The sequence below is a fragment of the Triturus cristatus genome, chromosome 9, assembly GCF_964204655.1.
Source record: "Triturus cristatus chromosome 9, aTriCri1.1, whole genome shotgun sequence".
NCBI lineage: Eukaryota > Metazoa > Chordata > Amphibia > Caudata > Salamandridae > Triturus > Triturus cristatus.
This window is the reverse complement of record NC_140592.1, coordinates 186703233-186775321: the sequence shown is the minus strand read 5'-3', so window position 1 is coordinate 186775321 and position 72089 is coordinate 186703233.

The window sequence follows — 72089 nt, the reverse complement described above, 5'->3', positions numbered from 1 at the left end:
GTCTTGTGTCCAGACAGCCTTAACATTTTGTAATGGACTCAACACATGTCAACCAGAAACCGCTTCCACCAAAGCTAAAATCCGCGTGAGAGTTGGCATCGATGCCATGCGGCATTAGCAGGGAAGGTAATCATCGGACCTGGGGAAAAAAAAAAAAAAAAACCCAGGCTGTCACTGAGACCAATCAAGTAGGTGCCAGAAAGCTCTTTTACTCAAATTGCCGGACCTAAGCAGGTCTATTTTTGAGATTTGTAGCATTGCCAACTGCCAATCGTATAGAGAAGGTGGAATTGTCTCTTTCCAGCGCTTACATATTTCCCTACGAGCCAACAGAATGGAGTAAAACACTCTAAGCATCTTGTAAGGAGGTCTGGATGCACTCAGATGGTCTCTGTAAATGAAATGGCAGTTTGGAAAGTAAGATGTTTCTAAAATGGTGGCTAAGATGCAGTTTTGAAAAAAGAAAAGAAATGATTGGTTGTTTGACAACCTTCTACACTGAAAGGTAGGGTGTATATTTCTGTTTTTTAAACGCATGATTCTTATTGGTTAACAAAAACTGATTGTAAGGAACATTATATATGATAAGCTGATATGTTGAGAAGTCAAGCATACTTGCTGTCTTGATTAGCAACATTGTGTGTGCTGAACTTGTGACCTGTGTGCTCAGTACAGTGTTCCATTACATGTTTCTATGGTAACGGGCAGAAGGCAGATTGGGGGAAGGGTTGAAGTTTATGTCATTTGGAAAGGGTCGAAATGTTTAACCAATAGAAATGTGTTTGCTTTTGAATTTATGTGGGAAGGAATGTGACTTGATGTTTACATGTATATGTGTGGAAAATGAGAGGGAAACTTTGCCATTCTTTGGTTCTGCTGACAGGTGCACAGTGCAGAGATTCTGTATAAGAAAATCTGGAGTGTGACTGATATCTGGTGTGTGACTGATATACTTCTTAATCTACAAAACATCTTGAAAGGTGAGTTATTTAATTGTGAGGGGATGTATGTAGACTATTTTTATTTTAATCAGACTAATGTATTTCTTCTGCTAAAGTGTAGGGAGTACTTTTTTTTCTCTACAATCTTATTGACAGTGTGTGTGCATGTAGAAACCATTCTGTGATAAGCATGTGTTTGTAGACAGATAACTATGCAGTTTTTATATTTTGGTAGAATTAGAAACCAGTCATTGTTTATGAACTTGTGAAATGAGTTATGTTTCTGCACTAAAATGTAGTACTCCTTGTAGATAAAGAAATGGGTTTTGGTATAGTGCAAGGGATAGTGTTGTTTGTCTAGAATCACACAGTGAGTCTGTGTGCATTTGGGAACCACTGTGAGAGAAGCATTTGGTAACATTGAGGCTTTGACACAAAAGTGCAGCACTGAAATATGTAGATTGTGTGCAGTTCCCTTACCACTTCTACTGTAGTGAATGAGTTTTGGTAAAATCCTAGGGATAGTGGTGCTTGTCTAGAATCACACTGTGAGTCTGTGTGCATTTGGAAACCACTGTGAGAGAAGTGTTTGGTAACATCATGTATTTGCTGACAGATAACTATTTTAAAACCTGTCATGTTGTCAAGTTTTAGTAGCATTAGAAGCCAGTCTTTGCTTATGCTTTGATTAAATGAGTCAGGCTTTGACACAAAAGTGCAGTCCTGAAATATGTAGATTGTGTGCAGTTCTCTTACCACTTCCACTGTAGTGCATGAGTTTTGGTAAACTTCTAGGGATAGTGGTGCTTGTCTAGAATCACACTGTGAGTCTGTGTGCATTTGGGAACCACTGTGAGAGAAGCATTTGGTAACATTGTGTATTTGCTGACAGATAACTGTTTGAAAACCTGTCATGTTGTCAAGTTTTAGTAGCATTAGAAGCCAGTCTTTGCTTATGCGTTGATTAAATGAGTCAGGCATTGACACTAAAGTGAAGTCGTGAAATATGTAGATTGTGTGCAGTTCCCTTACCACTTCCACTGTAGTGAATGATTTTTGGTAAACTCCTAGGGATAGTGGTGCTTGTTTAGAATCACACTGTGAGTGTGTGTGCGTTTGGGAATCACTGTGAGAGAAGGATTGGGTAACATTGTGTATTTTCTGACAGATAAGTCTTTTAAAACCGGTCATGTTGTCAAGTTTTAGTAGCATTAGAAGCCAGTCTTTGCTTATGCGTTGATTAAATGAGTCAGTCTTTGACACAAAAGTGCAGTCCTGAAATATGTAGATTGTGTGCAGTTCCCTTACCACTTCCACAGTAGTGAATGAGTTTTGGTAAACTTCTAGGGATAGTGGTTGTTGTCTAGAATCACACAGTGAGTCTGTGTGCATTTGGGAACCACTGTGAGAGAAGCATTTGGTAACATCGTGTATTTGGTGGCCAATAACTGTTTTAAAACCTGTCATGTTGTCAAGTTTTGGTAGCATTAGAAGGCAGTCTTTGGTTATGCGTTGATTAAACGAGTCAGGCTTTGACACAAAAGTGCAGTCTTGAAATATGTACATTGTGTGCAGTTCCCTTACCACTTCCATAGAAGTGAATGAGTTTTGGTAAACTCCTAGGGATAGTGTTGTTTGTCTAGAATCACACTGTGAGTCTGTGTGCATTTGGGAACCACTGTGAGAGAAGTGTTTGGTAACATCGTGTATTTGCTGACAGATAACTATTTTAAAACCTGTCATGTTGTCAAGTTTTAGTAGCATTAGAAGCCAGTTATGGCTTATGCTTTGATTAAGTGAGTCAGGCTTTGACACAAAAGTGCAGTCCTGAAATATGTAGATTGTGTGCAGTTCCCTTACCACTTCCACTGTAGTGAATGAGTTTTGGTAAACTCCTAGGGATAGTGGTGCTTGTTTAGAATCACACTGTGAGTGTGTGTGCGTTTGGGAATCACTGTGAGAGAAGGATTGGGTAACATTGTGTATTTTCTGACAGATAAGTCTTTTAAAACCGGTCATGTTGTCAAGTTTTAGTAGCATTAGAAGCCAGTCTTTGCTTATGCGTTGATTAAATGAGTCAGTCTTTGACACAAAAGTGCAGTCCTGAAATATGTAGATTGTGTGCAGTTCTCTTACCATTTCCACTGTAGTGCATGAGTTTTGGTAAAATTCTAGGGATAGTGGTGCTTGTCTAGAATCACACTGTGAGTCTGTGTGCATTTGGGAACCACTGGGAGAGAAGCATTTGGTAACATTGTGTATTTGCTGACAGATAACTGTTTGAAAACCTGTCATGTTGTCAAGTTTTAGTAGCATTAGAAGCCAGTCTTTGCTTATGCATTGATTAAATGAGTCAGGCATTGACACTAAAGTGCAGTCGTGAAATATGTAGATTGTGTGTAGTTCCCTTACCACTTCCACTGTAGTGAATGAGTTTTGGTAAACTCCTAGGGATAGTGGTGCTTGTCTAGAATCACACTGTGAGTCTGTGTGCATTTGGGAACCACTGTGAGAGAAGTGTTTGGTAACATCGTGTATTTGCTGACAGATAACTGTTTTAAAACATGCCATGTTGTCAAGTTTTAGTAGCATTAGAAGACAGTTATGGCTTATGCTTTGATTAAATGAGTCAGGCATTGACACTAAAGTGTAGTCGTGAAATATGTAGATTGTGTGCAGTTCCCTTACCACTTCCACTGTTGTGAATTAGTTTTGGTAAACTCCTAGGGATAGTGGTGCTTGTTTAGAATTACACTGTGAGTGTGTGTGCATTTGGGAATCACTGTGAGAGAAGGATTGGGTAACATTGTGTATTTTCTGACAGATAAGTCTTTTAAAACCTGTCATGTTGTCAAGTTTTAGTAGCATTAGAAGCCAGTCTTTGCTTATGCATTGATTAAATGAGTCAGGCTTTGACACAAAAGTGCACTCTTGAAAAATGCACATTGTGTGCAGTTCCCTTACCAGTTCCATAGTAGTAAATACGTTTTGGTAAACTCCTAGGGATAGTGGTTGTTGTCTAGAATCACACTGTGAGTCTGTGTGCATTTGGGAACCACTGTGAGAGAAGCATTTGGAAACATCGTGTATTTGGTGACAGATAACTGTTTTAAAACCTAACATGTTGTGAAGTTTTAGTAGCATTAGAATCCAATCTTTACTTATGCGTTGATTAAATGAGGGAGGCCTTGACACAAAAGTGCAGCACTGAAATATGTAGATTGTGTGCAGTTCCCTTACCACTTCTACTGTACTGAATGAGTTTTGGTAAACTCCTAGGGATAGTGTTGTTTGTCTAGAATCACACTGTGAGTCTGTGTGCATTTGGGAACCACTGTGAGAGAAGTGTTTGGTAACATCGTGTATTTGCTGACAGATAACTATTTTAAAACCTGTCATGTTGTCAAGTTTTAGTAGCATTAGAAGCCAGTCTTTGCTTATGCGTTGATTAAATGAGTCAGGCATTGACACTAAACTGCAGTTGTGAAATATGTAGATTGTGTGCAGTTCCCTTACCACTTCCACTGAAGTGAATGAGTTTTGGTAAACTCCTAGGGATAGTGGTGCTTGTCTAGAATCACACTGTGAGTCTGTGTGCATTTGGGAACCACTGTGAGAGAAGTGTTTGGTAACATCGTGTATTTGCTGACAGATAACTGTTTTAAAACATGCCATGTTGTCAAGTTTTAGTAGCATTAGAAGACAGTTATGGCTTATGCTTTGATTAAATGAGTCAGGCATTGACACTAAAGTGTAGTCGTGAAATATGTAGATTGTGTGCAGTTCCCTTACCACTTCCACTGTAGTGAATGAGTTTTGGTAAACTCCTAGGGATAGTGGTGCTTGTTTAGAATCACACTGTGAGTGTGTGTGCATTTGGGAATCACTGTGAGAGAAGGATTGGGTAACATTGTGTATTTTCTGACAGATAAGTCTTTTAAAACCGGTCATGTTGTCAAGTTTTAGTAGCATTAGAAGCCAGTCTTTGCTTATGCGTTGATTAAATGAGTCAGTCTTTGACACAAAAGTGCAGTCCTGAAATATGTAGATTTTGTGCAGTTCCCTTACCACTTCCACAGTAGTGAATGAGTTTTGGTAAACTTCTAGGGATAGTGGTTGTTGTCTAGAATCACACAGTGAGTCTGTGTGCATTTGGGAACCACTGTGAGAGAAGCATTTGGTAACATCGTGTATTTGGTGGCAGATAACTGTTTTAAAACCTGTCATGTTGTCAAGTTTTAGTAGCATTAGAAGGCAGTCTTTGGTTATGCGTTGATTGAATGAGTCAGGCTTTGACACAAACGTGCAGTCTTGAAATATGTACATTGTGTGCAGTTCCCTTACCACTTCCATAGTAGTGAATTAGTTTTGGTAAACTCCTAGGGATAGTGTTGTTTGTCTAGAATCACACTGTGAGTCTGTGTGCATTTGGGAACCACTGTGAGAGAAGTGTTTGGTAACATCGTGTATTTGTGGACAGATACCTATTTTAAAACCTGTCATGTTGTCAAGTTTTAGTAGCATTAGAAGCCAGTCTTTGCTTATGCTTTGATTAAATGAGTCAGGCTTTGACACAAAAGTGCAGTCCTGAAATATGTAGATTGTGTGCAGTTCTCTTACCACTTCCACTGTAGTGCATGAGTTTTGGTAAACTTCTAGGAATAGTGGTGCTTGTCTAGAATCACACTGTGAGTCTGTGTGCATTTGGGAACCACTGTGAGAGAAGCATTTGGTAACATCGTGTATTTGCTGACAGATAACTGTTTGAAAACCTGTCATGTTGTCAAGTTTTAGTAGCATTAGAAGCCACTCTTTGCTTATGCGTTGATTAAATGAGTCAGGCATTGACACTAAAGTGCAGTCGTGAAATATGTAGATTGTGTGCAGTTCCCTTACCTCTTCCACTGTAGTGAATGAGTTTTGGTAAACTCCTAGGGATAGTGGTGCTTGTCTAGAATCACACTGTGAGTGTGTGTGCATTTGGGAACCACTGTGAGAGAAGTGTTTGGTAACATCGTGTATTTGCTGACAGATAACTGTTTTAAAACATGCCATGTTGTCAAGTTTTAGTAGCATTAGAAGACAGTTATGGCTTATGCTTTGATTAAATGAGTCAGGCATTGACACTAAAGTGTAGTCGTGAAATATGTAGATTGTGTGCAGTTCCCTTACCACTTCCACTGTTGTGAATTAGTTTTGGTAAACTCCTAGGGATAGTGGTGCTTGTTTAGAATCACACTGTGAGTGTGTGTGCATTTGGGAACCACTGTGAGAGAAGGATTGGGTAACATTGTGTATTTTCTGACAGATAAGTCTTTTAAAACCTGTCATGTTGTCAAGTTTTAGTAGCATTAGAAGCCAGTCTTTGCTTATGCATTGATCAAATGAGTCAGGCTTTGACACAAAAGTGCACTCTTGAAAAATGCACATTGTGTGCAGTTCCCTTACCAGTTCCATAGTAGTAAATACGTTTTGGTAAACTCCTAGGGATAGTGGTTGTTGTCTAGAATCACACTGTGAGTCTGTGTGCATTTGGGAACCACTGTGAGAGAAGCATTTGGTAACATCGTGTATTTGGTGACAGATAACTGTTTTAAAACCTGTCATGTTGTGAAGTTTTAGTAGCATTAGAATCCAATCTTTACTTATGCGTTGATTAAATGAGGGAGGCTTTGACACAAAAGTGCAGCACTGAAATATGTAGATTGTGTGCAGTTCCCTTACCACTTCTACTGTAGTGAATGAGTTTTGGTAAACTCCTAGGGATAGTGTTGTTTGTCTAGAATCACACTGTGAGTCTGTGTGCATTTGGGAACCACTGTGAGAGAAGTGTTTGGTAACATCGTGTATTTGCTGACAGATAACTATTTTAAAACCTGTCATGTTGTCAAGTTTTAGTAGCATTAGAAGCCAGTCTTTGCTTATGCTTTGATTAAATGAGTCAGGCTTTGATACAAAAGTGCAGTCCTGAAATATGTAGATTGTGTGCAGTTCTCTTACCACTTCCATGTAGTGCATGAGTTTTGGTAAACTTCTAGGGATAGTGGTGCTTGTCTAGAATCACACTGTGAGTCTGTGTGCATTTGGGAACCACTGGGAGAGAAGCATTTGGTAACATCGTGTATTTGCTGACAGATAACTGTTTGAAAACCTGTCATGTTGTCAAGTTTTAGAAGCATTAGAAGCCAGTCTTTGCTTATGCGTTGATTAAATGAGTCAGGCATTGACACTAAACTGCAGTCGTGAAATATGTAGATTGTGTGCAGTTCCCTTACCACTTCCACTGTAGTGAATGAGTTTTGGTAAACTCCTAGGGATAGTGGTGCTTGTCTAGAATCACACTGTGAGTCTGTGTGCATTTGGGAACCACTGTGAGAGAAGTGTTTGGTAACATCGTGTATTTGCTGACAGATAACTGTTTTAAAACATGCCATGTTGTCAAGTTTTAGTAGCATTAGAAGACAGTTATGGCTTATGCTTTGATTAAATGAGTCAGGCATTGACACTAAAGTGTAGTCGTGAAATATGTAGATTGTGTGCAGTTCCCTTACCACTTCCACTGTAGTGAATGAGTTTTTATAAACTCCTAGGGATAGTGGTGCTTGTTTAGAATCACACTGTGAGTGTGTGTGCATTTGGGAATCACTGTGAGAGAAGGATTGGGTAACATTGTGTATTTTCTGACAGATAAGTCTTTTAAAACCGGTCATGTTGTCAAGTTTTAGTAGCATTAGAAGCCAGTCTTTGCTTATGCGTTGATTAAATGAGTCAGTCTTTGACACAAAAGTGCAGTCCTGAAATATGTAGATTTTGTGCAGTTCCCTTACCACTTCCACAGTAGTGAATGAGTTTTGGTAAACTTCTAGGGATAGTGGTTGTTGTCTAGAATCACACAGTGAGTCTGTGTGCATTTGGGAACCACTGTGAGAGAAGCATTTGGTAACATCGTGTATTTGGTGGCAGATAACTGTTTTAAAACCTGTCATGTTGTCAAGTTTTAGTAGCATTAGAAGGCAGTCTTTGGTTATGCGTTGATTGAATGAGTCAGGCTTTGACACAAAAGTGCAGTCTTGAAATATGTACATTGTGTGCAGTTCCCTTACCACTTCCATAGTAGTGAATTAGTTTTGGTAAACTCCTAGGGATAGTGTTGTTTGTCTAGAATCACACTGTGAGTCTGTGTGCATTTGGGAACCACTGTGAGAGAAGTGTTTGGTAACATCGTGTATTTGCGGACAGATACCTATTTTAAAACCTGTCATGTTGTCAAGTTTTAGTAGCATTAGAAGCCAGTCTTTGCTTATGCTTTGATTAAATGAGTCAGGCTTTGACACAAAAGTGCAGTCCTGAAATATGTAGATTGTGTGCAGTTCTCTTACCACTTCCACTGTAGTGCATGAGTTTTGGTAAACTTCTAGGAATAGTGGTGCTTGTCTAGAATCACACTGTGAGTCTGTGTGCATTTGGGAACCACTGTGAGAGAAGCATTTGGTAACATCGTGTATTTGCTGACAGATAACTGTTTGAAAACCTGTCATGTTGTCAAGTTTTAGTAGCATTAGAAGCCACTCTTTGCTTATGCGTTGATTAAATGAGTCAGGCATTGACACTAAAGTGCAGTCGTGAAATATGTAGATTGTGTGCAGTTCCCTTACCTCTTCCACTGTAGTGAATGAGTTTTGGTAAACTCCTAGGGATAGTGGTGCTTGTCTAGAATCACACTGTGAGTGTGTGTGCATTTGGGAACCACTGTGAGAGAAGTGTTTGGTAACATCGTGTATTTGCTGACAGATAACTGTTTTAAAACATGCCATGTTGTCAAGTTTTAGTAGCATTAGAAGACAGTTATGGCTTATGCTTTGATTAAATGAGTCAGCCATTGACACTAAAGCGTAGTCGTGAAATATGTAGATTGTGTGCAGTTCCCTTACCACTTCCACTGTAATGAATGAGTTTTGGTAAACTCCTAGGGATAGTGGTGCTTGTTTAGAATCACACTGTGAGTGTGTGTGCATTTGTGAATCACTGTGAAAGAAGGATTGGGTAACATTGTGTATTTTCTGACAGATAAGTCTTTTAAAACCGGTCATGTTGTCAAGTTTTAGTAGCATTAGAAGGCAGTCTTTGCTTATGCTTTGATTAAATGAGTCAGGCTTTGACACAAAAGTGCTGTCCTGAAATATATAGATTGTCTGCAGTTCCCTTACCACTTCCACAGTAGTAAATGAGTTTTGGTAAAGTTCTAGGGATAGTGGTTGTTGTCTAGAATCACACAGTGAGTCTGTGTGCATTTGGGAACCACTGTGAGAGAAGGATTGGGTAACATCGTGTATTTTCTGACAGAAAACTCTTTTAAAACCGGTCATGTTGTCAAGTTTTAGTAGCATTAGAAGCTAGTCTTTGCTTATGCATTGATAAAATGAGTCAGGGTTTGGCACTAAGGTGCAGTACCATGTACTATTCTCTTCACTGTGGCAGAACTGAAAATTTAAAAGTTTTACCCAAGGCACTGTCCTAGAAGTAGTCTGATTATTTAGTCAGTTTCTAAGTACTTATGTTGTGAACCATTCATTACCAAATAGACTGCTTCAAATGTCTATGCAGTATGCATGTAGTGTTCTAACATACTATGCACTTGTCTTTTACACCTTCAATTCCCTAGTCAATATCCACACACTTCCAGGAAACACCCTGTCACTCCCTTTTCAGTCCTCTGGTGACCCATTCAGCACCATGTACTAATCCATTCACTGTGCCAAAACCCACACACTTATAAATTCACCAAGACACTCTCTTTCCAGTACTCTAATGATTCAGTCACTGCCTAAGTATTCATGCACTGAGCCAGGCCTTAGCACATGGACTTCTTCAAACCCCTATCCACTATGCATGCAGTCTTCTAACCACCTAGACACTTGTCTTTCACACTTTCAATTCCCTAGTCAGTATCCATACAGTCCAGCAAACATCCTGTCACTCCCTTTGCACTCTTCTACTGACCCATTCAGTACCAAGTACTAATCCATTCCCTGCGCCAAAAACCTACCACTTATAAATTCACCCAGGCAGTCTTTTTGCTGTACTCTAATCATTCAGTAAGTACTCAAGTACTCATGCAGTGAGCCAGGCCTTATCACATAGACTGCTTCAAACGCCTATTCATTATGCATGTAGTCCTCTAACCACCTACACAGTTGTTTTTCACACCTTCAATTCCCTAGTCAGTATCCTTACACTTCCAGGAAACACCCTGCCACTCCCTTTGCAGTCCTCTAGTGACGCATTCATCACCATCTACTAATCCATTCACTGTGCCAAAACCCAAACACTTATAAATTCACCAAGACACTCTCTTTGCAGTACTCTAATTATTCAGTCACTGCCTAAGTATTCATGCACTGAGCTAGGCCTTAGCACATGGACTGCTTCAAACCCCTACCCACTATGCATGCAGGCCTCTAACCACCTACACAGTTGTCTTTCACACCTTCAATTCCCCAGTCAGTATTCATACACTTCTAGCAAACACCCGGTCACTCACCCAGTGTGTCTCCTTATAGTACTGTAATCATTCAGTCAGTAAGCATGTAGTCTTTGAGTGAGGCAGGCATTAGGGCATCAATTGCTTCAAAGTAGTATGCACTATGCATGTAGTGTTTTAACCATCGTCACACTTGTGGTTCAGGGCTATAGTTTCTTAGTCAGTTTTTATATAAAATGTGTTTGTACAGTAATGGAATAGTATAAATTTGAAAGTTATTAATATACATTTATTTGTGATTCTTTTTTACATATACTGTTTTTCAACGTTAAAATAGAGAAATCATGCCAGAAAAAAAGAAAAAGAAAAGAACAGAGACAGGAGGATTATTTGAAAAAACATCAACCACAAGTATTGAATGTACAAGATAATGTGTCTAAAAGGAAAAAATCTTCTGGTAAGATCACAAAGCAATTTATTAAAAATGTTTGTAGAACAGAATGTAAATAATGCTGGAACTACTGAGAATTCTTCAAGTAAGAAAACAATTCAAAATAAGAGGAAAAGTAAAAAGGCAAATGGTCAGTCAAAGGAGATAAAGTATGGTAAAAGAAGGCAAAATCAGTATAAGGAATTACGCAAAAAAAAATATTTTACAAGAGAGTAGTGCATAATTTGCTGAAAGATGTGAAGAAATATAAAAAGAGAGCTTTATTTTCTAAAAAGAAGAAGTATATTGAAAGCATTGTGGAAAAGGCTTTTGAAGTAAAAAGGAAACTGTTTATTTTAGTGTTAAACAGAATTCGATCACTAGATAAACTAATATATGTAATGAAGGCCAAAAGTAGGAGGAAAAGAGTTATTAATTAAAAAAAAAATTGTGAGTTTTTTTTGGGAGAATGGAAACACAGTTCTAGTTCAGAGCCTTTATATAATGAAGAGAGTTATTCACTGAGCGAAAAATTATTGTATGCAGTTGACACCAGTGGTAGAGGTTATGAGGTTAGTGACGGTTGTCCAATGGAGAAAGATAAAATGGTTGAAAGAAATGCAGAAGAAGTGATAGCTGATTAAGTTTTAGGGAGACGTGCTAAAAACCCTGTGTACACTTGGGATTGCAGTAGTGTTTGCTGTGTACGACAGGAATCTATTGAAAAATTATGTAGTTTTTTACGAGCCTATACTAAAAAAAGTGTAAAACAAAAGATTAAGCTGTTGCAAGGACTAGACCCTTGCAGAGTGAGAAAACATACTGGTTTGCAAGGTCATTCTCTGGCTTGTCTTTCTAGGAAAGTTTGTCAAAATGTTTTTCACCATTTCAGAATGCTGGCAGTACATCATACTCAAATGCGGAAGTTAGTGACAAGGTTGTATTATGCAAAAAGTCCAGCACTAAAGTTAAGTGAGTTGAACAGTGCTCTTTTGCGTGGGTCATTATCAGATGTGAAGCAGGTCTGTGAGGATATTGAGTTTTGTTACTTTGGGCCTCAGCAAGAAAGTGAAGAACTGACACATTAGTAGAAAAAAATGTTGAAGACAATGTAGAACCAGTATTACAGAAAAATTGGAGGATGAAATCACAAAGTTTAAGGTAATTTCAGGTGAAAGACCAAATGTTTCTTGTATTTGTTGTCGGCAAAGTCACTATAAAAATCAGCCTAGGGTTGTCAATCTGTATTTTAAAAGTGAAATAGAAGATAATGATAAGTGGATGGAATTTGCAACTTATTTGTTGGTAGAGGATTGTTTTGATTTGGGATGTGAGCAGCGTATTTGCAAATATTGTTATAACAAATTAGATGAGAATAAAATGCCTGCTAGAGCTGTTCATAATAATCTAGAGTTGGTTGCTATTCCTCCAGAGGAGCTGATAGATTTAAATATACGTATGAGTCTATTCTCATACAATGTGTTCACCCGTTTCAGGCTAATGTTCGTATGGAGCCCAAAACAAGTAAATTACCTCCATCAGAGTTGCAAAGAGGATTGAAAGGAAGAGTTGTGTATTTACCATTAGATTTAAGGAAAAATATTGAAACTATTGGTGTAGATCATGCAGAAAATGAGCCACTAGTCATTCTAGTTAATGGTGTTCCTACTAAGAATAGGAAAATCTGGCAAGAGTTAGTGGATGTTAGAAAAGTGCAAAAGGCATCATTGTATCTGTTAAAAAATAATGAGTACTATAGAAATGTGTTTGTTGGAGAAGAAGAAATAGATTTAGCAGAAGACACTGAAACATTAAGTGGACAAATTGAAAAAGTGGACATGTCCAGATGTGAAGAGATCTATGAACATTACAGTGTACATCCACTTCATTCCAAAGAGGTGATGGGTAATACGATTGAGTTGTTTCAAATGAAAAAAGCAACAGGAAGTCCCATGAGTGTATGGGAAGAGAGCTTGGAAGCTCGTTGTTTCCCGCAGTTGTTTCCAACAGGAAAAGGTGGACGATATGATGAACGTCCTGTGCAGATTCCTGCATCTGAATATCGGACAACAAGATTTCGTCAATGTATGCCTTATATGTTTCATCTTCTGTTTGAAAGTGACTTGTCTGGACTTTCATATTCAGTAAATCACATTTTAAAAACTGGAATGCATCTTCAAAATGTAACTGCAAAGGATTTTATGGATAAAGTGCATCAGAGAGATGATCATTTAGAATCTCAGTTGATTAATCTGATGGCATGTCAGCGTGGGACTAATGAATATTGGTACCGTCGACATGGAGAACTGAAATGCATGCTACGGAACTTGGGAACTCGTACATGCTTCGTTACACTAAGCTGTGCTGAGTATGCTTGGGATGATTTACTTGAATTTCTTCGAGAGGCAAATTCCAATATAAAAAATATTGAATACAAGACAACTGGAGAATTGTGCTCTTTGGATCCTGTCAATGTATGCAGATATTTCAATCATAGATTTGAAGCTATGATGTCTTTCATCTGCAATAAAAAGAATCCTCCTCTTGGAGAAGTTGTGGATTTCTTTTGGAGAAAGGAGTATCAAGCAAGAGGTGCTCCTCACGTACATATGTTGTTATGGGTCAAGGACGCCCCCAAATTTGGAACAGATTCAGATGAAACTGTTTTGTCTTTCATTGAAGATTATGCTACATGTGTTCTTCCCAATAGCAGAGAAGACAAAAACTTAAAACAACAAGTCTTAAGATTTCAAAGCCACAGGTGTGGAAAATACTGTCGATGAAAGTACAAGTCAAAGAATAAGTTCTATACCAAATGTCGTTTTGGATTTCCACGTCCTGTATTATCCAAAGGAAGAGTGAACAGTTTTATGTCAGCTGTACGACATACCATCACAAGAAAGTCTCCGAAAAATACCTACAACTTAAGAATAAGCGAAGAATCAAGATACATAAATGACTACAATCCAGTTATTTTATCCATGTGGAACGCTAACATGGATATTCAGTATGTTGCGGACAATTCCATTGCTGTTGCTCGATATGTAACGCCTTACATTACTAAATCAGAAAAGACTGAATTGAAAGAAATGTGGGAAGAGATTTCTCACGAGAAGACTCTAAGTAAGAAATTATACAGTTTCAGTTTGAAGATGTTATCGCATCGTGAAATTGGAGCATATGAATGTTCAGATAGGTTATCATCTGCAAGTCTATATTCCAAAAGTAGAAGAATCATTTGGGTTAGTCTAGGTCTTGCAGGAATGCAAAATCGGGTACTGAGATCTGTTCAAGAAATTGAATATTTAGCAGAAAATGACCCTGAAAGTACAGATATTTTGAAAACCAATATGTTGGACACATACTATCCAAATAGAAGTCATCATCTTGAGAACATGTTTCTCTATGAAGTGCTGCAAAACTACACTTTTAAACGGAATACTACAGAGAACATCAACGATGGAAAATATGCAGTGATTGGTTCCGAAGGATGTCTGGTGAAACAAAGGAAAGGAAATTTAATTAATCACAGAAAACTGAGTTGCGACACTGCTGACAAAAGGGAATTTTACTATTTAGCCCTTTTGCAAATGTTCAAACCATGGCGTTCAGAACTGGAATTACTTGGAGATTTTCCCAGCTATGAAGATTCATTTAATGCTTGTAAAGATAGCATACAATGTAGTGCTTTCGCAAATTATGTCAAAATGTTGAATGATGAAATTGATCAAGAAGCTATAATTGCAGCTGCGATTGCTAGAGACAGTTCTCAAGACAGTCAAAGTTCTGCTGCACTGAGTCAAGATCCACTAGGACAACCAATTGTTGAAAATGAAGCAGCGATTGCAATGAATGAGGTGGAAACAGCAATGTATCAAGCACAAGAAGATGCAATACAGTTAGGAAACTTGGAAGAGCAACTAAATGTTGAACAGAAACAAATATATCAGCAAGTGAAAGAGCAGATTGACCATGGATTACTTCATGAAAAGAGAGGGTGCTCATGTACATCATTTCAACCTATCCGAATGTATGTGAGTGGTCAAGCTGGAACAGGAAAAAGTTTCTTAATTAAAGTGATTACAAGTTATCTGCAAAAACAACTGAGTCGTATTTGTCTTGTGTTGTCACTGCTCCAACTGGGTTGGCAGCATATAACATTAAAGGAATTACTTTACATCGTTTACTAATGCTACCAGTAGAGCATGAGAACAAATTGGAATACCACAAGCTATCTGGAGAAGCTTGTTGTGAAGTTTCAAGAGTCCTGAAGAAAATGAAACTTCTCATTATTGATGAGGTGAGCATGGTTTCAAACTTGATGCTTGCCTTTGTGCATTTAAGAATGCAGCAAATTCCTAAAACAGAGTATGACGTGTTATTTGGAGGAAAACACGTCATAGTTTTTGGAGATCTACTGCAACTGACTCCGGTAAAAGGACAACTGGTATTTAAAACACTTGCTCATGAAGATACCAGAAAGTCTCTTGGCAGTGTTGGTAATGTGAACATTTGGAGTAATTTTGAATACAAAGAACTGACAACAAATATGCGACAGGCAAATGATGCTGAATATGGAGGTATTCTTCAAGATATAAGAATTGGAATTCTTTCAAAACAAGGGAAAGAAGCTTTGGAGAGTCGATTACTTTGCAAAGTCTTTCCAAATGAAAATGCACTTCCTGCAAAAGTGTACCTGGAAATTTCTAAAAATAAGTCAGTGATTTGCTTAATGCCAACACTGCATGAGTGTTCAATATTCAACGAAGAAATATTAAAACTGGAAAATGAAGAAATTGCAAAAGTGGAAGCCATTGATAAAATACTGTATGAAGAAATCACTATTATTTTGACGAGTAAATTGAGATCAAAACTGGATTGTTTAGAAAAAAAATATCTAAAACTGCTGGTTTAGAAAATACACTATATGCGTGTGTAAACTGTCGGGTCATTTTAAGGTGTAATTTGGATGTAGAGAAAGGTTTAGTTAATGGTGCAATGGGCAAAGTGGTGGATCTTGTGAATTATCAGAAAAAAGAAGAAATTTAATTTAAAAAAATTTAATTTGATCAGATAGAAGAAGTTAAAGAAATTGGTCGTTGTTCAGTTCGTTTTTTGCTTGTTAAAGATTTATATGTCCTTAGTAAACAATTTCCATTTTCTCTGGCATATGCAGTGACTATTCATAAATCTCAAGGATTAAGTGTAGACAGTGCATTGGTGAACATTGGATCTACCGTATTTAAAGAGGGTATGGCATATGTTGCTTTGTCGCGAGTCAGAACATTATCTGTTTTGTTTTTGATTGATTTTGATGAGACAAAGGTTACTGCAGATGCAAACTGTGTAAAAGAGTATAATAGGTTAAGAAGGGTGTATGCTCCAAATTTAGGTCAATATCCTGTATTTGAAAAGCGTGTGGTTCGTCGAAAAAGAAGATTAGAGAATATCTGTTCTGAAGGTGTCAAGAAAAGAAAAGAACAAGATAATGTTGTCATTGCAGGTAAAAAGAAATTGGACACTGTTGAAGAGATTGTTGGTTATCTGTTTGAAAATAGTTCTGGTGTCAACTGCTATGCTAATGTAGTGGTCAATGTTTTTTTTTATCTTGAAGGTTTGCAAGAACAAATTATGGAGAATCGGCAAAAAAGAGTTTGTTCTCTGTTGCATTCTGTTTATGAAAAATTGACAACAGATAGAAGTAAAATATAATCTGTTTCAGATGTTCGTAGTCTTTTGGATGTGTTTTCTGGATCTACACAATTTACACAAAATATCCAACAAGATGCTCAGGAATTTTTAATGTATATGCTTACCATTTTTGAAAATGAAGGTGTAGAAATAGAAAATATGTTTGGCCTTTCTTACAAATGGGAACATTATTGTGAAAATTGCATGTATACATGTGCAACCAATGTAGACACTGAGAGATTTCTGTATTTAACATTACCAGACTGTAAATCAGTGTCTTTCAATAAATTAGTGAAAGGTGCAATTCAAAACATGGAGTGTAGCCAATGTAAATCAGAAATGTTATCCACATTATTCTTAACAAAATATGGAAAATACATAATTTTAATGATGCAACGTTGTACAGCTGACGGAAGAAAATTGGATACTTTAATAAAACAATTTGTAGCAGCACAACTATCAATATCAGGAAGGACTTTTGTAGCAATTGCAATAATTTTCCATGATAGTCCTTCCACCACATCTGGACATTACACTGCCTATCTAAAATGTGACAAAGGCTGGACACTTTGTAATGATGCCCAGTTGGTTTTCAAACAACGTTTGCCTGGTGAATTACCAAATTCCTACCTAATATTTTTAAAGCCAAAGTTTTAGGAATATAATTCACTTTCTGAGGAATTTATTATTATAATTTAATAGGACTACCATTGGACAATTTACATAAAGAAGAAGTGCAAAAATACCATTTGGCCTCAAGGAAAGGTATATTTTTGAATTATGGACTTTTTGGTGGTCATTTATTCGGTGATTATTTTAATGCAGCAACATTTACAGTTTTTATAAGTTAAAGTTATAAAATTTTGTAATCTGTAAGCATTTCATATATGTGTGATTTGTATTTTCTGGTATTTTACTGAGAATAGTATGTTGGTTTTTTTTTAACAATCTTTCTGGTTGTTTTTTTCTTTTCCCGCTGTTAAGTGATGAGTACGATTGAAATCACTATTTCTAGTGAAATTCAATATATTCTGAGAACAGCGAAAAAGGCAAACAAATTATTTTGTGGAAATTATGCTGTGTTATAAAAAATGTATTATTACATGTTATACATTTTTTTCTTTTCTTTCACAGATCCAAATTTTAAAACAAGCAATTTATATGCATTATGATGAAAAAAATGTATACCATTTTTTATTCCTATTATTGTGAAGGTAAGTTTAACTAAGTCTCAATATGCAGAATGACGAGGTCTGCAAGAAGCTACAAAGTTGAAACATGTTTCTAAAAACACTCTGTTTATACGTATGTAGTTTTCAAATCTGACCGCAATCAGATATCATGTGACCTGCAAAAAAAGAGATTTGAGGGGTTCATAATATTTCCCATTGTACCTATTGAAGGACCGCAATCATTTCAATCATTCTTCTTTGAACATCTTTGGAGACAAAACTCTGTGCTTACCTTCTATCATTCGCAAGGAATTTTGAAACCATAAATATGTCACTTTTTGTAACATAGTTATTGCGCAAGACACTCTTTCATATTTACAAAGAGAGGAAAAGGCCCTCTGTGCACTTTTTATACTCCATGTAAATATAACCTCATCATACACACCACTTTGCGTTGAGAGGGTGTTCTATAAGTGTTGTTGTCCATGATTGCACTGAATACTCATAGAACAAGACACATGTCTAGATTTATCAGAAATCATGAATCTCGATATGTGTGTCACCATTCTAAAATTGGTGTAGGAAAGCACAACAAAGAGAATTGTTTTAATTTCTCCACATTTTTATACCTTCAATGCATGCTAAAATGTTCAGCATACATTGAAGGAGAAAAATGCGTTTTCTGATTGTTTTTGTGCAGGAAGGTGTGTCTTCCTGCACAAATACAAACAGCACATGACACAGATATCCTTGCACTATGGTGCAAGGGTGCCTCTGTCACCACATGGCTGCAATTTAAGCAGCTGTGCAGAGAAAAGCATAGATTTGCAACATATTTATGTACATATGTTGCATCCCTGTGCTTCAGAAGTACTACAGCACACTGCAGTTAAATAGGTTACTGTGTGATGCTGCAGCACTTCCTCATAGTTCTGCACTTATACATTCACCGTACGCTACTAATGCATTCATTCAGTCAATTACGTACTACACATACATTCATCTAAACTTTCACACACTAACAAAGAAATTTAGCTCTTTTTTTAAACCAGGAAAGTTAGTTCTTACAAGAACTTTATTTTTTCTTCTTTCTTCTTTTATAATTTTTTGGGAGTTTTCTGAACAATTTTTTTTTTTTTTTGGTTTTTCTGCAAAAAAAAAACAAAAAACAAAACAGGAGAAACCAAACAATGAACTTCAGGGAACAATAAAAACAAAACAAAAAATGTGACTTTCTTGCCAGCGGCAGATCAGATCGATCGACTGCTCACCATAGCACAAAGTCGCATTGCACTTAGTGCAGATTATTTTTAAATATTGTAATTGAGGACGGATGTCCAAGGTTTGGGCTGATGGATGCACTCTTGATGTGCTCGGCTGCGATGAGGTGGAAGGCGCAGGAGCAGGAGTGTTTCTCATCCATCGGCACTCTTCTTGTGCAAGATTGTTTGGATGAAGGGTCCTCATGTGATTCATCATACTTGCCGTGCCGCACGAGTATTTCTTGTTAGGATCTCCTCGTGACAGGACTCTTTTGCAAATCTTGCACATGACCAAGGTGGCATTGGTCTTATTCTGCCACTCGGGAAAAGTAAAACATTTCCACACCACTGAAGAAAAACGTTCTTTGGGTGGTGCCTCCTCCAAAAATTCATCCTCAGAAATATGAGGAGATGCAGGTGATGCCTGCTGCCCTGAAGCCATTTTTGGTTGAAAAAAGTTAGAGCTAAGTGTAAACTTAGTCTAAAAAATCTTCTTCTCTCCAAAGAGATGATCCTCCAAAGAAGGTCAAAGAAGAATGATTGAAATGGGTGGGTTATTTCAATAGTTAGAAGAGGAAGTGTAATGAACCAATCAAATCTCTTTTTTTGCAGGTCACATGGGATCCGCGCACCCTGCGCATACGCAGCACGCACCCAGCGCGCATCCGCGAAATTGAATTAAAAAAAATTATAGGATTACATGTAAAAATATGATAGTTTTAAGACTAGTTTAGAGTATGTCTTCAATTAATATTCCATGAAATACATATATATGTTTTTGTAAACATTAAATATTTCGTGCGATCCGCGCACCTACCGCGTCATAGACGCAGATGACGCATCGCGGATGCGCGTAAATGTCGCGTTACGTACATTGAACATGTCGTGTATAGGCTGGGAGTCGCGTACAGGTCGCATTGCGATCGCGCACTAAACACGTACCCAACGCTTACCATGCGCGGATGCTATCGCGTAGGGATCGAGAACGTTGCGCATAGGGTGCGCGGATCCAAAAACATGGGAAAAAAATATATAAAATAAAGTTTTGAACACATAGTTAACAAAATATGTTTGAAAAACCCATTAAGTTCAAATATTATTTTTTAATTTTTAAAAGAATTAATTGAAAAAATAAGTTTAAAAAATGGTGATAAAAAAGTATTTTAAAAAAAACGTAATTAATGTACTTTTATGTACTTTACGCGGGTATGGTGAGTACTACCCGTTGTCATTACGACAATGTTTAGAACCAGCTGACTTATGCGCATGCCTGGGGAAGTAGTTCTTTCCTAACACGCATGCGCACATCAATTTAAGATCCACACATGCACCTCTTCTGCTAGAATGACTGATATAACGGTAGTCTTGGCCGCCCCGGCACCATTCACCTGCACAATTTGGTCCGTGCCTCACCTTTAGAATTCCATCTTCGGCAGGGGCTTGGACGGGGAAGGCGCTCCGGAACCGGCACCTGGTGTTTATGTGTAAGTGAGGGTGGTGTATGGGTTTAGTGAATAGGGGCTGCCTGAGACTTTAATATCCTCGGGCACGTGTTTGTCTATTAACGCATGACTATCCCCCATGTTGTCTCCTCTTACAGCCCGACGACGCACGGGCGCCCACTGACACTAATCACGTGAAATATATATTTTCTTGAGATTGACGGGTAAGGATGCCATAACCCTGGTTTTTTAGGGTCTATCCCATCACCATATTACGAGGGGCTTTGGTAGTTACATTTGGCATTTTGGGTGTTTTAATATGTTGGGGTGCTGGAGGATTTTGTACCCTACCGATATGCGATTCCTTCACTGGATATGTAGGGGGCTTCTACATCTGCCAATTTTATTTAACCATTTGTAGGGTTTGAATTGGGTGTCTTTACACTTTGGGATGTTTCCTAATGGGGTTATTTCTGCAGGTCCTTGGTGATACCGTATATTTGACACCCAGTAACTCTGGTGCTGTTCATTCCCGGAACGCCTTTGGACACCACTGGTATGCCCCGTGGGCTCTGTGCTTTGTGCTGTGTGTTTTTGTCTCATGTATTCTTTATGTGTGATTTGATGTGCACACGGTTTTGGCACACTATGATGCATCAAGTTGTACTGATGCACATAACTTGTAACCTATCTTGTCTTTCTCTCCTAGGTTTTCTCAGAAGTGGCTTCTACCATTTACCACACTGTAGGATATACAGTAGTAGGGCCCACCCTGTCCAACGCTGAGGGTATCTGTTTTAATACTTATTTTAATTGTGCACTTCACTCACCTTTCTATTTTAGTCCAGATGAAGCGCCAATGACCCTTGTGGCAGGCTAGGCGCGAAACATGTCGACTTATTACATCCAGGCACAGTGTGCCGGCTGGGGTAATACTTTACCCACGGGGGTTGATTTGAATTTACCTTCTTACAAACAACCTCTGGACATTTTTTATTCACATTGCACACATCTTTTTTACTCTCATTAATAGGACCCACAGACCCGCAGGCACCATCCGGCATTTGCTAAAACAAACTCAGACAAAGTGACCCTTCGGGGGACCCGCAGGGGATTGCAGCGCCAGCCCTGTGAGGAGCAAATGCCCGATAATGAAGCATGACATCCTTCGGGATGTGTGAGGGCAACAGGAGGCAAGACTTGTTCTTTTCCCCCCTATTGATGGGTCCTCTTTAACCTAGGTGTTTTCTCTTTCTTTCCTTTTCTTTTTTCTTTTTTTGGCGTTTGGGTAATATTTGGACCCCGCCTGAGGAACAGTGTCCCTTTTTTGGTTTGACATTTAAGTTTAGGAGCATGGACACTGGATAATAACTGGCTCCTAGGTCCCCCTTTCTTCCCTTGTTGTTTGATGTATTAGTATTTAAATAACCTTTGAAATTCACAAAAAAACATAGGTCTCAGGGACATTAAAGTTCAAAATTAGTATTTAAAAAAATCATTCAAATTTACTGAAAAAACGATTGCCACATTTCCCAACATTGAGCTATTATATGGCTACGGGATCATCCCATTTTTGGAGGGTTCGCTGTCCTGTTCTGCACTGCATTGGTGGTAGTAGGGAGAGGGCTTGTACGGGGGGAAGTCCTGAGGGTTGTGGCAGTGAGTGTTGTGTCCTTTCTGGGTGTCGGAAAAAACTATAGGTTAAATGATCATTATAATTAGAAGTTAGCATTAAAAAAAACATTGAAATTCACTGAAAAAAACATAGGTTTCAGGGACGTTATATATAGAAATTAGCATTTAAAAAACCTTTGAAATTCACTGAGAAAACCATAGGTTTCAGGAACGTTATAGTTAGAAATTAGCATTTATAAAACCTTAGAAATTCACTGAAAAAAACATAGGTTTCAGGCATGTAATAGTTAGAAATTAGCATTAAAAAAACCTGAGAAATTCACTTAATAAACCATAGGTTTCAGACATGTTGTAGTTAGTTGGACATTTTGTAGTGATGAAGGTCCACACAAGAGGTAGTATTTGAAGATACTTTATTCCAAGAAGATAGCATGTAGTAAGGTACAGGACATCATGTAGTTATGAAGTAGATCAGAGCCCCACCAGGAGCTGCCTGTCAGCTGCTCAGCCCATGACCAACTGTCGCTCAGTCTCTCTCAGTCCCAACATTCCGAGGCATCATCAGACTCCAACATTCTAATGAGTCAGAGCACAGGCACTGGCAGAGCAGGGCTGGTAAAACACCTTACATTATAACATGCAGGATACTACATATCCCCTTTCGTTCTAAAAGAAGCATTAAACCAATAAGTGAATAAAAATAGCGAGAGAGAACTAAAGAAGAGATAACAAGGAAGAACAGCAGAGGAACAGAAACAACATCAAGGAAAGTAGTAAGCAAAGCAGCGCGAAGAGACAGGTGGAAGAAAACGAGGAGGAAGAAGAAGAAGAGGAAGGGAAGAGTTAAGCGAAGCCCGACAGAGATAACCCAGACTCATAGACATAGAAAAGGTGATAGGAAAAAACAATTAACCAGAAGATGGAAACAACCAGGGGGAGAAGGACACAGACGCACCAAAGACTTACCCCCGAACGCACCCACTGGCCAGGCAGGCAGGACGGGAAGAAAGAACAAGGCACGATGGAAAACGGACACCAGCCTCCACACAGACACAGGGAAGAGGGAGTTACGGATTTCCTCCTAAACAGGGAAGGAAAAGAACGAAAGTGCGAACAAGGGAAGGCTGGAGACAAAAGACGACAACAATGAGTATAGATCCAGAAACCAAGGATGGCAATAAGAATGACACCACAAGGAAAACTGGACGAATAAGAAAACGGAGAAGAGGCAAAGTAGATACATACAGTATAACTATTACTTCCCCCCATTTCCAATAAACCATAACAATACAATGTGAATGTAAATTTTGCGTTATACAAAACATCAAAATTACAGAATGTAAAAAGACAATTTCAGTCACTGGGACTAAAACCCATGACCGCCCTCTACTCCTGTGCAGGAATGAGAGGAGCACTGTAAATGGGACTGTAACCCATATGACGCCCTATGAAGGGAGACTGTGTAAATGTAAATGGGTAAAAGACCCATAAAATTGTGCCTTGTGTAAGGGTACTACGTAAATGTAAGATGGGAATGTGACCCATAAGACGCCCTATGTAGGGAGACTAAGTAAATGTAAATGGGTAAAAGACCCATAAAATTGTGCCCTGTGTAAGGGTACTATGTAAATGTAAGATGGGACTGTAACCCATAACACGTGCCCTGTGTAAGGGTGAAAACCGTAATTTACCTATGTAGGCAAAATTATGTAGGGAAATGGGGCTAGTACCCATTCCCAGGTAAGAGTATATGGGCAAATGGGGCTAGTACCCATTCCCATCCCTATGTAGGGTAAAAATAATGTGAACATGCAAATCGAACCATCCCAAATGTATGTGGGCAAATGAGGCGAAACCCATTCCCACCCCTATGTAGGGAAATATCTATTGACTCACGTAAAACATGTAGCTGGAACCACGAATGCCATAAGTCATGTACGTACCCACAGTACCTGAATGCAAACTGAAGCAATGAGGTACAGAGAGCAAAAGTCGCAAATTGTAGGAAGAACATATGTGAAAAAAACATTCAATAACTTTTTCAAAATGTCCCAAATAAATGTGCAAAGGTCTTCATTGACCTGTGACAGAATTAAAGTTCAAGGTGTGCGTGTCACCGTAGTACTGTGACACCCACAATAGTTCGATACATGTAGAAAAAATATGCCAATGGCATTTCGCCTACCACTTAGGTCGGTAGCGTCGTACGCTTCTCAAGCACCGCTGAGTAATAAACTCTCCTTTTCTGCCATAAAGCAGACAAGACCCGATGGTGGCAATACTTGTAGATGAAAGAATTTCGCAGTATAGCGCCGACTGTTTACATTTCCATTAGCAGAGTTGTTTGAAGTCCTGAAGATCTCCTGGAAATGGCGGCACGCACGGCACGTCATGCCGGATGGCTACTGGCGCACAAATTCGCCAAATATTCACTGAGAGAAATGCGTCACAGTTGGAGCTCGAGATGCGCTGGAAGGCGGTTAAAGTGGCGTTCGACTTCGCGCTTCTATTTGAGGTAAATTAAGCGCGTGAGTAGACTAGCACAGTGCTATGCTTAAAACTAATAGAGACTCCGTGACAGAGGTGAAAAAGAAACAAATAAGGAAAAGTCTGTCTCACCAGAAAGGTGAATGATGGAACTCCTTAATGATATGGAAGTGAAGACACCATCAACATTTTCTTTAGTGAGATTGTAGCGAAAATTAGCACCTCACATACCTCTTTTTCTTTTAGTCCTCACATGAAGTTGTTGCCTATCTATTACAGCGAACGACATGAACAGTGTCCAAAGAGAAGAAATCACCAAATGTTTTCCCTCAGAGTTTTCAGCAGAAATGCATTTCCAGGCACAAGAACATTATAGGTGAGGGTAGAGGGCAGCGCAATGCATGAGGTGAAAACAATATTTGAATTGTAGATTCTGCCACCTTTGCGCTCCGATGTGCACAAGATAACACAATGCTGGAATCAGGTGCAGAGGATCCCACAACGTAATGGATTAAAAAGGCATAAAGCTTATTAGCCACATCTTACCACAGTTGTAAATCAAAATTGAAACATACAGGTGTCTACAAAATGAAGTAAGGCGCGTGGTAGTGTAGCAGACTGAGATGGTAAAGCCAAAGTCCAAGATGAATTGAGATGATAAGCACAGCATGCCTGGGCTAGGGCTGGCCGATGGTGAGGCCACTGGTGGGGCTGAAAGGCGAAGTGCTTCATCTTTCCTTGTTTCTTGATGTCTTCTCTTCTTTTCTTTGTAGTAGTTGTATCTTCCTTGTAGTCATCTTTGTAGTTTTGTGTACAACACGTCTGTTTCTTGTAAGTAGAAATTACCATCTTGTGGATGCCTCCTCTTCTGAAAATTGTGGTTGTTGCCACTGTAGTTTCTTTTATTTGCGCCATATCCAGGTTAACTTGTAAGTCAGGTACCTGTGGTTTGCTTGAAGCTGTAGGTTCTTCGTCACCTCGTCGCCACAAAATGTAGTGATGAAGGTCCACACAAGAGGTAGTATTTCTAGATGCTTTATTCCATGAAGTTAACACGTAGAAAAGTACAGGACATCATGTAGTTATGAAGTAGATCAGAGCCCCACCAGGAGCTGCCTGTCAGCTGCTCAGCCCATGACCAACTGTCGCTCAGTCTCTCTCAGTCCCAACATTCCGAGGCATCATCAGACTTCAACATTCTAATGAGTCAGAGCACAGGCACTGGCAGAGCAGGGCTGGTAAAACACCTTACATTATAACATGCAGGATACTACACATTTCACTCGTACAAAACCATAGAAATTCCCCTGTTATAGTTAGTTCAGCTAACTATAACTCGTGAGTGTGTATGTAGTAACTGGTATTGGTGTGTCGATGGTTCTGAAAATGATACTCTATATTTTAGAGTGGCTGTATCAAAGGTTATTTTAGAGTGTGAGGAGGTGCATCAGATTTTCACGTGGATAATGTAATCAGTGATGTCATCAGTGATGTCATTTGAGATGTCATCAGTGATGTCATCAGTGATGTCACTGACCATGTCATGAATGATGTAATATGTGATGTTATCAGCAGTGCATTGCGGGGGCGCGAGATTTTGTGCCAAAATGACTATGGACTAGTTCATCTTTAAGATTTCTTGCTCTCCTGTACGGGATCTTTGGATGACTTCCGACAATGTTCGTCATCGTTCTATCCAAACAAATTATTCCAATTTTTAAGAAGGATGTTTTTGATTTATTTTGACTCCGTTCAAAAAGTTGTAATTAGTCTTATAGCATCTTTATCATTGTCTACTTGGGGCTGTTTCTGTCTTATTATATGGGACCTTGGTTGTTTTTCAGTTCTTTCAAGACAATCTTTTAATACATTTTTCTTGTATTTTCTGTTTCTGAATCTGAGCATTGATTGTTTACTATGTTTGTTCCATTCATGGCCTTCAGAGCATATCTGTCTTATCCTCAATAGCTCACCATATGGTATATTTCTGATCCATGAGGATTGGTGGAAGCTTTCTGCATGCAATGTTGCATTGCTTGCTGTTGCTTTATGATGTAGAGTAGTGTGTACTTTGTTTTGCACAATGTAAATGTCAGTGTCCAGGAAAACCACTCGAGTTTTGCTAATGTTATACGTGAAATGTACGTTAGTGTTTGTATTGTTGAGGATATCAAAATAAGTTTTGAATTCTTCCATAGAAACATCCCAGATGATTAAAAGATCGTCTATGTACCTCAACCAAGATATTATTTTTTCAACATGCTGATCATTGTTGGAATACCATGCCACCTTTTGCTCCCACCAACCCATTGTCAAACATGCATAACTAGGACTAAACAAAAAGCCCATCGCAGTCCCGTCCTTTTGCAAAAAGATAGCATCTCCAAACATAAAAACATTTTGAGTCAAGCATAAACCAATCATCTCCATTACCATAGCATTGTGGTTGGCAAATTGAATGTTCCGATCCCTGAGAAAGTATTCACAAGCTGCCATTCCGATTGTATTTTCGATGTTAGTGTATAACGAAATCACATCCATTGTAATCAATTTATAAGTTGGTTCCCGAATTAATCCTTGTACAATTCTCAGAAGGTCACTTGTGTCTCTTAGGTATGATGTTAAACTTTTTACATATGGTAATAGATACCCATCCACAAAGTTAGTGATGGGCTCCAACATTGACCCCTTCGCTGAGATGATTGGTCTCCCTGGGGCCTTATGGGGTCTTTGTGTATTTTTGGGAGAAAATAAATTGTTGCAGTAATAGGAAAATCGTTGTGAGGTACTTTTTCTCATCATGGTCTATTAGTTTCTTTTCCCACCATTGCTGTAATTTTTTATCCAGATTTTCTTTGTATATCCATGTTGGGTTTTCTTTGAGCTTTTCGTAATGTCTTGTGTCATTTAACTGTGAGTAAGCTTCCTCGACATAAAGCTCCTTGTCCTGAATAATAATATTTCCCCCTTTGTCCGCCATTTTTATTGCAATTTCATTTTCACATTTTAACGTCTTAACGGCATTACATTCTCCTAATGTCAAATTGAACTTCTTTTCTATTTGTTTTTAAGTTGGTATAAATCCTTTGTTACCGCTTCATGGAAAATTTAAATTTTGTTTCCGGTTGGCATTTGTGGGTAGTACTTTGATTTGGGTCTCTTACCACTGGTTCCTTCCCCGAGTTGGGTACAGTATGTCTCTAGTTCCTTTGGTTGTTCATTTCCCACTAGCTTGAGTTCCAGACATATATATATATATATATATATTTTACGGAAAAAACTAAATTACAGGTATTTAATAGTTAGGTAATAGAATTTAAAAAACCTTGTAAATTCACCTAAAAAAACAAAAGTTACAGGGACGTTGTAGTTAAGCTGACATTTCACTTGTACAAAACCAGTGAAATTCAGCAGGTATAGTTACCTGAGCTAACTATAACTTATGCCCCGCAATGCACTACTTATGACCTGACATATTATGTCACTCATGACATGGTCAGGGACATCACTGATGAATCTCAAATGACATCACTGAAGGCATCACTGATGACATCATGCACAGAACCACTCACACCCCCATACAGCCTCTCATATGCCTACCCACACACCCATACAGCCACTCACAAGCCATTGACAGACCCATACCTGTACTCACACTCACTCCTCCAGAGGCACTCACACAACCATTCACTCACTCATACAGCTAGTCAAACAACCAGTCACTCATCCAGGCTGGCACTCAAAGAGACACATGCTCACCCATATAGGTATTCACACACCCACTTATTCACCTACACAGTCACTGAGATACCCACTCACTCACCCATAGAGCCTCTCAACACAGCCACTCACTCACCCATACAAGCGTAAGTTATAATTAGCTCAAGTAACTATAACTGCTGAATTTTACTGGGTTCGGATGAGTGAAATATCAGCCTTACTATAACGTCCCTGTTAGCTTTGTTTTTTCAGTGAATTTCTTAGGTTCACTAGGGAGTTTGTGGTCCTGGGGGTAGGGGGGCCACAACAGACCCCCTCCATTACACTATGTGAGCCCAAGGGAGGTGGTGGTCCCTGGGGCTGCAGGGGGTTGTAAGGGCCCCCTGCATGTCATTCTTAATTGCCCCAGGAGGCAGGCAGTCCCGCGGGGGCCAACACTGAACCCGCATTTATTTTGAGTAAAGCCCCAGGGAGGTGGTGGTACCTGGGGCTGCGGAGGGGTCTGTGCTGCCTCCGGCTATCAATAATGCATAAACCCCCAGGGAGGTGGCGGTCCCCGGGCTGCAGTGGAGGCCATATGTGCCTCCCCTGCACTCCTTTTATAGTTTGCCCAGGGAGGTGATGGTCCCCAGGGCACAGGGTTGTCACGTCAGCACCTCCTGCATATTTAATAAACACTGCCCCCGGGATTTGGCCCACCCAGGGGGAGCCTGCATGTTTTTTTTAAATTCTGCTGTGAATCTGTGGATCCACCCATAAATTCACAGCAAAAGTTTTCAAAAAAATATTTTAACCCCCGGTGGGGGCCATCCACCATATCTGTGGTGTCAGGGTATTCCTACCATGCCCCCTTGTCTTTATATTTCCCTTTTTTCCAAGACTCGGCTTCAAGCTGAGTCCCAAAGCATCTGTTTTTTATTTTTATTTTACTTTTTCCTACATCCTGCATGCCACCTGGGTACTTAGGCAGGTAATGCAATGACCTTGAGTTTTGTCCTCAATCTTGTTCTTTACAGTTGTCCTGTGAACTTTTATGGTATTGGTATGGTGTCTGAGTTTGAGGCGGGTGTATGTTACCCTGATATTGATTGTTATCTCTCTCATTTTTGTTGGGATTTAACTATTTAACTCCTTAATGTTCCGACATTTAGTATAAGGATGCCTGAGTTTTCCAACATATATTTTTGAGATCCCATTCTGCCACCACTATTTTCTAAGGTTTCATTATGATGTTCCTAATCTGTTTGCTCTGCCAGGAGAATTGCATTATCAGTACTGGTTGCCCAGTTTGTTGCTAAACTTTTTCTTTTAAAAGATAGGGCCCGATTCACAGAACTAACTTAAGACAAAATCCTAAACTTACTACCATTTTGGTATTCACAGAAGGAACTTACTCATTTTGGTATTCACAGAAGGCACTTACTCATTTCGGTATTCACAGAAGTTAGGACTCCTAAATGCTTTCTGTGAATGCCGAAAGTCTTAAAGTTAGGATTTTTCTCAGTTTAGGAGTAGTAAAGTTAGGAGTCCTAACTTTACTACTCCTAAACTGAGAAAGATCCTCGCTTTAAGACTTTTGGTATTAACAGAAGGCATTTAGGAGTATTAAAGTTAGGAGTCCTAACTTTACTACTCCTAAACTGAGAAAAATCCTAACTTTAAGACTTTCGGTATTCACAGAAGGCATTTAGGAGTCCTAAAGTTATGAGTCCTAACTTTACTACTCCTAAACTGAGAAAAATCCTAACCTTAAGACTTTCGGTATTCACAGAAGGCATTTAGGAGTCAATTATTTCTTTGCTGAATTCATGGGTAAAAGTGATTTTGTGATAATCCTTGATTAACTCTGTCATTTGTTTAAGTAGAGCTGCCTCACTATAATGCTATATCAGAAATACATTTTCAATAAACTTTAAATATAAATTCAGTCCTCTTAACCATTCAATGTTAGTTAGTATGTTGTCAGTCTTGAATTTACACATATAGATGTTTTCATATAATGCAACAAAGAATTACATTCAAAATCCAGCACAGAGTTATGAGGAGCAGGAAGAGTGTTTCAGATGGTCGTTGATGTATCATGAAGAGCAGGCCAGGAGTAGCGGATGGCCGTCATTGATCATGTCGAGTGTCATGGATGGTTAGGGCAGAGCTTTGTGTTGGCGTTCACCACAAGCTGTCAAAGCTATAGTACAAAGTGAAGATCTCACACTCCCGGTGTCCTTGCCCGTTACCATAGCGCGAAGAGTCGGGTTCACCAGAGCTTCATGTTGGTAGGTGGTGCAGGCAGCATCATCTTGGCAGGAATGGACCCTCTGTGTGTACAAGAAGCCTAAAACTTCAGGAGAGCTCAATGTTTTCCTTTTCTTTGTGCCTCAGAGTTCCTATGAAAGTTTTCCAGGATTTTTCACTTTGTCGCTGACTCTTACAGATGCATGACAATCCTCTCCGAAAGACTAGAACTCAGGAGCTGCTGACAGTCTACCAACCACAGAAATATCAGTGTCTAAATATGCAGTGTCCTTTCGCAGAACAGAAAGCATCTCTTGATTCCTCCCAATTCCTTGCAACCATCACTTGTACTGTTTTGCCCTGTTCCACTATTCTTCCTTGGGAATCCAGCCCCATAAGGACAACACCCACAGTCTCCATCTGTGGTGCCAGTGCAATAGTGCCACACACAGTACCCTCAGAAATTCCCTGAGTGCTTAGTGACTAACTGAAGTTACGGCAGCAAATATAGGCTTCACGTATAAGACTGCTTATCAGTGTTGGCAGCAGCCTGTATAAGGAATGGAAATATAATTATGTCCTAAATTTATCCACCCTTCTGAAGGTTTGAATCACCAATGAACTATCAATGAGGTTACTATAGACAATTTTACTCAACCCCATTACTAAATAAATCTATGGATGAAGATAGACCCAACGAGGAAGCATGACACAAAATGTGATTGAGGGTTTAATGTATCCTAACTGATGGGATTCTAACATACATTAGAAAGGATTGCACTATATTAATCTAAAACTCGCTTTACCGTGTGTGTTATGGTAACCAGTTCAATCAACTGTTTTCTCTAAAATTATAAGTGCAATAATTGTACTTGCAAAGGAATTTTTGTCTTTACTCGTAAGCTACTTAGTGCAAGTGGATGCACATTTGACAGATCTCTCTGCTGCTAACAACTTAAGAAAATTATTCCGGAGTCTATGAGGTAGGGAGGCTGTAATGGCCTTGTTGTGAGCTTTACCTGAGTTCCTTCACCCAACATACCCTGCTTGACAACGGAGAAACAGCGGCCCTCATTCTCCTGGACCTGTCAGCAGCCTTCGACGCGGTCTGCCACCGCACACTACGAACACGCCTACATGATGCCGGGATCCAAGAGAAGGCCCTGGACTGGACCACATCCTTCCTCTCCGGCAGAACTCAGAGCGTCCGCCTCCCCCCCTTCCGCTAAATCATCTGTGGCATACCCCAGGGATCTTCCCTCAGCCCAACGCTGTTCAACATCAACATGGCACCCCTCGCCCGCGTCGCCCGACAGCACGACCTCAACATCATCTCCTATGCCGACGACACCCAGCTGATCCTCTCCCTCACCAAAGACCCTCACACCGCCAAAACCAACCTCCACGAAGGAATGAAGGTCGTCGCCGAATGGATGAGGAACAGCCGACTGAAGCTGAACTTGGACAAGACAGAGTTCTCATCCTCGGCCCCGCCCCTTCAGCCTGGAACGACTCCTGGTGGCCGACAACACTAGGAACAGCCCCGACACCCACCGACCAGGCACGCAACCTAGGGGTCATCCTCGACTCCACCCTCTCCATGACTAAGCAGGTCAATGCCGTCTCCTCATCCTGCTTCAACACCCTCCGAATGCTTCACAGGATCTTCAAGTGGATCCCCACCGAAAAGAGAAGAACGGTCACCCAGGCCCTCGTCACCAGCAGGCTGGACTACGGAAACGCCCTCTATGCAGGAACGTCGGCCAAGCTCCTGAGATGACTGCAACGCATCCAGAACGCCTCGGTTCGTCTGATCCTCGACATCCCCTGCCGCAGCCACATCTCACCCCACCTGAGAGACCTGCACTGGCTCCCCATCAACAAGAGGATAACCTTCAAGCTCCTCATCCACGCACACAAGGCTCTCCACAACACCGGCCCAGCATACCTCAACAGACGACTCAGCTTCTACACCCCCACCCACCAGCTCCGCTCCACTGGCCTCGCCCTCACCACAGTCCCCCGCATCTGAAGAATGACCGCCGGCAGCAGTTCTTTCTCCCACCTTGCCACCAAGACCTGGAACACCCTCCCCACCAACCTACGGCAGACCCAAGACCTACTGGCCTTCAGAAGACTCCTCAAGACCTGGCTCTTCGATCAGTAGCAGCGCCCTCCCCCCCCCAGCACCTTGAGACCTTCACGGGTATGAAGTGCGCTTTACAAGTGTCTTGATTGATTGATTGATACCAGGATGCAGAAGTAAACAGTTTTTAGTAAGTGTTATCGACTTCAGTTGCTATTCCATGGGAAAATTATAATGTGATTGGTATGACATGATACGCAACAGTTAAAATTAAAACAATAAAAATACATATCAAGTTTAAGTGAAAAGGTTAAACAAACATATTGTGAAAGAGATTAAAAGTTACCATGTCAAAATATAAATCACCATATCAAATCTTTTTTGTGATAAAAGGTTCTTAGTTAAGCCAACTAGGGAAGTCATGTGATTGGCTTAGATGTGTGATTGGTGCCTACAGAAGATTTGCCTTTTGAATTCGAAGATTTGTCAGATAGACCAAGTCATTGAAGCACGGGGGATCTCCAGGCAGAAAAAGGTTTCCATTGAGGGAGCATATTTGGTGCACTTACTTGATGCAGGTCACGTCATCACACTTTACCCCTGGTTCAATGATGTTGAACCTCCACTTTAAAGGCATTCAGAAGAAAGGAGGTATCTAAAAGTAGCCTCACTAAGTTCAAATGATCCAATGCCCAGCAAGATAAGGTTTCTCTCAGGTTTGTCTCATTTGAATTTACTGTGAACCAGATACTGCTGTGGCAGCAAACTTCATCTATGCAATGGAGCTTACTGCTTCTGTAGTTTAGTGTAGGCTCTATGGCTGGTGTTTTGTGTTACTCTTTAGTTCAATGTGGAAGATAATGAAGGCTCAAAGATTTGAAAAGTACAACATTTTACTAATCTGAATTCAGATGCAGTGTTGCAGCCGGTCTACTGAACTCCTGGTACACATTATCTATGATCAGAAATGAAAAGTGAATCCGGGACATTTTCACATCTTCAGCATATGAGTTCCCTAAAGCGTGTTCGCCAGCAGACAGGCGTCAAATCAGAAACATGTCTACTAACTCTCTGTGTGGATCCATATCGGAAATCTGGCTCCCTCAGGTTTAGATCAAGTTCTGGCAACAGACGTGTAACTTAGGAGTTGAAACATCAATCCCATTGTTGCACTGATAAGCAGCATAACATTTTCCTGCACAAGCCAGAGTTTTCATTCTGGTTTCTGTTTCAGTTTCAGCGAGCAGTATACATTGCCAGATGGGCAACATGTATTTGTAAAAGTGGTTCTAGAATACTGGGCCATATTTACTAACCTTTCACGCAATGCAATGTAGCAAGGCAACTTGCTGCACTGTGTTTCGTGAAAGTGAGAGACCAGAAATGTGCCCTATCTAGTACTATACAGCTCACTTCTGCTCTCTCATGGCGCTGATGCTCTTCATGCAGCCTAACATCAACATGTTACAAGCAAAATTTTTTTGTGCAGGAAGGGATATCTTCCTGCACAAAAACAATTTCTCAAGGCATGTTCCACTTTCTACAGATTGCAGCACACTTAGAAAGAATTTTCTCCTTGTTACGCCATCCTCTGGTAGGAGTAGCAATTTTATGCAATCTCAGGTTAACAAACCTTTTTAATTCTGGGATTGTGTGAAATCCTTGGGTGGATGCATGGGAATGCCCATGTTCCACCAATGGAACTCCTCCCAGAATGAAATGGAATGGAATGTAGCGCTAGCCACTGCATTGTGTTATTTTATTTTTTACAAAGCCACGTAAGGCAGCGCAAATTGCCCCTTGTGTAGCTTTTTAATTATATACTAGCATTGTGCATCTTGGAAGGGCCACAAATGTGATACAACCATGACACAAAATGTTACGTAATATGGCCCATCATTTGTAGGTCATGCGTATCCAATCCAGGTAAATTTTTCTCTGTCTGTCCTTTCACTTTCAAAGACCACGTGATGTGTTTCATGTACTATGAGTGGCTTGTTTTCTCTGGAATTCTAAAAGAAAATTACGATTACAAATCTGAAGTGGCTGAAGGCAACCCAGAACACAAAGTGATCATTTGTGCCCTTAATTTCTACCTATCACTAATCAATTCAGCCCAGCAAGGTCAAAGGGAAACGTATTGTAGATTACCAAGGAGGGGAGGAGATAGAACATCTTGCTGTACTTCTTTTTCTAAGCAACTAGGTGACAACAATGTTTTTGATTTACAAATAACAGGATAGAGTGCCTAAAATAGCCTCTTAATTTGGTGTTACATTTGTGGTGCCCACCTGGCACTTGGTTCAGGTAGAGTTATGAAGAACTGTGAAGGATATTTGGCTCTCAAACCAAATGTTTGAAATTATTTTACACTCTAACAAAAGGTATGAATGCTTCATTAATGAGAGTTAGCTGATACACGTTCTATATTTCATACCTGAAAGAAGGCAAATAGTTTGCATATATATGAGGTATTTTCTTTCGAAGTTGCCCATTGCTGAGGTTTTAATCACATGTACCAAGCTCTAAATCCTCTTAGATAGTTGAGTTGATTCCTCTCATGATACATGATCTCTGCATTGCAGCTGACCGAGGCAGGCCCACCTCGAAGCTGACTGATGTGTCATTTCTAACACTGACACAGAATTATCCTGACCCAAAGTTTCTAGAAATGTCTTTGGACACAACAGTAGACTGTGTGGAATTATTATAATGTGTTTACAATAGTGGTAGGTGTTATCTTATTGGCAAACTTTAGGCCGCCTAGTACCTTACAAAGTCAAGTTTGGCCTTCGTGGTACTGAAAAGACAGATGCAACCCTTCTTAGCAGAGCACATATTACTGAAGCCTACTCCAAAGCAGAGACAAATCGGCAGGGACAAGATGATAAGAATATTGTATTCCAACAAAGGTGCACTTTTCAACAGCACAATTGCAAGCACTTGAACCACCTACACCAAAAGAAGCCCCGTGCTCTTTCTAGAATGAAGTATGCTCCAGCTTTATTCGAAATGAACTTTGCATCCACGCTCGTTCTCTTGAAAGCACATTATTTTCATGATTCCGCTGTTCCTTGCTTCACTCTTAAAAACATGCCATTGTCACTATGGAAATGATTTGGAAGTTCTCAACTCTTCTCCATGTCTGTAGCATAATAAAAACGTGACATTTCACTGCCTCTTTGATGTCCACAATAACGCGGTTTCTATGATTGACTCACTTGTGTCTTCACACACCGCGAGACACGTACACTCCACTAAAACACCCAAAACAGAAAAAAAGATGTTTTGTTAAAGGCAGAGTTTTGCGCCTGATTTTAGAACAAGGAACTAAATGATCTTTCTGTGCATTCATTCATAATAATGATATTCATTGACTGATCCAAATGACCCCTCTCTGTATTCATTCAAAATAATGATATTCATTGACTGATTTTAATTATACACCATGCATAAAGCCCTTTGATTGTTCCTCGCATACGAATTTTCCCCCAGATTAGCATAAAGTATTGCTTAAGTGTGCACTGTCAAGTAGTTCTATACATAGATGTTGTTAAGATGGTGTGCTGCTTCAAAGCAGTCCCACGAACAAAGAACATAACCCTTTTCATGCACCCACTGAGATCAAACATTGTGAATGAAGATCAAACATTATGAATGATTACGTTTATAGGAAGCATTTTCTTAACAGAAATGCAACTAGAATAGAAACTCCACAAATGTCATTTTGTCAATGCAAGGGGCCTATTGTTGAGGATATTGCATTAGAGTTAGTCTGAAGACTTGAAAATGATAGCTCACTAGTTGTCTTTGGTAATTTTGCATTATTGTTTTTCTTCCATACGCTTCTAAAAATACTGAGCTTTCTCCGACCCTGAAGAACAGAATATCAGATTGGTTAAACCGAAGTAAAAAAAATGAAAGCCACTCTCATTGTTGAAAGAATCAGGAAATGTTTCTGAAAAAGAAGTTCCCAGCATCCATTTATGTTTCAGAAAGTGTGTCAACGGCACATATTACAAGTTTAGAGACAGTTTATAACCAGAATGTCGACGTGTAACTCTTCACCTGGCAAAATAGCAGTCGCGGCTCATAGTAGGAGTGCTGCGGGGCGGTGGGGCGGGGGAGGGGCAGGTAGGAAGTAGTAAACTCCGGCATATGGCGAACCGGAGTTAAGTACATAAATAAATAAATTAAATGAATTACATTGCACCCGTTGCAACGCAAATGGTGTTGCAGCGCGTGCAATGTAATTTGTTTTTCATTTATTTAGCCAAAATACAGCAAAAGTTTGTTTTGGGGGGGAAAAATGGGAAAAAGGGCTACATATGAAAGCGTCTGTTTTTTTCCCTGAAAATGGTATTAACTAAGGGATTGTGGTGCCGAAATCACCATCTTCCCAGCTTTCAGTGACAAGCAGACTTTTGTCAGAAAACCACAATTTTTTACACTGTTTTTGCATTTTTCTGGGACATAGCCTATTTTTGCTATTTGATTGCTTTCATTCTCCTTCCAAATAATGGTAAAAATGGGTATGAAAGCATGGATCCTGAAAAGCTATAAATTTCTGAAAAATAGACAACATTTTAAATTCAGCAAGGTGTCATTTGTGTAGATCCTTCAAGGTTTTCATATAGAAACTACAAGTTGAAAATAGAAAAAAATTGAAAATGAGTTAAAAAAACAGACATTTGTGCCAACGCTTTTACTTGTAACTTCTACTAAGTATGACAGATGTTTGAAAACAATATACGGTTACATCCGCTGGACCCTTCTGGTTATGGGTATATAGAGGACTTGTAGGTTCACCAAGAAGCCGACAAACCCAGAGCCAATAACTAAGCAGCATCTTGCAATGGTTTTTTATTGTGTAATGGGTAGATAGCAATTCATTTGGAAAAATATAAACAGGGAAAAATGGGTATGAAAGTCACCTATGTATTTCTGAAACGGGAACAAAATATAGAGTTTAGTAACAGTAGCTATTTGCACATCACCGAAACTGTGGGTACCCATACCAGCATGTGAATTATAGCTCATTTTTCAAAGTGACTTCTTTTTAACACATTCCCTTACATTTGAAAGGCAGAAATGCATTAAAAGTCAACACGTAATAACAGTTGATCCACAATTTTGTGTTCCGCAAAGTTTCATGATGAAAATTATACCTCACTTGTGTGGGTAGGTATAGTGGCCGCGACAGGAAACGGCCCAAAACGCAACATGGACACACCACATTTTCACAGTGAAAATGGACCCTTTTTTTGCAAAGTGCCTAGCTGTTGATTTTGAACCCTAGATTTCCCGGCACCTAGGGAAACCTACCAAACCTATACATTTTTGAAAACTAGACACCCAGGAGAATCCAGGATGGGGTAACTTGTCCGGCTCTCCCCGGGTTCTGTTACCCAGAATCCCTTGCAAACCTCAACAATTGTCAACAAAAACACATTTTCCTCACATTTCTGTTGTGGAAAGTTCTGGAATCTGTGTGGATCCACAAAATTCCACCCACCCTGCACTTACCAAAGTCTTTCGAGAAAAATGGCACCTCACTTGTGTGGGTAGGCCTAGTGCCCGCGACAGGAAACGGCCCAAAACGCAATGTGGACACACCACATTTTCATAGTGAAAACGGACCCTTTTTTTGCAAAGTGCCTAGCTGTAGATTTTGAACCCTAGCTCTGCCGGCACCTAGGGAAACCTAGAAAACCTATAATGTTTTATAAAAAAAGACATGCAGAAGAATCTGGCACTTTTCTGGGGAGGTGTGGGCATTGGCATGCCCATTCTGGGCTGACCTCATGCCTTAATTAAAAAAAACCCTGAGGCCTAGTGGGCTTTCTGGGGGAGGCAGAAACACTGTGGTAATTTTTTTGGGGTGGGGGCATTTTCATGCCCATTCTGGGCAAACCCCACCACTACATCATAAAAAAAGTTCTGCTGCCCAGGGGGCTTTCTGCCCCCCCCCCCAGGGGCAGATCAGGGGCTACTGCCCCCATTTGCCCCAGTGGGGAAAAAAGACTGTTGCATTTTTTTGAGGGGGCAATGGCCTTCCCATCTTGGGCAGCCCCCACCACTGCATCAATAAAAAAAATCCCTGGTTTCTAGTGAGATTTCTGCCCCCCCCGGCGGCAGATTCGGGGCTCCTGCCCCATCTGCCCCCTTGGGGGCAGAATGACTGACATTTCTCTAGGGGGGTGGGGGCATTGCCATGCCCTTTTTGGGCAGCCCCCACCCCAACATCAATAAAAAAAATCCCTGGATTCTAGTGGGCAGAAAGACTGTTATGCCCAAATAGTTATAGGAGGAGCATAGGCCCTTGCCCAAGGAGCCGCTCCCCCCTCCCTGCTGTCTAGGGGGTGGATCCCTGCTTGGGGATCGCCCTCCTGGGGTCATCCTCAAGCAGGGATCCACTAGGGAGGGGTACTAATGGAAAGGAAAGATTCTCCCCTTTCCAATGATACCTCTCCCATATTTCTACATGCTCCGGGGTCTGAGATAGCCCCTGAACATGTGGAAAGTGAAACTGGAGTGAGCCTCTTGGCACATTTCAGTTTCGGTTTCACTGAAATTATGTCAGCACAACGTGCATGCTGATCGTCATTTCAGGGAAGCCATGCAGGCACCCTCAGGAGCTGGGGAAGCTCTTCCCCAGCTCCAGAGGCTGTTATGGGGTAAAGGGAATCCCTCTGGTGCCCACACCTCAGGGATTCCCTGTGACATGTGTGAGGACGGCTGGGGGCCATCCTACGTACATGAGCACTGGTGAGTCAGACGGGCCCCGGCCGTCCGATGCCCCAAAAGGGTTGATGAGTCTATGAGTGTGTGTTTGAGTGGCTGTATGGGTCTGTGAGTTGGTGTGTGAGTAGCTGTATGGATCACTAAGTGGGTGTGTGAGTGACTGTATGAGTCCATGGGTGCGTGTGTGAGTGGTTATGTGTGTGTGTGAGTGGGTCTATGAGTGGCTGTATGGGTGTGTGAGTTGGCATGTGAGTGGGTGTGTGGGTATGTGAGTGTATGTGAGAGGGGATGAATGGGTAAATCAGTGGGTGTATGAGTGTTGGTATAGGTGTGTCAGTAACTCTGTGAGTGACTGTGCCAGAACACAACCCTAGCTGCCCCTTTATTGAACACGAGTCACAGACCAGGCTCCTGTTTTGCCATATGTAATTGCCCTAAACAGGCTCTCTACAATTCTTGCAGAGACACTACTGCCTTTTGCTGCTGAGTGAGGGGTCATTACATGGGGTTTTCCACTACAATTTGGCATAGAGTCATTATGCTCCTGGAGATATAAACTGGCCATCTAGTGGAGGTACACCTAATGTTTTGTTCTGCATCTTCCTTTATCATCCCTGGGGCTCACAGTCTCATCACTACTTGCAAAATCATTTGTGACTATCCTTCTGGTCACTACACTCTGCAACAGTCGCCCAAAGCATGAGCTTTTTGCCAGCAGCATGGGCAAATCCTTCAGGCCAAGCTACAATTCAACACCTTTCGGGCTGTGCGTGCACCAGATGGTGAGTCTGACCAGGCTACTACCGAAGGGACCTCCTCAGATGAACCTGCTGATACAGTGGATCTGAAAATGCTACTGGTAGCAATGCAGCAAAGTTTGATGTCTATCGAATCCAAAATGGACACTATGTGTAGCAGAATGGATTCTATCATGCACCAGCTTGAAAAACACAACGGCCACCTGAAGGAAGTGGAGGACACTGTGTCATCTTGAGGTGACCTTCTGCTCAAAATAGAAAAATTCCTGAAACTCATTGCGGCAAAGAACAGAACTCTTGAGTTGAGATCTCGCCACAACAATTTGCATATTTTAGGAGTGCCACAATCTACAAATATCGGCAGTATGAAAGACTAATTTAAATGACTACTTTCCACACTGTTTGATGCAGACTTCTTCTCTAAATTGCTATTAGTTGAGCGTGCCCACCATGCACTACTGGCCCATACTTCACTTGGGACTCCTCAACTATAGGGATCGCAACATTACCCTGCACCTGGCAAGAGAAAAACGCAACCTGCAATTCGATGGCAATGAGGTGACCCTTTATCCAGATTTCACCATGGCAGTCCAGGAACAAAGGAGAAAATATATTGATTAAACAGAAATTGATACAAGCTGCCACTCCCCATGTGATGTTATATCAAGCTAGTCTTCGCATTTCCTTTCAGGGAAAAGATCATTTCTTCACCTAGCCCCAGCTAGTCTCAGAGTTCTTGCGCCGACACTCGTCTGCACCACTCCAACAAAACAGCCTGTTGCCTCATCGAAGGCTCTTCGCCAACATCAGACTTGGGCAGAAACTGACATTTCTACTGATGTGTCATTTCACTAGGCAAATAGTCTTATTTTATGCCCATTATTTGACTGTGAATCCACTACTGTCCTCCTCATCTGTCGGCGCACTGTGCTGGATGAGGCTAAGCTGGAGATGCCTGCATGAGGATGACTCCAACAGGCTCTCTAGACTGCCTTTATATGTTACCCCTGATTAAGCTTGTTGGTATTGAATTTGTATTTTTTGAAGTAGAGTTTTCCTCAGATTTACTGGTATTGTTTTGTTGTTTGATGCTTTCTCTTTTTTTCATTTCTTTTCTCTCCCTTCTTAGATGTGCTCTGGTGGTGAGTACACCAATGATCAACCATGATTGCTTCTAAACTCACAGCTCTTAGAAGGTATGATAGGGAAGGGTATACATTCCTGGCGGGTTTTGCCTGTCAAAGTGGGTTGGGGAATTGGGGTTGTTTGCTGGCTTATGTTGCATTAAATGCTAGATGGTGCTTATACTGCAGTGTTCCCATCTTGAATTTACCAACTCCCCAACTCATTGTAACTGTTTTGGCCTCCCAAACCTGCCTTAACATGTCCACCATGACTGATGCAAATGGAACTTCCTCTCACAAAACACATAAGTGCATCACATGGAATATCAGAGGTCTTGGAAATCTGCTAAAGCATAGGCATATGTTATCCTATCTAGATAGACATGGCATTCACTTAACCCTATTCCAAGAAACCCACTTGGTTGAATCTACGGGCGTAACGTCTGCAGCTCGTCTTGTCTGCCATGGACAATTTTCCACATACTTCTCTTATGCATGAGAAACTGTTACACTCTTTTGCAGGAGGGCGCCCTACGTTCCAGAAGGATCATTAAATGATACTAAAATCCACTACTCCGATATGTGGGGTAGAATAAACTCTTATGCTTTCAGGATAGATAATTGCTATGGCGCCAATACAGATGACCCCGGCTTCTTTGACTGTCTTTGGGGTCAAGTTATATATATAGGCCCATTCCTGGTTTTTGTGGGGCGGTGATTTTAATATAATCCTAAATGCAGCAATGAACCAATCTCATGCCCCATCCACTTCTCGCAGTATTGCTGTTAATCATCTAAGGGATATCATGGAGGAGCATGAGTTACTTGATGCTTGGAAAATCTTTCACCCTTTGGACAGAGATGGCACTTTTTATTCAGGGGTGCACAGGATTTGGTCCCGCCTGGACTATTGGCTTATCACCAGGAGAGTGGGGTCTTGGGTCCACTAAGGTCTCCCACCTTGCACAAACATATTCAGATCATTTCTCTGTCTTACTGGTGCTATACCTCCCCACTCTGACTCCCACTGGTATGAGCTGGCGACTGTCCCCACGCATGCTCCTAGACGTTCCCTTTCATGAAGAGTTGCAACAGGAGATTGCTGTGTTCTTCCCTAGAAACACAGATTTGGTGCCTATATTGGGCACTGTTTGGGAGGCATTTAAAACTACACTCCATGGAGTCTGTCTGGTAAAGAATGAGGGAGTGTTGCACTCACTGCACATTTGTCTGAGCTAACTTGAGGGAGAACTTAAATGACTCGAAGCTCGGGGGATGCAAATGATCCTAAAGTGACTCTGTAAATTATGACAACATTGTCTGAGTTTCAGGAAACCACCGAGAAAGAATGCCTGTACCGAGGTCGAAATTCCAAAGCTCGGGAATGTGGGGAAGGCGAAAGCTCAGGCACACCCTGGCCACCCTGACCCGGAAACCACCGTCCACCAATGATATATTGGAGGGGCAACTCTATAGAGATATCTCGGATATCCTACATACATTATCCTTATTTTATGTTTCTCTCTATACATCTAAGAGGTCGGAACCCACTGACACAGACTCCTACTTGAAAGCCATAGCTCTGGGATGGCTAAGTGATGCTCATAGGAATTTCGAAGCCCAAGATATTACTGATGATGGGATTAGGGAGGTGATCAAGCAATTGCAAGTTGGTAAATACCCGGGGCCTCCTTGGCTTACTGGCAGATTTTCACAAGGCCTAAGTAGACATATTAGTACAAGTGCTGAACTCCATCTTTCAGGAAGCAAAGACAAAGTGTCCCCTCCCTTTTCTGTGCGTGCGGCTATTATCATTGTCCTGCTTAAACCTGGTAAACCACCTGATAGGTTTGAATCTCATAAACCATTATTTCTAATTGACTGTGATGTTACAATTTTAGCTAAAGTACTTGCTAACCGACTCTCACTCCATATGCCATTTTTAGTATACCCTCACCAATCAGGCTTTTTCCCTGGGCGGTTAACATCTCATAATATGTGATGCGAGACATTGACCCAGACTTGGCTGTGGCGGAAGCTTTTTTAGACACCACCAAAGCCATTGACTCACTTAAGTGGGATTTTTTACGGACTGTCTTGTGCCGGATGGAACTACCTAATTCATTTGAGCCTGGGCTGACCTTTTATATTCGCTATCAGTAGCAAGAGTTAGGATCAATGGTTCAGTCTGCTTCCCTATGATGATTATCACCAAAGGCGCACGGCATAGTTGTCCACCCTCACAATTACTTTTTGCTCTGCGGATAAAGCCACAGGCTTCAAAACTCTGCCTATGTCATAGTGATTATGCACTATGCTACCATACTAGGCATATATTGATTCCACTATATGAGGATGCCATGACCCTTTTTTGTGTGATCCCCAAATTAATCTTAATAGTGTTCTCTGAGAGTTTGTCCGATTTGAGGTGTTTGCCTGGAGTACAGATAAACTGGGGAAAATCACAACTCTTTCCTCTTAGGCCAGCTATGCACCCTTTTATCCCGGGATTGGACTTCAGTGGTGTCACTACATAAGTATTTAGGGTAATAATCTCAAGAGATAAGGAGGAAATCGTTAGAGCAAACTATGGCACAGCTTTAGCCACACTTACTGATTGCAGTAGTAGCTGGATTTCTCTCCCTCTGTCGCTGGCTGGCCATATTGTACTGTTGAAAATGGTAATACTACCAACATTTTTATACCTATTCAGTGACATACCTCTCCCTCTGGGGCGCTCCTTTTTCCAAACGCTTAAAACTCAGATGATGAGGTTGGCATGGGCGGGAAACCAACCCCATAACCAGTGGGACACGCTCACTTTGCCATTCTTTAATGGAGGGTTTGAAGCACCAGACATGGAGGTGTACTATTTGTGTGCTTAAGCTCATTATGCCATACATTGGTTCAGACCTACTCCATTCCTTCCTTATTTGGTAGTGGAGCAGGGATATATGGCCCCCATCCTCGTTGTTGGGTTCCCTATCTGCTTCGACCACATTGACCGATTCCACGGTTGCGTGTACCTTGAATGCCTGGTGCAAGTTGGCACGGAAGCTAGGCAAAACGCTGCTGTACTCCCCGCTTATACCACTTCTTCATCACTGCTGTTACCAGTCACTCATGAGCATGGCTGCATACAATTACTTCAGAAACACAGATTTCAAGATTGCGGGGATCTCTTTCGAGAGGGCTCCATTATATCCCTTGCTAATTTTATTTTAGTGATGGGTCGATATCCCCCTTAGACATCTTTCTATGTATTAGACCATGTTACAGTGTCAAAGCTGCCACCTTGAACTTCCCTAATGAAACTCCTAGTTTCTTTTCATGCCCTGCTTTAGGTGGACACTCCACAACATCTAGTTTATATCTTATATCGAACATCGCAAGATGAGGCTCCTTGTGATTGGGAACAGGCGCGTACCCAGAGAGAAGTAGACATAGGGGCTACCTTTTCGAATGATCAATAGACATACTGTTGTGTACAAAGCAAACTGGGAGGATTGCCCTAGCAGTCGGCTCTGCATTATTCCCCATAGGTTTCTTCACAGAATCAACTACACCTCTATCATTTCTAACCAAATGACAGGTGCCCCAGGTGTGGAATGGCTGGGGTTGATTTTTTCCATCTTGCGTTGGCGTGTGGGCAATACTGGCTTTTTGCAGTGAGGTTTCTATGGCGTAAGGTGCCATGATTGGTCAGGATTTGCCACTTACCCCTCTCTTAGCACTCTTGGGGAAGGGAAAGCAGGCAGCAGGAAATATGTGGCTTTGTCCGTTCTATTGGCAAAATGCAGGGTTGCCTGATGCTGGGGGCGTGGAAGAGCGCTGAAATTCAAAGACTGGCTCTCCAACCTCATTCACTGCAATGAACAATTATCCTTGTATGTTGATTTATGGCCTCCTCAGTCTCGACCTAGGGATGTATGAGATCAGATGCATAATTATCTACTACTGCATGCACAGGTGAACAAAACTAAAGCAGAATTGGCAGATTGAGTTCTGAACTAACACCCTGTGTCGCCTATCACTTTGCATACCTATTGACTTTTATATCCGTGCATATATTACATGTATTTTGGGTGTTGAATGAATTGTACTGGCACCACGTGATGCTCTAGAAATTTTGTAATGCAGTATCGTTCTCTTTCTGGCTCTATGGTGCAAAGACGTGTGGCGGATCCATGATAGTGATATATGTTATATACAATGTTGTGTACTCAGTGAGGACAGGCGAGTGGCCGGGATGGGACAGAATGAGATGTTTCCACTTACATGCAATTAATTATTAGCACAACTGAATATGCGATTTGTATCTAATTGTTATTGTTGATTATCTAAAATCAATAATGAAATTTAAAAAGAAAAACAGCTGTGCTCATATGGGCATTATTTGCTGGAAGAAAACACACACGGGGCACTTCAGTGCTTCATTTTTTTAATATATTATTATTGTTATTTAATTGTATTATTCTTTGCCATTTGACGGGCTAATTTAGACTACCAACATAAGATTAGCATACATTTTCCATCATACACACGTCACTCGGACTTCGCATGTGTGAAGCGATGTCATATGTCATTACGCCCCCTCTCTTGTTTTGCGTATTAAGGACGGCGCCAGCACCCGAGGTTCCTGAGCTCGTAGCATTTGTAATTCTAAATTATTACAAAACCGTACTACTCAGCTTCGGGGGGGGGGGGGGGTAAGGACAAAGTCTGCTCTCTTCTTGTTCATTTGTTCCTCATTTTGTTATGAATGTGATCTAATGCTTTTACTTATCAATATCTGGTAATTTTACACCAGGGGAGGCGGATGTAGTGTCCTGCGAGACACGTTCTAGTGTCTCGCAGGAAGTTGTAACCCCAGCTACTCCCTCGAGGGCTGGATACACGGCACCCCCACACCCATCCATCACGGGTGCCACGGGTGACGTGGCCCCGTCAATAAAAGAGCCCAAGTGCACGGGCTCGAGGCTAGTTAAGTTACTATCTTACCTGGTGTCTGTGTGACGTCCTTAAACACCATGAGGGCCTTAGGCCCGACTTTACACGGGCGACGGGGCAGGTCAATAACCCCGCATGCACGCTAGCCGGCCCTTCATCGATTCGCGAGAGAGAGGCGAAGAACGCGGCAGGTGACAACCCCGGTGCCCTCCTGCATGCCACCCGTGACGGAGGAAGGAAGAGTGCTCCTCATGTCGCCCAGTCACACATGCCCCTGCCAGAATGCCAGCCGCAGCCCCGCTGTAAAAGGACCTGCATGCCTACACAGTGCCGATGCGGCAGCCCAGGGCCCGACTGCCCGACAACCAGACAACGGAGGTTAGTTAAACGCTCCAAAGCGCCCACGGCTGCCCCGCCTGCTGTGTCCTCATAGGGGTGAAGAGGGAGGGCGTCGTTCTCAAGCAACCGCCCAAGGGAGAGTGCCACAGCCCTGCAACGACCGTGAGGTGCACCGAGGAAGCTGCCTCACATGACCCCCAGGAAGAAGCGGTAGGGAGGAACCCCCAGACCCATCCCGCTCCGCTTACCAGACAGCCCCGAAGAGCCGAACATTCTGCCGCACAGACAGCTTCCCAGCACAGTGATGCAATTTGAAAAGACAAGGAGGAGCCCCGTGGTAGTTGCTGGTGGCGCGCATCGATGCCCAGGAGCACGGAGAAAGCCGCAGCAACAGGCCCAGAGACGGAACCGGCAGACAGCGCCATCTAGCGGCCGCTGCCACCGCCAACCAACACAGCGCCTTACGATGCAAATATAGGTGGGCCTCTACCGGACATGAAGTGGAGTCCGCTGCCAGTAACCACCAGCTCCCCGTGAGAGTCCCAGGCCCCTCACCCACGCATGCCACGCATCGCTGGACTCGTGTATCCCGCCTGCACCAGGGAAGCTGCGACACCACACGCTGCTGACGGCGACAGCGCCCTCTAGTGCACACCCAATCTCCACGGAGGCCCGCATGCATGCGCCACGAGTCTCCGCGACACCACGCCAGGTTCACCTCCTCAGCGCCAGGAGCAGCAGCGTGTCTGCGCCAGGAACGACTACAAAACACCGGCAAGAGCGCCCTCCCCCCCAAAGGCTGCCATTGCCAAGGAAAAGCAGACCACGATGCAACGCCATCCAGCCCGCCTGCGCTGCGTCTCAAGAATCACAGCAGCCACTGGACACAGAACTCAGTGGATGAGGTCCAGCACCCAGAGGCCCAGCAAGACGCTACCCCTAAGTGAACCGGACACCACGGTGCGGGCCCATGTGCAAGGCCACCACGAAAGAGGAAGCAAGGCTGCTGCTGTTACCGGCATCAGCAGCACCTGGCGGTTCTCCCGAAAGAGAACACTAAAGAATGGACATACTGCGTGGCCAGAACAGGCAGTTAGCCACCCCAGCACCAAGTAAACCACACAGTATTTTCAGCCTCCGCACTGCAGCCCACAGACAGTCGCTGCACACAGTCCTGCGCCACCTCCGACAGCGCCCAAAACCTGCTGCAACCAGGACAAGCCACCGCAACGACCACGACGCAACCTGGTAGTTGCTCAGACGCACCGTGCCAAAAGACGGATGAACTGACTTGGCCAGAACGGGTAGCCAGCCATGCCCCGTGACCATCAGCCCAGGCAGCACCACGGACCAGAGGTGAGGCCAGGATACCCCATTACCCTGACAGAAGCGCAGGAGTAGCAAAAGGAGGTATCCGCACTGGCGCCTCCACAGAGCGGGCGAGCACACTGACTGCCCACCGCGACCGACATCAGGGTAGCCACACTGCACCCCACAGGCCAGCAGCACGGGAGCACAGCATCCTGCTAACCAACCAGCAACGGCGGGCAACGGATCCAAGTGTGCACACCGCTACCACCAGAAGGACCGCCTGCTCACGACCAACAACTGAGACATACGGCACCAGGCACTGCAAGACGCGCCCTCAAAGGAGAACGCTCATAGAATGGCCCCCTGCAAGTGGGAACAGCCAAGACGCCTCCGAAGACAGTGAAGCCTCCAGGTAGCTGCCACACCCAGGATCCCCCAAGATGCCCCCAGCTACACCAGCGCAGGGCAGCACCACAGAAACAAAGGCACTGCCGCCAGCCGGCTCCCCCAGGACAAGTCCCAACACCTGGTGACACCAACAGCGCTGCCTCGGTGTTCCCCGCAAAGGAAAAAAAAGCTCCAAAGTCCTGGCTAAAGGAGGAACAACCCACGTTGAGGAACCTGCCACCACACACCCTGGCCAGCAAACCCCCTGCCTCTCCCGTGGCAAACGGCTCCACCTACCTCCACGGACGACACACGGCCCACAGGGTGGCCTCAACACGTCGCAGGCGGGTAGGAGCCACACAAGTGGCAGTTTAACGAATGGACTCACGACCAGCACAAACAGAGTGCTGCACTGGCACCAGGTGGCTACCAGCAAGTACTGCCACCCAGAACGTACCGGAGAAACAGCCTCCTGTGCAACCAACAGGACGGTACATGGACGTGGGCAGGGGGGAACCAAGCCCACACATCCACAAAGCCACTGCAATCAGAAACAAGGCTGAGTTACAGCAAACGCCTCAGACCCCCACACGAGGAGAAGGAGCAGCTCACTTCACCCTGGCGCCAGGTGCGTCCGACAACACGGGCATGCGCCCAGGAGGTAAAGACATCTCCGCAAAGAAACACAGCTGAACGCAGCACAGAGAGAGACCACGTCCCCACTGCACCAGCAAAGCCCCGCAGTGGGCCGAAAGCAACACAGGGTCCTCCTCAACACTGTCTCAAGATGGAGTCGGCGGTGACCCACGACAGGCAAGAAAGGAGCCGCACCCGCAGCGGCCCGAAAGCGACACAGTGTCCGCGACACAGTGTCCTTCTCAACACAGCCTCAAGATGGAGTCGGCGGTGACCCACAACAGGCAAGAGAGGAGTCGCACCCGCAACGGCCCGAAAGCGTCACAGTGTCCGTGACAGTGTCCTCCTCAACATAGCCTCAAGATGGAGTCGGCGGTGACCCACGACTGGCAAGGAAGGAGTCGCACACTCCACGTGGCGGCCGCCACAGCAACAGGCGCTCCAACGCCAGCGACACGGGACTGGACATCACGTCGCCCAGCAAGCAAGGAGCGTGCCGGAGCGAAGGCAGAAGCCGGTGCCATGACAGCGCCACCTCGAGGTGTAAGCGCAACGCCCTCGATGAAAGAAGAGTGACAGCCCGGTCACCCTGAGAACCAGATAAACACAGGTGGGTGGAGAAGAGACCAACAAAGGAGAGAAGACCAAGGACTCGCCCAGCAGCCAAGAGCACACCCTGACACACCAGACGGCCACCGAGGCGGACCGACGTCCCTGGATACAGATCCCACGGGTGAACCGAACATAAGCCGCAGCAATCGCAAGCCGCGTCTCATCCCTACGCTTCCCCAGGCGACTGTCCATCCCCAAGCGTCGGCAGTCCGAGTCAAGTGGCATCCCTGCTCCTATCCGCAGATGCCACAGGTGAAGATCAGCTCGTAGTGTCCTTCCTCACACCGCCTCAAGATGGAGTCGGCAGTGGCCCCAAATCCGGCAAGAGAGTATCCACACATTCTACGTGGTAAGTCGCCACAGACACTCAACACCAGCAAGGCGAAGGCACATGGCTGCCCAGGTCCATCCTGACATCCGAACTATTCCAGCAATTCACCACCACCTGTCATCCCGACTCACCACCTAGCTGGCAACCATCGTCACGCTAGCCATCAGCACATGCGTCAAACACCACTCCTCGAGTACCCATGGACTGGAGTCCGAAACCGTTGCCACACAAGCCGACTAAACGAAATCAGAAGCCATCTGTGAACCTGGCCTACACACGGAACCGCGGCAGCGAGTGCAAGTCTCGACCAACAATCATCCACCCGTGAGGGTTGTGCGTGCGACCAAGCAACGGCTCCTCGGCGGTCCTGCAGCTGCCACCAGATGGCACACAAGCAGCGACTCCAGCGCAGCCTTCCTACAGTCCTGCAGCAACCCCGACGACGGGCCTCCCCAGGCGGGAGAGTCAGGAGAGACATTGCCCCACCATCAGGGTACCAGTCACAGCCAAGCGGCTCAACAGGGACAGTCGGTCCAGCAACACCTTTGTGAATCCTCATGTGAGACTCCATCCATGGTCACGACGCAGCACCCTAAAAAGAACTGTTAGAACCCACCACAGACCATCACCGACGTCAGTCAAGATAAAGCCAGGCAAGACAGCAAGACATGGCACTGTCAGCGAACGGACGGTATGCAGCGGGCGTCTCCAGGCCAGCGGTCGTGTCCTGAGTCCCTCAGGTTAAATTACGGGTGTCCGCCGAGAAGATCCTGCTGCAAGCCAAGTTCACCAGCCCACGTCTGATGTCGTCCTGCTACCTGACTCGAGAAGTTGATGGACCCTGTGGTATTTAGTCAACTGTGTGTTTCTTCCCCACAGGTTGGACTGACACTTTGCTTGCCCTTCAATAAAGTTGGGGAGGAATGTAGTGTCCTGCGAGACACGTTCTAGTGTCTCGCAGGAAGTTGTAACCCCAGCCACTCCCTTGAGGGCTGGATACACGGCACCCCCACACCCATCCATCACGGGTGCCACGGGTGACGTGGCCCCGTCAATAAAAGAGCCCGAGTGCACGGGCTCGAGGCTAGTTAAGTTACTATCTTACCTGGTGTCTGTGTGACGTCCTTAAACACCATGAGGGCCTTAGGCCCGACTTTACAGCGGAGGAGTGTTGCCCACTGCTCTTTGAGCAGGAAAAATAAAACGACAATAACGTTAATATTATCATTTTATTTTTCTCAGGTTCGGGGTTGGGTTGGGTTGGGGGGGGTATAAGGATGGCTGGAACATGCTCACTTTGTATGTTCTCCACCAGACTGCATTACACAGCCAGGTGGGGGACAAACATGCAAAGGCCCCCAGTCCCCCATCTGACTGCTGATCCACAGTTTAGGGGAGGCAATGCATTGCAGCCCTGTGATTGGCTGTGGGAAGCCTGGGTGCTTCCTGGTTCCAGGACTCCCAGAGAAGCAGAGAAATATCACGGATGGTGTAAGTGTTTTTTCCCGATTTTGTTTTGTCTCGCACTCTACCCCCGCCCTCCACAGTCATTGCCTGCCAGCTGCTACTGTTTTACACAGTCGGCTTATTAAACCCTAGCAGCTCCTTTCCAACTCCTCCTCCTCCTCCTTGATAGGAGCAATGACCATGCAGATAAGGTGAGCCCAGAAATTATTACTGTACATTATGGTTGGGAACGTGTGAGGTTCTGCATATATTTAGGCTTTCTTTGTGGCGTGTTTTCATGTTTTGGACTAATAGTCAAAAGTATGCTTTGCGAATTTTCTAATGATGTGGTACATTATTTATTTGGGGGTTTTCACAGAGAATAGCCTTGGTGTATATATATGTTAAGGTGTATTGTTGTAAGTTCCTGTCCCTTTTGTTGAGATTTGGATTTTACAGATTCCATTGGCTGGCGGTAGGATAAATGTCATATGAAATAAGCTGGTTTGTTGTACAAAACATTCCTTTATTAGCTGCATTATATAAAACAGTATCACTATTATCAGAGAATCACTTGTGAAGTGGGAAATTGAGAGAAAAAGCACCTTACAGAATGCGGTTTGCTTCTGAAGAAACCATGTGACCCATCCTGGACATTTTAATGCGCTCAGAAACATGTCGACCCCCTAGCAAGGTCTAATTATTCCTTAGCAGTTTTTACCCATACCAACTAGCCAAAGGAATAATGCATTTAGCAATTTGTATGTATGTTTATCCTGTCTTTGTTTCCCCTTCTGTTTCTCTAAGATCAATCGCCTTCACAACCACAGGAAGTAAGTTCACAAAGAGCTACCTTAAAGGTTGTAGCCCACTTTAGCATAACTTCTACCATTGCGAGGAGGCACTCTATAATGAAACATGCCACCTAATGGTTGATGAGAGCCTTTTTCCCTCATAAATAAAATTCAGAGAGTGATCTGATGCAACAACCATAGACACTTGGGTTAGTGTAACAGTGAGCTCCTGTACATTAGGTTCTTTTTGTCCCAGAGTTCTTAATGTTTTTCTATAATTCCGAAAAACAATGTATTACAGTCCCAACCCACAAAGCAGGACATAAATTAGATCTATTGTTCTCTAATCTGGCAACTACAAAAATATTTGACATTGTCCCCCTTATGTAAACAGGGAGCTCACGCTCCCTGATGTTAAAATAAATTCTGATGATGCCTCTTCTATCCCAAAAGATCCTGGAGAAATATAACAGTGCAAACCTTTACCAACCATTTTATTCCCCCGAAGAAGGATGTTAACATGCTCCTATCCAATCAAATTGATTTCCTGAATGCGGCTATTCTAGTATACCTAGATACTTGTGATCAATGGAAGATTAATAAATCCACCAGAAATTCTTCTTCAGAAAAATGGTATTCAGAGGAACTAAGAACTTTGGAAAGAAAGTGTAAAACTCTTTAAAAAAGTGGAGATTTTCTACAACTAAAATAGATCACTATAAATTAAAGAAGGACATAAAACATGTTATAAGGTGTTAAGGAGGGCTATGAAGGATTACTTTATTCACAGATTACAAGAGAATAGTAGCTCCTCAAAAGAACTTTTCTAGATTCTGAAGGAGTTGGTCCAACCCACATCCCTGTCTCAGTCAGTCCCTCAGACAGAGAACTTCTGTGAGGAAATTGGGGATTATTTTACATAGAAAATCTAAATAAATGTATTTGGCTTTTGATATCCAACCATCCTCTTATGACAATGTGCAGACTTTTTTAGATCCCCACCCAGATACTAAAATACATCTAGGAGCATTTGAACACTTTTCAGAAACTCAGGTACTCCAGCTGATATTGAAGGTCAAATCTGGCTCCCCATTTGACCCCTGCCCTCATTTCATATATTCTCGTTTAGCTCAAATCTTAAGTCCTCATTTTACGCAAATTTGTAATATCTCTCGAAAGGCAACCTACCCAAGGATTTGGAAGAAAGCAGTACTACTACCTTGGCAAAAGAAAACTGATATAGACTTGTGCATTCTTTCTAATTATCAGCCCATATCACTCCTTCCCTTCATGTCTAAGATTTTTTAGAACAGGCTACTGGATCCTTCTCAGATGGGCTTTCAGGCAAACAAAAGCGCGGAGTCCACATTGCTAGCAGTATTGGATGATATCAGGTCAGTAGTTGATTAGGGCAAGGCCATGACCCTGATACTACTTGACCTGTCTGCAGCCTTCATACTGTTTCCCACAGTTTGCTGACTAACTCCTTTGCTGCTAGGCCTTTCTCGCCCCAGTGCTAAGCCTTTTTATTGGCTATTTGGGGTAGTTTGCACTAAGGCCCCTGTAACCTTTTGACCACATAAGGTATCCACGCTAAATTTGAGCCCTTTTCTTCCAACATCATGGGAATTATAAAGGTACCCAGGGTTTGCTGATTCCCCTGGAGGGGGCCCAGAAATTAGCCAAAATACAGCTAACATTTGGTTTTTGGGGAAAAATGGGAAAAAAGGGCTGCAGTTGAAAGCGTCTGGTTTTTCCCTGCAAAACGTATCAACAAAGGGGTTGTGGTGCTGCAATCCCAGCTTTCAGGCACAAGCAGACATTTGTCAGAAAACCAACATTTTCTACACAGTTTTGGCATTTCTCTGGGACATAGGCTATTTTTGCTATTTTGTCAGCTTTCAACCTCCTTCCAGTTACTGGTAGAAATGGGTATGAAAGCAATACTGAATCCTGAAAAGCTATACATTTTAGAAAAGTAGACAACATTCTGAATTTAGCAAGGGGTCATTTGTGTAGATCCTTCAAAGTTTCTTTATCGAAACTAACAGTTGAATAGAGGAAAAATTGAAAACTAGATTAAAAAAACAGCCATTTGTGTTACTGTTTTCACCTGAAACTTCTTCTAATTATAACAGCTGTTTAAAAGCAATATACCATTACATCCGCTGGACCTTTCTGGTTGTGGGGATATATAGGACTTGTAGGTTCACCAAGAACCCGACGAACCCAATAACTGAGCAGCGTCTTGCAATGTTTATTTATTATGTACTGGGTATAGACCAATTCATTTGGGAAAATATGTACATGGAAAAATTAGTATGAAAGACATCTATGTATTTCTGAAATTGGAACAAAATATAGAGTTTAGAAACAGTAGATATTTGTTCATTTCCGAAATTGTGAGTACCCATACTAGCATAAGAATTGTAGGTCATTTTTCAAAATGACTTCTTTTTTACATATTGTCTTTCATTTGGCAGGCAGAAATGCATCAAAAGTCAATAGGTAATAACAGTTGCTCTACGATTCTGTGATAACCTAAGTCTCCCGATAAAAATGGTACCTCACTTGTGTGGGTAGGCCTAGTGCCGGTGACAGGAAACAGCTCAAAACGCAACGTGGACAAACTTTGGGGCATATCAGCAAGGGCCGGCGATAATTATCGCTAAGCGCACTTAGCGCTAGGATAATTATCGCCGGCTATCATGGAATTTTATCACTGAGATAGTGTGCTATCAGCAACGCTTATCTCAAAAGCGATAAAATTCCTCGCGCTAACAGCCAAAAGTAAGATTATCTCTGGAAATCCAGCGATAATCTCACATATTTTGGCGTTAGCTTGCTGATAAGGCAGGGCATACTTAGCCATTATATCCACCTTACATTGGATATAATGGCTAAGTCAGGGTGAAAGCAGGCGTAAGGAAAGTAGCGTTAACTGTGGTTAACGCTACTTTTCTTGTCGCTATGCCTGTTAGCTATTCCCTTGATAATTGGAGAAATGTCGGTTAGCGACATTTCTCCAGTTCCTTTGGGACGGAACGCCCACTTTGCATCTCATTAGAGATGCAAAGTGGGCATTATGGGAAAGGGAGCTAAAGCAAGGAATCATGCGTTAGAGTGACCCTGATGATTAAGCGATAAAATTATCGCCGCTTTTAGTCCAAAAACGGACTCTAAAGCGGCGATAATTTGTCTTCGCCAGTTTGCTGATATGCCCCCTAATTTTTACATTGAGAACTGACCCCTTTTTTGCAAAGTGCCTAGCTGTAGATTTTGAACCCTAGCTCTGCTGGCACCTAGGGAAACCTAGCAAACCTATACATTTTAAAACTAGACACCCAGGGGAATCCACAATGGGGTGACTTGTCTGGCTCTCACCAGGTTCTGTTACCCAGAATCCCTTGTAAACCTCAAAATTTGTTTTAAAAAAACACATTTTCCTCACATTTCTGTGGTGGAAAGTTCTGGAATCTGTGTGGATCCACAAAATTCCACCCACCCCGCATTCCCCGAAGTCTTTAGAGAAAAATGGTACCTCACTCATGTGGGTGGGTAAAGTACCTGCGACAGGCAAGTGCCCAAAACCTAATGAGGAGAAATCAAAATTACCTATCAGAAAACAACCTGGTTTTGCAAGGGGGGTCCCATGAGTTTTTGGCCCCGGGCTCGGGGGCCATCTAGGGAAACCTACCAAACCCACACAATTCTAAAAACTAGACACCCGGGGAGTCCAGCAAGGTATGGCTTGTGTGGGTCCCCCAACATTTCCCTACCCAGAATCCCCTGCAAACCTCAAATTTAGCTAAAAAAATCACTTCTTTCTCAAATTTCTGTGTGGGAAAGTTCTGGAATCTGCGTGGATCCACAAATTTCCTTCTACACAACATTCCCCCAGGTCTCCCAATAAAAATGGCACCTCACTTGTGTGGGTGGGTCAAGTACCCGCGACAGGCAACGGACCAAAACGTACTGAGGAGACATCAAAATGACCTATCACAAAAGAACCTGGTTTTGCAAGGGGGGTCACCTCGGTTTTTGGTCCTGGGCTCAGAGGCCATCTAGGGAAACCTACCAAACCCACACATTTCTGAAAATTAGACACCCAGGGGAGTCCATCAAGGTATGGCTTGCGTGGATCCCCTAACATTTCCCTACCCAGAATCCCCTGCAAACCTCATATTTTCTTGAAAAAATCAAATTTTTCTCACATTTCTGTGTGGGAAAGTTGTAGGGTCACAGGGCTGACACAGATTTCCTACAACCCAGCGTTCGCCCAGGTCTCCTGATAAAAATGGTACCTCACTTGTGTGGGTAGGCATAGTGGCTACAACAGGAAATGGCCCAAATCATACTGTGGAGACTTCAACATTACCTATAGAAAAACTACCTGGTTTGGGGATGACACCTGGGGCTTTGGCCTGGGCTTGCTGCCATCTATGGAAACCTACCAAATGCACACATATCTGAAAGCTAGACACCCTGGGGAGTCCAATGAAGTATGGCTTGCGGGGATCCACCAAGGTTTCCCTACCGAGAATCCCCTGCATACCTCAAATGTAGCTGAAAAAAACACATTTTCCACATATTTTTGTGTGGAATCACCGTGCCGGCACAAATGTCCTACCCCACAGTGTTCTCCTGAGTGTCTTGAGTAAAATGATACCTCACTTGTGTGGGAATTCAGTGCACCATTGGCTAAAAATGTATTAAAAAAAAAAAATGTAGTGCTTAGAATTCTGGGTGCTATACCCTTAATCCCTATATTTTGGGCTCTTCCCAGTCACAAGCCCTTGCCCCACCCACATAAGTGAGGTATCATTTTACTCGTGAGACTGAGGGCAACGCTGCAGAGTAGGACATTTGTGCTGGCACCGTGATTCCACCCACAAATATGTGGGAATGTGTTTTTTTTTAGCTAAATGTGAGGTTTGCAGGGCATTCTGGGTAGGAAAACATTGGGGGATCCATGCAAGCCATACCTCGCTGGACTCCCCCGGGTGTTTAGTTTTCAGAAATGTGTGGGTTTGGTAGTTTCCCAAGATGACCACCGAGCCCAGGGCCAAAAACCCAGGTGACCCCCCTTGCAAAACCAGGTTGTTTTGTGATAGGTAATTTTGATGTCTCCTCAATACATTTTGGGCCCTTGCCTGTCGTGGGTACTTGACCCACCCATGCGAGTGAGGTATAATTTTTATCTGAAGACCTGAGGGAATGCTGGGTGGTAGGAAATTTGAGGATCCTTATAGATTTCAGAACTTTCCCACATAGAAATTTGAGAAAAAAGTGATTTCTTAAGCTAAATTTGAGGTTTGCAGGGCATTCTGGGTAGGAAAACATTGGAGATCCACGCAAGCAATACCTCCCTAGACTCCTCCGGGTGTCTAGTCTTCAGAAATGTGTGGGTTTGGCAGTCTCCCAAAATGGCACCTGAGCCCGAGGCCAAAAACCCAGGTGACCCCCCTTGATAAACTAGGTTGTTTTGTGATAGGTCATTTTGATGTCTCCTCAATACGTTTTGGGTCCTTGCCTGTCGCGGGTACTTGACCCACCCACACAAGTGAGGTATTATTGTTATCGGTAGACCAGGGAGAATGCTGAGTGGTAGGAAATTTGTGGCTCCACGTAGATTCCAGAACTTTCCCACACAAATTTGAGAAATTTGGGGTTTGCAGGGGATTCTGGTTAGGAAAACATTGGGGGACCCACGCAAGCCATACTTCGCTGTACTCGTCTCGTTTTTAGAAATGTGTGAGTTTGGTAGGCTTTTCAAGATGGCCACCAAGCCCAGTGCCAAAAACCCAGGTGACTCCCCTTGCAAAACCAGGTTGTTTTGTGAAAGGTCATTTTGATGTCTCCTCAATACGTTTTGGCCCTTGCCTGTCGTGGGTACTTGACCCACCCATGCGAGTGTGGTACCATTTTTATCAGCAGACCTGGGAAAATGTTTGCTAGGTTTCACTAGGTGCTGGCAGAGCTGTGGTTCAAAATCTACAGCTAGGCACTTTGCAAAAAAAGGGTCCGTTTTCACTGTGAAAATGTGGTGTGTCCACGTTGCATTTCTTTTGGGCCGCTTCCTGTCACGGGCACTAGGTCTACCCACACAGGTGAGGTACTATTTTTCTTGAAAGACTTTGGGGAATGCAGGGTGGGTGGAATTTGATGGATCCACGCAGATTCCAGAACTTTCCGCCACAGAAATGTGGGTAAAATGTGTTTTTTATTTTACCAATTTTGAGTTTTACAAGGGATTATGGGTAACATAACCTGGTGAGAGCCAGACAAGTCACCCCATTCTGGATTCCCCTGGGTGTCTAGTTTTAGAAAATGTATAGGTTTGCTAGGTTTCCCTAGGTGCCAGCAGAGCTAGGGTTCAAAATCTACAGCTAGGCACTTTGCAAAAAATGTGTCAGTTTTCACTGTGAATATGTGTTGTGTCCAGGTAGCGTTTTGGGCCGTTTCATGTCGCGGGCACTAGGCCTACTCACACAAGTGATGAATCATTTTTCTCAGAAGACTATTGGGAATGCGGGGTGGGTGGAATTTGTGGATCCACGCAGATTCCAGAACTTTCTACCACAGAAATATGAGGAAAATGTTTGGATTTTTTGGTACAAATTTTGAGGTTTGCAAGGGATTCTGGATAACAGGACCTGGTGAGAGCCAGGCAAGTCACCTCATCCTGGATTTCCCTGGGTGTCTAGTTTTCAAAAATGTACAGGTTTGCTAGGTTTCTGTTAGAACCGGCGTCTCTAGTTGGCAGGGGTATGCACCCCAGTCCAAGTAGGGACCGCCGCTTCCAACAGGGTAGCTTGGCGCAAAGCAGGTAGGCTAAACGCAGGAGGCAATGTGTCAAGTATTTGTGCAACACTCACCAACAGTAACACAGTAAAGACACTCATAAAAGGACACCACATCGGTTTTATGTAAAAATAGAAATATCTTTATCTAGAAATTAGACAAGATCAAAAAGGGTAAGACTCAACATGTACAGCCAAAAGGTGTCAGTAAAAAAATGTCTTTGAAAATGGAAAACCGTACTCTTCATTCAGGGAAAAACAGTTCCTCGAGTGCAGTAGGTTGTCCCCTGTTCACAATCTTTAGGAATTTGTACCACCTTCGTAGAACAGTTCTTTGCATTCAAGGCAACACAGTACTGAAATCTACCTGGGCTCCCACTAGGGTCAATATGGCAATGCTTGGGCCTGTGGATGGGGGCCAGTTGCCGAGTGAATCCCACCAATCTCCGGCAGCTTACTAATAGATAAAAGTGGTCCCTGGCAGGCCCATTATTGTGTGCAGTTTGTCCCCGGTGGCCCCGTCATTTAGAGCAAGGCCCAACAGTCCCCAGTGGCCCCGCGACTGAACGAGCGCAGTCTCCCTCGAGTCGGCCACCTGATTAAGCCCATCTCCGGCAACCCGCGATTAAATGCAGAGTCCTTGGCAGTTTAATACAGTTCCCGCTGATGCGCCACTGGGTATGCCGATAATTACCGGGCAGAACCGCTACTAACCATGCCCACAGTCCCGGTGCTTAAAGAAACTCTAGCCCCCTTACGCTGGGACAGTCAGCTCGCAGCCCACCCAACCGCTGCGGCCCTCCGGGCACGGAAGTGTACCTGTGTCAGCGGGTGTCCACACTCGAGTGAGGCCCCCCCTCACTCTGGGGTCCTCAAACCCCGTTGGTGCTCCACAGACGGCAGGAGAGCTCTCCCTGTCTCCCGTGCAGCTTTCCTCTTCGGTTTGGTGGGCTGGCAGATCCCCGATGGCATCTCTTCATCAGTGATGACGCATCCAGAGTCCCGGTTGCCAGGAAATGCCCCACACTGGTGTTAATCCTAGCGAGGCTCCTTCCCTGACGTCAGCAGTGCATGCAACAGCTTCCCGAGGCTCCCGGGCTGGCGGCGGTGATTTCAAAGGCGATCTTGGTGCACTCTCACCTCCCGCGGCAGTGAGGTTGGGGGCAATTTTAAGGTGCTTTCACCACGGACCAGCGCTGATGATTAACTCCTGAATCATTCGCGCCAGCAGCAGTGGTGGTCCAGAAGTCCCTGGTACGACCGCAGTTCTCAGGGCTTCATTGTAGAGGCAGTCCTAAGGTTCCCTGTGCCAGTGGTGCTGAGTCCAAGCACAGCGCTTCAGGATAAGTCCTTAAAAATGGGTTGTTCCAAAGAGCAGTTTTAAGAGAGGAAGAAAATGCTGTTGTCTTTCTGAATTCCCCACCAGGCAGGGGAACAGTCAGCAGTAGCTAATGGAGACACTCTGGTGTTGTTTCTTTAGTCTCCCTGGCAGGGCAATTTCAGGAGTGTGGGAATCTTCCTGGCGCAGCAGTCTTCACTCCAGCAGAGATATTTCCTGATCCAGTAGTGTAACAGAGATGTGTGGCCAGGACCCTCCCTTTTATACCCTGGAGTCTAGTTACTAGAAGGGGGCAGAAGTCTCTGGATGGGTCTAGGGGGTATGAGTTTCTGGAAGGATCTAGGGAGTACTGGGGTGTTCACTGCCCCCATCCGCCCCCCGGGTGGTCAAAAAGACTGTGGTATTTTGCGGGGGGAGGTGTGGGCATTGGCATGCCCATTTTGGGCTGACCTCACCCCTGAATTTAAAAAATGACATTTTTCCTGAGGCCTAGTGGGCTTTCTGGCACCCCGGGGCACAGATAAGGGCTATTGCCCCAATATGCCGCTGGGAAGGGGCAGAAAGACTGGGGTAATTGTTTTTGGGGTGGGGGCATTATCATGCCCATTCTGGGCGGCCCCCACCCCTACATTATAAAAAAAAATCCCTGGTGCCTAGTGGTCTTTCTGCCCCCCCCCCGGGGGGCAGATCAGGGGCATTTGCTATGCCCCTGGGGGGAGAAGAAAGACTGTTGCATTTTTTTGGAGGGGATGGCGGCTTTGGCCTGCCCATCTTGGGCAGCACCCACACCTACATCAATAAAAAAAATCCCTGGTTTCTAAAGGGCTTTCTGCCCCCCCGGTGTGCAGATTGGGGGCTACTGCCACCATCTGCCCTCCGGGGGCCGAAAGACTGGAATTTCACAGGGGCTGGGGGCATTGTCAGGCCCATTTTGGGCAGCGCCCCCCCCAACATTAATAAAAAAAAATCCCTGGTTTCTAAATGGCTTTCTGCCCCCCCCCCCCAGAGGGCCAGAAAGACTGTTGTGCCCAAAACAATATGAGGGGAGTAAAGGCCCTTGCCCAATTAACGCGAAAATGGTTAAAATCTCCCCAAACAAGCGGAAATATCGCGAAGATGCGGAAGTTTTTTTCCTGCCTGTTCGGGGTATTTTCTGCGTGGTCGCGGCTCGCCAACTTACCCATGCGGTTGCTTGTGGGCGCGGCCGTCTTGTTTTCACTCTTCTCGCGGTGCATGATCGCGAGAAGAAAGACGTGATCGCGCGACCAATGACATTACTGCGGGCGCGAACTGTCGCGAGACAGCGCAAATGGCTACCAGCAATCCAACATCTCGTGGAGAACGCGACCGGATTGGAAAAACTTGTCCGCGAACGCGGGGATTCAGGTAAGGCGATCGCACGCGCACGAGAATGTATTATTTTACAGCGCGAGCTAGAAACAAATTATCGCTAAGCTGCGGAATGCGGAAATTTTGACATTTTCGCGCTCTCCGCGGAACGCGAAAATGTCAAATTATCGCAATTTCCGCGAGCGGAACGGAAATTTAGCCCAGGCCTACTCCTAAGTGGCTGAGCTCTTTTCTAACAGCTAGAATTCAGAGAGTACAACTGGAGACTTGTGAACCCAACCCTCGTATCTCCAACTGTGGAGTTCCCCAGGGCTCTTCGTTTAATATATATGTCTCTCCACTTGCAAAGATCTTCAGAAAATGGGGCTTTGAGGTTGCGCCCTATGCGGATGACACCCAATTGATTATCTCATTGGGAGAGAATCAAACTTCAGGAGTGCCTCACCGAAGTAGCAGGCTGGATGACAAATCATTGCTTAAAACTAAATGCAGAAACTGAGAGCCTATTATTCTGTGGGGCCCAGCTGATCTGGGATGCCTCTTGATGGTCAGCATCACTGGTAGCGTTGTCCTCCACCAAGAAATTGACAAAAAAGTTTGTGGGTCACTATTGACGATCACCTTTCCATGCAGGATCATGCTAGAGTTGCCGGCTGCAAATGCTTTGGTATCCTCAAGATTTTGAGTGGACTGCTCATTTGTATTCTGATAGCATGGCGCAAAAAAATAGTCTAGGTTTTTATAAAGAGCAGGTTGGACTATTGTAATGCTCTTTTTGTAGGCATGGCCGACTACCTCTTCATGAGATTACAAGTAATCCAAAACATTGCTGCCAAGTTAATCTGTAAAATGGACAGATTTAGCTCTGCTTAACCATTTTTGGTAGCCTTACGTTGGCTACGTATATGTCAAAGAGCTAATTTCAAACATTTATGCTATGCTCATAAAGCCTGCTATGCTCATAAAGCCCTTAATAATTCAGGGCCTGAGACTCTATAAAATAGAGTCGAATTCTATATTCCTACCAGTGACCAGAGATCGCGTAACTCAGCCCTTGCAAAAACTAAATATATACGAACTAGAACAAGTGTCCATTCTTTTACTTATTAGGCTACTGCCCAGTGCAATGGGCATTCAGCTTATTGATAACCATGGCAGATTTAGGAAAAAAACAAAAAACCTGGTTCCCCAGTTAATATATTTTCTATAGTGAAGTTCACTCATTGGATAGGAGTGGTAACTACCTAGTGCCGTGACATCCCCTAGTGGATAAGTGTTGTGCTTTAGAAATACAAAAATAAATAAACTAAAATATGTACTGTTTGTTGACTCTTTCATAAAGGATATGGGAAAGTTTGTGAAATTCTCAAATCCTTAGAAAAGGCATACACTTTGAAGAAAGAAATGTTCATCTCTTTTTAGCTACGGCCTGTTGTGGCAAGAAACACTCTTCTGGCTATTTCCATAGTAGGGGCCCCAGGAGGATTTGGAACACCTGCGGAAAAGGGTTTTGGAAGGCTCAAGGAATATTCATTTTCCTACTGAAAGACAAACCAATTGAACTTGCTTCCAAAGAAGACCAACACAAAGAGCAGGCAACTTCTCAGAAGATTATAGAATTGGGGAAACAAATCAATGTTTTATTACAACTGCTAAATATTTGAGTCCTGCAATCAATCAGGTTTTGTGGTTGAGATGGTTAAACTCAGTATTGTGTTTTTTAATCATTTACAGGAACTGTACAAGAAGGAAGTTTTAACCATGGGACGTAAATGTGGTTTTGGGTACTCAGTTACCAGCATCAGGCTTCATAAGCAAAACAATTCTGCCTCAGAGTAAAGGAAAAGGGTTCAGCCAATGAATCATGTGTGAAATATGATATGTCTCAGTTCTATGAACTTAATACTTTTCATTCATGATCAACAATTATTTTATGATGCACAGACATTCATCAAATTGAATTCTCTATGCATTTCAGGATTCATATGTTCCCTTCATCAGGAAGATGTTTAAATATCCAAGCTGTAAATGACTGTATATACTTTCCATTACATTACATAACAGTTAGACATTGAATATTAAATGTCAAGGCAATCATTTGTGGCCTCAATACTATATCAATTTGTGTGTCAAATTCCCATTGAAAAGGATAACTGTCTTGTGACATTGAAAACTGTTGCATTATGAAATGTACAAAAACATCTCAGTTACCATTAGTCTGTGTCAGATGTCTCTTTCCTCTTATTCATAGAGCGTTAAAGGATGTTCAACACATTGCTGATATTTTGACTTTTCAATATTAAGGTAATACATCTGTTAAGTGATATACTAAGAAAAGTTAATAGGATGGTAAGCTGTAGCTGAAGGGAGCTTACCTCACAGTGACAGTTTTACTTTTCAATTTACTGCAGAATCCTTCATTTAGAATAACTTAATTGTGTTTTTTGATGTATACCTAGCTGATTTCTGAAGTCCACGATTGTCAACTGGCCTCTTGGAGATAAAAGGTTGCAAAAAAGAAAAAGGCCCAAGGTATTCTTATTCACTTCACTGCCTTTCTTCTCTGTCATCCACAACTTGGTATTTCACAAATTTGAAAAAAACAGTCATGGAAATGTTACTGGCAGGGGACTGATGCGTATCTATTCAAACAATCTGATTATCATTGTCCAAGATCTAACAACCTTGTGGGAACAGAGGTTAATGATGGTAGATCTGTTACAGAGCCCTAATGTTTAGGTATATGTGGAGAAAATATACCAGCCACCAAAAAGCACAGTGGCACTTCCTGACTTCTTATGGATTCATTGCAACTTTCACCGTGCATAGTTTCAATTATTTCGAGGAGGCTGCACAAGGTACTATGATCAGAATCTATTTCACCATGCTCATAATGTAATCACGGCAATTCATGTTTCAGGCCTCTGAAAAGAGTGTCCTCCTTAATATACTTTATTTGTGCAAGGGTATGGAATAATCAGAAATGGTAACCTTGTTAGAGGAGGCAAGGACAGAGAGATTTCTCATAGAGGATATCTTTAGTTGGAATTCAGATGTGATGCGTAAGTTGGCTGCCTGCAGTCTAGGCTTGGGTGTCAGGAGTGGCAATAGCTCTACAGGCCTAAGTATTCTGAAAAATACATTAATTCCCCCCATAAACTGCCTGCAACATTCGGTGGGATCCTTAGTGGTCCATTGTCTGAAGAGAGAGATGATAAAGTTCTGCAACCTGCTTCGAATAGACAATGTATACTCACTCACATTCATATTCCGTTTGTGGGAACCAGAAATGAAATCCTGGTGTCACTTGATAAGTGTTTCTGGCATTACTATCTTGAGTGCCGGGTCTCATTAAGGGATAAGTGAAAGGAATGGTAGAATTTAATGTGATAGCAGGTTGGCAGTGTAACACCCTAAGCATTTCAGCACTTGGGGCCTTATGTAGGTGGGCTGGCATTTACCACTTCATAAATACCGAATCATACCGATTCGGTATTTATGAAGTGGTAAATGCTATGTAGGTATTCATTCGGTAAAAATTACCGATTCGTAGAAATTCGGTAATTACCGAATCGGTATTTACCGATTCGGTAATGAGGCATACCTTCCCATTGATTGAATCAATGGGAAGGTATGCATCATTACCGATTCGGTAAATACCGATTCGGTAAATACCGATTCGGTAATGGGGGGAGCACAATCAAGGGTGGCAGGGTGTCACAGTGACACCCTGTTGCACCCCTGATTCCTACATGTGTGCACAGGTGGCACACATACATGCCCTAAGGGCATGTATGTCTGCCACATTGCACACTTCAAAGTGTATTAAAATGCTTTTTTGCAGCTATTCGTTATTTACCACCAACTTTTAGTTGGTGGTAAATAACGAATCCCCACACCAACCACACACTCCCCCTACATATCATTTCTGGATTCGGTATTTACCGAATCGGTAAAATTACCGAATCGGTAATTTTACCGATTCGGTAAATTACCGAATCCAGAAATATGCCCCCTACATAGCAAAAGCCAAAATACCGGTCGGTAACGGGATTTTTACCAAAAATCGGCCGTTACCGACCGGTATGTGGCTTCCTACATGAGGCCCTTGGAGTCTAGACTTGCAAATATATCAAGCACTGGTTCACAGATAATGTCTTAGCAAGTCAAATTATTGACATCTTGAGTTTCGCTGTAGTTGTTTATTTTATGTCACTCAAAACCCCTTTCATGTAAAACATCCCACAATATTTATTGTATTGCAAGTTTCTTTCTGCTGTTGATCCTTATCCTTATCGATCCTTATTGGTGTGAAACTGCACTTTGTCCTGTTTCAGGTCCTCAGATAGGGAGTGAAGATACCAGCCTTAATCATAAAATAACAGTTTTTTTTTACAATGTTGTATATAGTGATATATAATCTTTATAAATTCTTTAGATAAGGAGTGCAAATACAGGAAGGCACACACTCTATTGTCCCAAGTGTGATTCATGTAAACCTTAAAGGAACACTTTTCTTTATATCATAACAACATGGGCACTTCTTATATGTCTCAAGCATGCACATTAACACATACTCAATAATTGCTACGTTTTACTGAAAACTTTCAACTTTAATGTTTTACAAATGAAGATATGCTTGATTACAGACAGTTCAATAAAGATTTGCCAACGCATGTTTTATCCAAATAACTGCTGTCTTTATGTTTGGTTTATGTTACCTCATTGACTCAGAAAACTACCTACTGTTTTTCAGTGGCTCACTCCTTTACTTAGGAGGTATGCATTACCTCTTTTGGATCTCATACCAGCTTTGTTGGTTTCTCTTCTTGCACAAATATACAATCGCTCTGACTTTGTTCCTCTCCTAGCACTTCAGCTGTGATTCTAGAATATCTTTGTCAGTCCATCTTCTGACATAATCATTGAGTCCTAAATATAGTGTTAAAAAATATTGCCCCATTAGAGTTAATAGTAGATGTTTGTCTGTCCTCATTGTTGCCTTCTTAGAGGGCCCTGTGAGGATGGGTCCTTGCCCCTTATCTAGACAAGATAGAAAGCCCCACATAAAGCTCTCTGTTGATTTCTTTTGTGGCATCTCATGTTGATGTAAGCTCTTAAGTGGGCCGCACTTCAAGTAGAGGAATGTATGGGACACAGTTCTATTTCTCATTTGCTTCTGGACTATTTTGGAAGCTTCATTACATCAAGTGTGGCTAGGGCTAGAGTGCACTTGTCTTTCAATTGCACCACATATTGGGACTGGTTTCCATTGAGCTTGGAGGTCTCATTTATTGACAGTCTCTAATATTATTTTTGTCTACTGTAGTTCTAGACCAGTACTGCAGCACCATAGGTACATTTACTATTGTTCTTGATATTTTCTGGCACTATAGCTCAGAAGCATTCATCTGGTCCTGTGATGAATCTTCTAACCTTGCCATGAGACGTTGGATATAGGTGATCCCACTCACTTGTCCAGTGAGGACCAGGAATGGGGCAACTGACTTACAAACTTGTGATTAGATGTATATATATATAACTTTCTGGACTATACTCTACAAATACAAAATTATTACTGCTAGACCGTATCTCCTGAAGAAATTCAGCTGGGTTATGATCATACAAACCAATAATTCAGTTAGAGCTCCACAAAATATTATCATCAGAATCTGCTGACCAGAGACCTCTCTATTAATATTCCCATCCCTTAATAATACTATATTGGTGTGCACAATCAATCATTGGAAAGAAGTCAAATAAAGACAGAATCAGTTTTATAGATGGTTAGATTTGTATAGTAAGTTAAGAAAACTAAATACATAAACATCATTCATTTAAAATTAGTAATACAGAATAATCAAATTAATCTCTTTCGGGCCATCAATTTCTGAAGTTCAAAAGGAAAGGTTTAGGAAGGGACATGGATCTTATCAGCTCAAGTGTTCTCTCCCATGAGGGAGAAGAGTCCGGGAGTATTGCAATCAGCTTATGCATCAGACCAAGGAAAACTAGTAGAGTCGACAAGAAAAGAGTGATGTCCCTCAGTCCGCAAGAAAGCAATTCTCAATGGCAATGGAAATTTGGCAAAAGTAGTGGTCAAAAGGTGAAGAATGGCAAAAAGGGTATCCTTATCATCAATTTAACAACATGTAATATAACTTTCCAAGTTCCGGGATGACACCTCCTGAGTTACCTCATCTGGTCAGACCACTCAACCCATTGGTCAGTTCATATAGGGTGATTGTCATGCAGCACAAAGAAGACACATTTTATGGGAAAATGGTGGTGAATATTACGTAAGCTATCAAAACCATTCGAAAAAAATAAGAGTGTGGATAATCATCTTTTAGCAAAGGCACATGAGTGTGTTGAAAAGGACAGTTTCTCACAGCATATGTTCCCAAAGTAACGATATAGGGCCTCATTACGATGTCGGTCGGAAAGCATTACGACCGACTCCTTGTCAGAATCGTGTCCGACCGACTCAGGTTCAGCTAGTCTGACTGACCGATTACAATGTTTCCGAACACCGTTCGATCGGACTCCTATTTATTTCAATGGGAGCCTGTGTTCGACTGACTACACAGGCTCCCATTGAAGAAAGGTGTGGTTGCGGAAAACCTTGCACCCGGTGGCTGGCACCTCATGTTGCCTGCCACACTGTGCGTGGAAGTAAAGAGGGGTCCCATAGGTACCCCCATGGGCCCCAACCGGAGGCCTCCGGGTAAAGGGGGGCCTGCTAAGGAGCCCCCAAAGTCCGTTTCCGACAGCTGTTCCGTGTCGGAAAAAACGATTCGGAAAGGCTGTCAGAATCCAACATCATAATGCGTTGGTCGGAAACACGGTCCATAGACCTGTACGATTTGACTCCAACCGGCTCGGAGTCTCTGAATGCCAGTCGGAACCGAGTCCGAAAGACCGAACGGTTACCTTCGATCAGAGTCAGTCGGAAACAGGGGTTCCCACACGGGTTAGGCAAATCCGAATGCTGTTTGGGGCCTTTCCGACTGACATCGTAATACAGCCCATAGTTGTGAATAATCCTGGTATGTAGATGAGAACTCTTTTCATGAAACTTAGTTGCATCTAACATTGCCAATGTGTGATGTTCCTATTAGAACAGAATCAAGCTAAGGAAGGAAAAGGCAGGCCCAAATTGAATTTTGATCAGGAAATCGACACAATACAATTTAATGGGAATACATATTTCATTCTAAGGTTTCTAAACCCTTACATTCTTTCTTCAATTTATGTTAATTGTAAAGCATTTTAAATTCATTGCAATTTTCATGTGTAACTATGGCACAAATCTACATTTCATTAGTACCAACATATACAATTTTCACAAAATGTAAGGTAACTAAACCATTTTAGTAATTCTCATTAGTACACAAATAAAGATCATTCTCTGAAGGTTTCAGTGAAATCGGAATTAGCGTAAATGTGCAGCACCATTTCTTTTTCTCTGGTGGTGCACAATTTAACATTGAGTAGTAATAGTATTAGAACCAAACTCTTCAATAAACGTTCACAAGTTTATCCATGGAAACTTAGTAAACACAAACCTATGTTATTCAAACAAGCATTTTCGTATAGTGTACACTCTTCTGCAAGCTTTTAGAATGCATGAGTCTTTAACGTATAATGTACACACGTTGTGCAAGTTTGTCATTTTTATCTTAAAAGATGTCACAACATATTTATGTGTCAAGTAATGATTCAGCAGTTTATCTGCTTCGTCACCAGTCTCTGCCAAAGTGTTGGAGTCAAGTCAAGCACCTACGCATGCTTTCAAAGTGCATCAAGTAAGTTTAAACAGTTCCACTCAGTGCTGCCAATCATGAGCTGAAAGATGTCTATAATTCTGTCCCAGGCATCATTGTTCATGGACTTGAGCAGGGGTGCTATAATATATCTTGCTTATGTCTATTCCTGTTGCTCCTCATTGAAAGGCTGTTTTCAAGTTGTCATTAGGCAATCCAGTCTAGGCATTCATTCCTATATTGAGGGGACCCAGATCACTCTCTCTGTCTTCCTGTGGAGTAGCCTGAGGCATACCCGCTCACCTGTTCACCTCTATGAATGAGTCCTCATCAGGGTCAGGTCTTTCTCACTCTGATGCATGCAGAAAGTGGTAGGACATAAAACACATGTTATATTTTAGAACGGTTGCATAGATTAATGTTGACATCTTAATCTTTGATTCATTGGAAAATACTTTTGGAAACCCCCCCAAGTCCTTCAACCAGTAGGTGATATACATACATCTGCTTCTGTGTATATCTTTCATGGCCAATATCAAACTGCGAAAGGAATGCCAAAGGAATGTAAAGGAAAGTAGGCTTTCTGCTTATTAGGTTTAACTGATCCATTCACTTCAAGATAATAAATAGTATATCTATCTCAGAAATTTTCACATATGCACATGGGTAAAACTCCTTAGTAGAGAGAGGTTATGAATTCTTAATGAATTAATTATTATGAAATCCTTATGGCTGAGTTTTCATCTTTTCTAACTTGTAAGCTCTGGCTTTCGCAATAATACACTGCTTTTATACTTTGTTTGGCCTCATTGCATTTCTAAATGTCTGACCGTCCTTTAATTGCTCTCTGAACAGAGATCTAATTTGAAATTTAAACGTTAATAATTTTTTTTTTAAAGTTGATGAAATCATTTCCCCTGCATTCAGAGCTTAATTTATTGATGTTCTAATTCAAGACACAGGTCCTTGTTCAATATCTTACCTGTATTCCTCAAGTTTAGCTTTCATTTCCTCCATTGTTTTTACACAACCTTTCGTGTGTCATTTCCCTCAGCATTTTCTTGGTAATGTTTCCTATTTCTATGCTAATTTCATTAAATAAGACTGGAGGATATTAACAATATGCCTGTGTAATAAAGGAGCGAAACAAATTGTTTTTTTTTTAATGCAAATCATATAATTATCTTAATCATATCTCCAAAACCATGTTCTCAAACTATTTTTCCTCAAGATCTGACTAAAATATAGCTTGTCCAAATAAAGAGACAATATTGCACTCTTGTTGGTAGACAGCCAGATGGAGCCCATATTTCTTTGCTGTAAGGTTGCTCCTCCCTCCCTCCCACTTTGTACTCTGTGCTACAAGTGGATGCTTTGACAGCGTGCAGCAGCCAGATGGCGGAGTAACCAGGAGCGTACATGTCGGATTGCACGCTCCCTGATTCGGACAATGCTGGCTCGCAGCTCGGCATCTATAAAAGAAAGTACAACTTGACACAGATGGTGAGATCTCAGATTTCCGATCCTTTTTCAAAACAATAAAATGGCCACCTCTTCAAACAGGGGGGAAAATGTGGTATTCAGGAGAGGCTTGCACAGGAAATGCCTGAAAAATATCCCCTAAATAAAATCCCGACTCATAAGATCGCTCTAGCTGACTTGAGTAAAAAGCCTCACTAGTACTGAAGTGGATTCTTCTTCTGAGGATCTAGTGGCTCCCCCATGCCTACTGAACTGGTCCCTTTTTTCAAAATTACAAAAGCGAGGGCCAGGAAGAGAGATGCCCTTAGCGACCACCAAGAGACCATCCCAGTAACTAATCAGGCGCAACGGACAGAATTGCAAATGAAGCTTCTTCACCTGCACTGTCAAAAAGACTTACACCTCTGAGCTCAGATCGCAATCTGTTAAAGCAGTTGTCAAATCTGATTGTGGATCTGGTATTTACCGGATTTGGTAGCCCAGTGACTGCAATTGGGACCGATATCCAGGGAGGAGTCAGGGCCTGAGCATGGATTAAGTGAGGATCAGGACCAAATGCGAAAATGCCCACAGGAACATTCGAAAGTATTAATGCATCTACTGGAAGTTGTCCTTGAAGAAATCTGTGATCGGAAATGGTCACAGAAGGAGGAGACTGCTGTGCATCATCAGCGGTTGGCCAAGATTAAACCTTGACACACCTACCCATTAGACATCAGGAGGCCGAAAAAAGAATCTCTGATTTGGAAGACAATATGTTCATCCAAATTGAAGAGCCAGTGACAGCCCAGAAGGAGATTCAACTATTATCCGACAAAATCGATGATCTAGAGAACCATGGTAGACAATCTAATTTACGCCTTGTGGGAGGGCCAGGAGGAGATGAAAATCTGTCAGGGTCTACCAGCTCAGTTCAGCTAGTCGAAAAATTGATCAGACCTTATATTTTACCTGGCTGCGACAAAGGCTTGATTTTAATGAGAGCACACCGAATCCCAATCCAACGTTCACCCAACATGAATTATCCACATACTATTCTTGCTAACTTGACGATTATTGGATCCAGGAACAGATCCTGGCTACAGCAATAAAACACAAGTCATTTAAAATCTAAGATGCGTCACAATTTTGCATCTACTTAGATATGACGATAACAGCAGCACAGTGACAAAAAGAGTTCTTGGGCCTTCTAGAACAGTTTAAGTCTGGTGGTGTACAGACCTTTCTGGTCCAGCAGTCAAAACTCAAGATCCTGTTTGAAGGCCAGTTTCCCATATTTGCTGAACTGGGGGAGACACAGGATATTTATTGAAGATCCAAACCTCTGCCGTAGCAGTC